Source organism: Elaeis guineensis, chromosome 3 (assembly GCF_000442705.2).
Source record: "Elaeis guineensis isolate ETL-2024a chromosome 3, EG11, whole genome shotgun sequence".
NCBI lineage: Eukaryota > Viridiplantae > Streptophyta > Magnoliopsida > Arecales > Arecaceae > Elaeis > Elaeis guineensis.
Genome location: NC_025995.2, coordinates 82251133 through 82323221, shown reverse-complemented (window position 1 = coordinate 82323221; position 72089 = coordinate 82251133).

The following is a 72089-nucleotide window of genomic DNA, read 5'->3' as shown; positions in this document are numbered from 1 at the left end:
TCATGCAAATCTAAAAGCAAAATAGATGTCAATTGCATCTCTTTCTAGGCGCACGCGTGTGAGAAGGAGTGATTCGACGTATCACACCCTGATGAGTCTTTCTACTTGAAGACTCTCAGATAAGTGATATGTGAATCAAATATACCTTTCCAGAGGGATGCGGCTTCTCTGTTGGCACCCTTTCTGTTGCTATAAATAGAGGTGGCAAATGAATTGATCATTCAATTCTTACATCCCTTATCCACTCCCTTTCTCCCTCTCTTAGAACTCTAAGGTTTAGAACAAAGGCTTGTTCTTTTAAGACAAGCCTATTCCTAATAGATCTAAAAATTTAAGAGGTCCAGAAGAAGGTAGTCAAGTCTAGTGGGTGATTCTTAGTAGTTCAGATTCAGATCTGGAGGAGGATCTGATCGACTGGTGGCTAGTCGAGTTCTAGGAGCTAGAACTCTTGAAGGTGAAGGAGGAGCATTATTCTTGGCTCAACTTTCATGTGGATCACCATTGGATGGTGAACACTTGGATGCTTGGTGGAAGCTCTATCGAAATTGGGATAAACATTACAAGTATTCTTCTTATCCAAGATTAATTATGCTTTGATTGCTATAATCAAGGGATTCTAGGTTCTAGGGTTTCAGTGCAGTAGGATATTTTGAATGAAAATTTTAAACATCCAACCCTTTCATTGTGCCACCGAAACTCAATAAAGACGTACAAGAGTAGGAGAAGGATGAGGAGGAGGATGGCAGGGGTTCGAAGCCGAGCCACCGCCAGACCGGCTCTGGCCCGACGGTGCCAGAATTAGATGTTCTGGGCCGTAGCATGCTATACTAATGTTCAGATGATGTGGGGTTACCAGTGACCCTACAGTCACACGAAGCAGTGCCTGACTCTCAGAGCAAGTAAGTCTATTAATAATTTTTTTACTTGTTTTAAATGTTTATATTTAGAAGCTTCATATGTTTAGGCTTGAGTCCAGGAAGGAGACCTAGGAGGTGAAAATTTAATTTAACAATCCAATCGATGGATCAGGAGTATCTATAACACCATATCATTGAATAAATGTATAGAAATAATCTATTCATGAATCGAAATAGTATATCAAAGTATATATCTCCATATTGATATATATGCTTTCGTATCGAAACTTATTAGTAATATTTTATTTTTCTTCAGTATAGGATGTTGGGACATCCGACTCTCATTCATCAGCTACTGGAGATGATGTACAGGAGTAGAAGGAGGATGAGGAGATGTAAGAAGAATCTTACATGATTTTTTTTTATATTTATGTAATTTTGATACTTGTAAAGTAGTATAAATTTATAAAATTATATAATTTATATTTTTAATAATATAATTAATTTTATATTTATGATTATATTAAATAATTATTATTTTATTTATAATAGATTTAAAAAAATATTATTACTTGTTAATGTGATTAAAATAAATTTTGAAATATTTAATTATAATTTAAAAAAAATAAAAATTATTAGCGATGGTATTTACCATCGTTAATAGTTTTTTAAATTTTTTATTAAAAAAATTAAAAAATTATTAATGATGGTAGTAATGACGATAATGGCTTCGCTAATAGTTTTTAATATTTTAATTAAGAAAAAAATTAAATTTATTAATGATGACTTTTTGTCATTAATTATCATTTTTAGCGATGGTGAGTTTGCCATCGCTAATAAGGATAATTAATGATGAAATTATTTTCATCAAATTTTTAGCGACGGTAAATCGATTATTATAGCGATGGTATTTAGCCATCTCTAATAGTCTATTTTTTGTAGTGTCTATATCAATAAAATTTATATAAAGATTTTATCTTTTTTCACTATATTTCTTCATTAACCTTCCTAGCATAAAATCAAATTGATTTTTTGATACTTTTTGTCACACCTCAATTTGCATTCAATCATGCTCTCCTAATGTTTCATAATGTAACTCGTAAGTTTAATAGTATGATAGTTACAATAATTTTAAATATTATATTTTTTCTTTAAAATTAGTAAAATAGTGTGCCCTTTATCGTGTATCTTCTTGGTTTTTAAAATCTTATCAAATAAATTAGTTGACCAAGTCACTCACATGCATATCGGCTAAGTACTTCCAAACCTCAATAGGGATTCCATCAAAAATCTAATCGCTTTTCATATTTTCATCTTTTCATAGTCCTTTTAATCTTAATACTCTAATTCTATGTATATAGTTAACATTTCTATTCCTATGTTCAATCACTTTTAGGGAATTTCCTAGTTAGTACTTGCCAATTTTTTACTATACCAATGGTCGATGCAGTGTGTCTCTAGTATAGCTATAGTTTTATGCTAGCTATCAATCAACTATAATTCTCCTCCTTTATTTGAGATTTAAACTAGCTATCTACAAAATATAAAAGAACAAGTTGTGGGAGGGAGGAAGAGAGGAGTGAGGGAGGGAGTTAACCATATTCTCCTTCCCAAAGCTCCATGTTTGGGAAAAAGCCCCCTAATATTTCTCTTTTTTTATATTAGACTTAAATATTTGCTCTTTCAACAAACTCCCATGGTGTCTAGACTCTTTAATGTGATTATTCTTTTTCTTTTATAAAAAGAGCATATTAAAGTCTCCTAAAAAGGAATGTAGAGTATGTAGAGTCCCCTTGTCTCTCCACATCTTTCTTCTTTTATTTTATTGGTTTACTAAATCTTAGCTCTTCTTTGTCAAAAAAATATTAGAGGTAAAAACGTATGATAAATTGTATGCTACTTCTTTACCCAATCAAAGGACAAAAAGTGCAATATATGGATGGCTGTGATTGGTGGACTGGCCCTCTCTAATCCAACCTTGCAGTGGAGAGGATTCGAACTTAGAAAGGAGAGAGCCAAACCTCAAATTGCCTTTTCCAAATTATATAGATAAAAATAATAATTATTTCTCCTTCCATGATATCATATCCTTTTGTACATCCAATCACATGTACAACATGTCCAAAACATTAATTATTTATAATGCAAAATGCATCCTTTGTGCCCCCTTAATGGCCTAAACCTAAACTTGAAACCAACCTTAATAAGACTGGCTTTAATATATCTTACTAATAAATGAACCTTGATCGATATGAAAGATAGGTGACTCGTTGTTCAAGTATGAAATCCTGTATTGGATAATTTTTTTTATTTGCATTGTATTGTATATGCCAAATACTAGTATTGAACTAAATAAATAACTTACCTTTTATAATCTATATTATGGGGTCATACTACCTTGGCCATTGTCCTCAGGACTCATCCTCGGATATCCTTTTCAGATCAGTTAAAATATCGAGATGAACTCCAACGACGAACATTATCTGGATATCCTGATAAGGAAGCGGATGACTTCACCAGACTTAGTACCTAGACATCATCCTTGGCCATGCATCAAGGACATCAATGTACCACCATTGACCCAGTTGCCGGACCAGCACGATGACTCTGGCCGATGACTCGTCAAGATCGCCATGGAGAGCCAAATCGAAATGACTTCATCACCCCCTATCCAACCCTTGGCTCAGATACTTGCCTTAGAATCTTGTCAATTACACAGGATGAGGTCCCATGGCCAGTACCAATAGATGAGGCCTTGGTTGCATGGCGACCTTAGGCCACCGACCTATTTAGCCATGTGGGCAATTAGAATCTTCCAACAAACTCTCAAAATATAGCACTACCCACCACTGACAACCTTGATTTGTAGTTTAGTAGACAAATTTTCTATCCTAATGACCTGACGGATCATAACCTAGACTAACAGCCTACTGGGCTCAGACATAATGACGTACGACTCCACCTCTATATAAAGAGGTAATAAGGAGACCCTCGAGGTAAGCTAAACTACAAAAAGAGAATGTCCTTGCACTCTTGCTCTTCTCCTGTTCACTCTCTCTCTTTTCTTCTATTCTCAATCTCCGACTGACTTGAGCATCGGAGAGTCACCCCCCCAAGAACCCTGACGAGAGTAGACTTTTCTTGCAGGTTTCTTTCGATGTCCTGATTTCTGAATTGGCATCTATCCTTGACCACATCAGTTTCAATTAGAGTATTGTGGTAATAGTTTGGTGTTAGAGGAAGGGCCCAGCAATCTGATAGGAGAGAGAGTATGGTGAGACACAACTACTCCTTCGCTTCCTGTCGACAGTCCACCCGATGAAGCCAAGATGGAGCCATCCAATTATCCACTCTAAATGGATCTGTGTAGCTGATGCAGTCGCCTATGATAGTAGATCCACAGTAATTCGACGACATGGTTCTGTTAGAATTGGATGGTTTCATGCATGTGATTTTAAATCTTTTGATTTACAGTAACAATAAAATATAGATTAAAATAATTTTAATCTAAGCCATGTATAAGATCAAATCTACTAAACCATCTATTAAGGATCTATCTGTTAGATGTATGCCCTAGAAGCTAATATGACAGACACATTATAATAATTTTGGGATATATTTTTGTACTTAAATTATTGATTTATCAATAAAGTGGATAATTTTATCTGTTCTTGTGTTATGTGTCCGAGAATCATCCAAAAAATTAATAATTTAAAGATATATATTCTAAAGAGTTTAAATTTGAGACATATATAATTAATTTTAAATTACTCTCGATCAATAGATCATAATGGGAACGATGATTGATTCAGATAGATCGAAGCATAGATCACTTTCTTAGGAATAAACAAGTCTCAAATCTATGGTATGGAGACACTGAGCGAGAGTGTAGATGGTTGTTAGAGAACATCGATATTGAGCGTGACCATACAAGAGATCATATGGATGTCTACTCACTCATCGATGATCTTTTTGATGCTATAGTAGTGTGAATGGTTTTTTGATTTACGGTGCCTCGACTACTCACAGTGAAGTTGCTATAGTTTGACTGTATATAAATATGGTCTTCTAGCCATTTGGATCCTTATCATATATGTTGGCTATAGTAGATTTATTCTAAAAGTAGGGTGCACACTTATAAGAGATCTATCAACTTTAGTAGATAAAAAGTAGCCTTATGAAATTTGAGAAGCTAAGTCCATAAGTCTATAGCCATAGCATGGTGATGGATAGAAAAGAGTTTCCATCAGTATCACATCTGGACTAAAGCTAATTGAATTTTTCATATGACAGATGAAGGGATTTGATAAATTTTTATAACCTCCATCTTATTGAGACTCACGATAGAAGAACTGAATTACAAGGTAACCACATCTAGAGGTTCTATTTTCTATTCTGCTGGATTGCTACTGTTAGATGTATACCCTAGAAGTTAGATTAACTGACATTTGTATCATACTTTTAGGGTATAATTCATAATTTGACTTTGATATTAATATAATTGGGTTATTTTCATTCACATTGTACTCAATAGTATTTATAAATCGTTCATTGGGTTAATAGGTAAGATAACATATATTTTAAGAGTTGAGAATTTGAGACATATGCTAATCTTAGTTAACTCATAAATTACTCTCGATCATGGGATCATCATGGAGATGGTGAATGATTCAAAAGATTAGTGTATGATCATTTTCTTCAGATAGATGAGTCTTAAATCCATGATATGGAGACACCAGAGTGAAAGTATAGGTACTTGTTAAGAATAAAGATACTGAGCGTAACCATTTACGAATAGTCATAAAGATATCTACTTTCTCATCAATAATATATTCATAGCTATAGTTATGTATTCAGTTCTCAGACCTTAAGTACATCAATAATTCATCTTGAGGATGCTGTAGTTTGACTACATCATAACTCAGTCTCCTAGCCATACGGAGTCTTGAGGTGTATGTTGGTTGTAGTATATTCATTGTAGGAATTAGATTGCATCAAAATAGAATCTATCGATCTTGATAGAGGATGAGCAGTCCTATGTAAATCATAAGATTGAGTCCAAAAGTCTATGGCCATGGTAGTGTGAAAGATAGAAAAGAGTTTCTATTGGATTTCACATCGGACTCGAATCAAATGATTCTATCATATGAAAGATATGAGGTTTGATAAGTTTACCTTGACTTTGATTCTATTGGAACTCACAATAGAAGAACTAAATCACATAATAACTATGTTAGATGTGTGTCCTAGATGTCAGATTGACTGACACATTCCTGTACAAATGTAAGGATAAATTTATAATTTTGACTATAAATAAATAAAAAGATTATTCTACTATCACATTGTGTATATTATGTCTGTGATACATCCTTTGAGTTAGTAGGAATGTTAATTCATATTTTCAAGAGTTAAAAAATTAAGGCATGAATTTACATAACTAACTCATAAACAGCTCCTGACCATAGGATCATCACGAGGATGGTGATCGATCTAGAAGATTGGTGTACGATCACTTTCTTAAGATAGATATGTCTTGATTCTACAGTGTAGAGACATCAGAGTGAGAGTATAGGTATTCATTGAGAATGAGAGTACTGAGCGTGACCACCTCGAGCAGTCATAAGAAAGTCTACCTTCTCGTCGATGACTAGCTCGATGCTGCAGCTGTGCATCTAGTTCTTGACCTGAGGTACATCGATAGTTCACCTTGAGTGTGTTATAGTTTTGACTATACCATAACTCAAGCTCCTAGCCATTCAAAACTCTGAGGTGTATGTTGGCTATAGCATATTCATTATAGGAACCAAATCGTACCAAGAAGGGATCTATCAACCTCGGTAGATGAGAGGAGTAGTCCTATGATGATCGAAAGATCGAATCCTTAAGCCCATGGCTATGGTAGAGTGAAATAATGGAAAAGAGTTTTTCATTGGGGTTTTTACATCGAACTAGGATCAATCGATTGATTCATATGACTGATGTTGGGTTTGACGAGTTCACCTTAACCCTAATTCTGTCGGGACTCATGATAGAAGAACTCAATCATAGGTAGCTGCATCGAGAGGTTCGTCTTCATTTCTGATGGGTTGCCACCATATACTGCTAGGTGTCACTGATGGATTTTGGGAGTAATTAGAATGATCTTGATGATCGATCATTCTAATTATCTAAATCAAAAGAGTTTTGGTCCATCGAAAGGAGTTTCGATGATGTCGATGATGAGATCACAACATGTCTCATTACATATGGAAATGAACCTAACTAGATCACACAAACATGAGTTAGGGTCTGGATGTCATCAATTGAGCTAGTCCAGTTTGATTGATTTGGATTAGATCCAAATTAGGTTCAAAGAAATCGTGCTAGCATACGATTAAGCTAACTTTCTCCTCGTGTAATCTTTTCTATCTCGACTGAGCCATATATGATTTGACTCACCCAGAGAACTTGAGAAGATTTCTCTCAGTCTGACTAGAGTCAGTCCAGCTCAGAAAAGATTTATCTTAATTCATGAGATGAATTTAAGACAACACCTGCTAATTTCTGTCACCTGTCATTTTTGTTTTAAGACATCGGTCAAACATTGACCCATGGATCTTGGACTGAAGGCCACTTGGCAAGAGATCATTGGAGAGTTTTTTGGAGTGTCTACCTACTAAATTAGCCTCAAAGTGGGTGCCATATTCAGATTGGGCGTGCACCCCAAGTGGATAAGGATAGAGTCCCATGAGATGAGGACTCTGATCCCTTGATCAACTTGGACTGTGGGGCACAAATCTTACTGTGCTTATCCAGTGTTGGTGCCAACAGTAGGAGGGATTGTGGAGATTCTTATCTGAAATGATCAGATGACATCACTCTACCAATAAAAATTTTTTAAAATTAATTAGAATTTTTTGATTGGTCGAATGATGTGGCACTACATGGCGCAGTAGGGTCTATTTAAACCCTGTCTGCGCCTAGGGTTAAGAGACTCTATGCAATAACCAGCAAAAGCCTAAATCTTCTCCACTTCTCCATGCCCCCTCTACTCCTCTCCCTCCCCTCTTCACATCCAAGAGGTTGGGCATCCATCTGGTGCTTGTCCAAGGCATGGTGGCTTCCTAATTAGAAGGCTGCAGAGATTTATCGAGAAGCTGCTGCTCTAGCTTCAGAAGATCTTTTGAAGATCTTCCAGATCAGATTCAGATCTGATTTTTGGAGCAAAGATTTATGAAAAGAATATGATCTAGATCCTAATCAAGTGGATATCGGTAGAGGCCAGGTGACTGTGTGGCTATTTTAGAACTTCGGACATTGCTGCGATCATCTACAAGGTAATTAGTTACTCTAGAGGTATTTCTCTATTCCTCATGTTTCTAGATTTAATTTTAGATTTAATATTAAATAATAAGAATTAGATCTAATAGATCTTAGATTAAAATATATAGGATAATTTTTTAAATATTTCACCCCAGATCTCATTAGATCTGGAAGATCCTACAAGAAAAAAGCTGATTTTTTCTTCAACTAGTATCAGAGCCAGGTTGATGGCTCTATTTCAGATCTAATTTAAATCTAATTTTTATTTTTATTTATTTGATATTAATGGATTTTAGATGTCATATCAGATGTGATAGGATCTAAAATTAAAAAAATTTAAAATTAAATCTAAGTAGATCTAACATGTATGAGATGCATGACTAGACTAGGAGTAGTTTGATCTATGAATAGTCTTATAGTTTTATATTTTAATATGATTAAAATATAAATTAGATCTAATTTATTCTCTATTTTTTAATATTATAAATTTATATTCAGATCAAAAAATAAAAAATAAAATTTTAATTAATACATAAGATTGATCTGTTGCATGCCTAGACTAGTTGTAGAATTATTCTAGTAACTATCTAGAATAGATTTTATATTGAATAGTTTAATTTAAATCTTATTTTTCAGATGTTATATGTGATGTTTCAGATCTGAAAGCATGCTAATTAGATCAGATTTTAATACATGAGATGTATGCAAAGCATGTATAAGTTAGATCTGAAATTATATATGTGATATGTAACTTAGATCTAACTAGTTTTGTAGTTAAATTAATATTTCTGATTAAGGTGCTCCTCATGGCCATCCGGTCATAAGAATAAAGTAGGGTTTAAGACTCTCTCCTCTCATTCAATGTGGTGTTCTTATGACGTGTAGGGGTGCTGCGCATTCATCCTTAATCAGAAATCAAAATTTACTTTTCTGCAAAATCCTAGATCCTAAACTCTAGGATTTATTTTACATATTTTGTTTATGAATCCAAGGCTTAATTAATGAATTAACTTATAAAATCAAATTAGGTCTAAAATTAAAAATTTCAGATCTAAGCCATTTTCATAAAATTGGGTTCAGACTTGGGTAGCTCAATTAGGTCTAGCGGTTGATCAAACCGAATCAAAAGTTGGTTAGGTGGGATCATGAAAGCTAATAATTGACCAGCCTAATAGGATTAAGTCTAGGTCAAGGTCGAATCACATTTAGATGTGACTCGATCAAGTTAAGACCTAATTTGGCTTAGTGGTTAGAGCTGGATTGTAGACTAATCCAATTGATTCTGGTTTGATAATTTGATGTCTAAGATAAGTTGGACAGATGCGACCGACTGATTTTTAATTGGAGCTACTCGACTCGAATGCGTTCTTGTCAAGTTAATGGCATATCCCTCCCATCGGTCTCACTTATCTGACCATATGTGTTGACCCAGTTCTGATTTGAGGTGGCTAACAATTCGAGCTAACCCATGTCATTAGGTTAGTCATAATTGTTATGACTATGTCAAGTCAAGTTTAATGAGACCTAAATCAAATCTTCCTAAGAAAATATTAAGTCTAAGGTCTTCCACCATTGTGGATGTGCGGGCCCTTCTCGGGGTTGATTGTTCTCAGCTGGTTACAGTGGCTCAGTTGTATCAGGAAGATGCAACCATGTCCATTAGGCATTGGATGCTACGGATTAGAGGATGGGTTGTGCTCAATATTTCGGATACGGTGAGGGACCCAATCAGGAATCTAATTCATGCAAATGGTGGGTCTGACTTAACTAAGGATTGGAGCAATATTCTGGACATGGTGAGCTTCATGAATTAGAGATCAAGTTTTGGGTGCACCATGATTAGAGAATCATTGGACAAGAGTTGTCCACTCATCGGTTAACCCATCACCAATAACTGTTAGGTGAGGTGATGAGCCAGTCGGTGAGACCGCACCACCCACTAGAAATTACTAATCATGGAGATTTTCACATTTCTACCTAGGGAGTGTAGGGATCTGAGAAAATAGTGGGAGCCCAAATTTGTTTAAAAATGAAACTCCTAAATAAATTGGTTAAGTCTGATTACAAAATCTAACTAGAAACTTTTGACTCTCTACAGAAAATATGTCTGCATCCAACCCCCTGACCAAAATACTAGACACCCACAGATTGACTGGACCTAATTTCAAGGAATGGTTGAGGAACTACAGAATTATTCTGAATTTTAGAAACTGACTCATGTCTTGGACAAGACCCACCTGCCATACTAGCACGTCCGACTACTGAACTGAGAGCGTCTCTAAAAAAGTGAACGGATGATGATAACAAAGCCAGGTACTATATGTTGGGTGCCATGTCTGATGACTTGCAGTACCAGAATGAGAACATTATGACTACCCGCCAAATGTTGGCTCACCTACAAGAGTTGTTTGGTGAACAAAGTCACGTAGCCAAGTATCAAGTCTGCCAAAGACTTTTTAAGACTAAAATGCATGATGGACAGTCAATCCAAAATCATTGTTTGTCAATGATCAAGGACCTTGAGGAGCTTGAGAAGCTCGGTGTCATCTTAGACAGAAATTTTTAGATTGATGTGATCCTTCAATCCTTGTCTGATGCATATGGTCAGTTCATCATGAACTTCCATATGTATAAGATGCAGTGTACCATGGCTGAGTTAATGAATATGTTAGTTACGGCTGAGCTTTCTTTGAAAGGTTCAAAAGGCTCAGTCCTTATTGTGGAGCGACTTCTTCCAAGAGAAAATCTTTTGGAAAGAAGAAGAAGTCTGCGAAGAAGCAGAAGGTGGATGGGAAGAAGAAGAAAATGGAATCGAAGAAGAAGGCTGCTAAAAGGAAAAATATTTTCACTGCAATTCAGACAGCCATTGGAAGCGAACTATCCTCAATATCTAGCCACCCTGAAGAACAAGAAGGATGGTCCTTCTGGAGGTATGCTCGTTATAAATCTAATCTTACGATTTCCTCTGCATCTAGTTGGGTACTTGACTCTGGTTCTAGTGCTCATTTGTGCACTTTTATGTAGGGTCTTGAGGAGAGCAGGAAGCTGAGGGATGGGAATATGATCCTACGCATCAAAAATGGAGCAAGAGTTATTGCTGTGGCCGTGAAAATCTACCCTCTGCGATTACCGTTAGGATTAGATTTAGTTCTTAGAGATTGTTATTATGTGTTTGCAGCAAGTAGGAATTTGATTTTTGTTTCATATTTAGCACAAGAAGGCTATGTGATTAGCTTTCATAAGAACTATTGTAACATATTTTATGAAAATAATAAAGTTGTAAATAGTTTTCTTATTAATGGTCTCTATCAGCTACATATTGATGTATCTGTATTTCATATCGAGCAAAATGTGAATGTCATGGAAATTAAAAGGCTTAGAGATAGTCTAAATGATAGGTATCTGTGGCACCTAAGGCTAGGTCATATAGCGGAAGATAGGGTTAACAAATTGGAGAAATCTGGACTATTGAGTCTGTTGAGTTTCGAGTCATATCCAGTTTGTGAATCATGCCTTCAAGGCAAAATGACCAAGCTCCCTTTTACAGGACATAGGAAAAGAGCTCCAGACCTACTTGCCCTAGTACATATAGATGTGTGCGGCCCATTTGATGTGCTGGCTAGAGGCAACTATGTCTACTTCATTACCTTCACCGATGATATGTCTAGGTAGGATATGTGTTTCTAATGAAACATAAGTCTTAAGCCTTTGAAAAGTTTAAAGAATTCAGACATGAAGTAGAAAAATAAACAAGAAAGCCCATTAAGGTTCTTCGATCAGATCGAGGAGGCGAATACCTTAGTCGGGAGTTCCTAGACTATCTTAAGAACAATGGCATAGTCTCTCAATGGACTCCACCTGAAACGCCACAACTCAATGAGGTTTCAGAATGGAGGAACCGGACCTTATTAGATATGGTCCGTTCCATGATGAGCTTCACGGACCTCCCTGAGTTTCTTTGGGATATTGTCTCATGACAGCAATATATGTATTGAATAGGGTTCCTCTAAAATTATTCCTATCACACCGTATGAGATATGACATGGTAAGAAGCCAAGTCTGAGTCATCTCAGAATTTGGGATTGTCCGGCTCATGTCAAGAGACAGCAGGCGGACAAGTTAGAGTTCAGGTCTTTTAGAGCTCGATTTATAGGATATCCTATAGAGTCATTAGGATACTATTTTTATATTTCGAAAGATCACAATGTGATTGTGAATCGACATGCTATTTTTCTTGAAAAATAGTTTATTCAAGATGGTGGCATCAGAAGAATAATTAAGCTCAAGGAGAATGTCTTCCAAGAGCAACGAGCTAAAGAACCTGAGGAACCCAATCAATTAGAACCAATCCTAACACAACCTCTTCCACCTCGTAGATCGACTAGGATTTTTTTCCTCCTGAAAGGTACTTAGGTACTATACAAGAGAAAGTAGAGAAAATATTCCTCTTGGGAAATAAGGCTCATGGTGATGACCCCAAGATCTATGATGAGGCGATATCAGATATCGACTCCGAAAAATGGTTAGAGGCAATGAGATCAGAAATTGACTCGATGCACCCAAACCAAGTCTGAACCTTGGTAGATCCACCTGAAGGTATTGTACCTATTAGGTGTAAATGGATCTTCAAGAGAAAGATAGGTGCAGATGAGAATGTGGAGACATTCAAGGCTAGGCTCGTAGCGAAAGATTATAGTCAACGCGAAAGCATTGACTATCAAGATACCTTTTCGTCCGTAGCCATGCTAAAATCCATCCGCACATTGCTTGCTGTTGCAGCCTATTTCGATTATGAAATATGGCAGATGGACGTGAAAACGGTATTCTTAAATGGATATCTTGAGGAAGATATCTATATGGAACAGCCCTTGGTTTCACACCCAGTGATGATGATCACAAGATCTGCAAGCTGTAAAGGTCCATTTATGGACTTAAGCAAGCATCTCGGAGCTGGAATACTCGTTTCAATGATGTGATCAAAATGTTTGATTTCATCAAGAACGAGGAGGAACCATGTGTGTTCAAGAAGGTTAGTGGGAGCGCAATTGTCTTCCTCGTACTGCACGTAGATGACATCCTCCTGATTGGGAATGATATTTTCATGTTGACCTCAGTCAAAATATGGTTGTCTAAGGAGTTCTCTATGAAAGATCTAGGAGAGGCATCCTTTATACTGGGTATTAAGATCTATAGAGATAGACCAAATAAGATGCTAGGACTCTCACAGAAGATGTACATAGAGGAGGTGCTAAAAAGGTTTAGCATGGAAAACTCCAAAAGAGGTTTAGTACCTTTTAGACATGGCATTCATCTCTTCAAGAAGATGTGCCCTAGCACACCTGAGGAGATTGAATGCATGAGCAAGATCCCTTATGCTTCGGCAATAGGAAGTCTCATGTATGTCATGCTATGTACACGATCTGATATAGCCCATGCTATGAGTGTCACAAGCAGATATCAGTCGAATCCAAGCGAAGAGCACTGGACTTCTGTGAAATGTATCCTTAAGTACTTGAGAAGGACTAAGGATATGTTTCTAGTCTTTGAGAATGGAGAACTCCATGTTCAGAGATTTACATACTAGACTTTATGTCTGATATAGATGATCGAAAGTCGACATCTGAAAGTCTGTTCATTTGTAATGGTGGTACAGTTAGCTGGAAGAGTTCCAAACAGACGGTGATTGTGATTCCACCATAGAGCCAGAATATATTGCTGCATCGGAAGCTGCGAAGGAGGTATTCTGGTATAAAAAGTTTGCCGCAGAGCTTGGAGTGATGTCATCGGATGCCATCCCTCTTTACTGCGATAATAATGGCACCATAGCCCTAGCTAAGGAGCCAAGGTCTACCAAAAGTCCAAGCATATCGAGCGGCGATTCCATCTGATCCGTGGTTACCTCGAAAAAATTTTGTCGAGGTTAAGAGAGTCGACTCCACAGACAATATGGCAGACCCATTGATAAAGCCATTAGACCAGCAGAAGATCAAAACCCACCTTGAGAAGATGGGACATAGATATGTAGCCAATTGGCATTAGGTCAAGTGAGAGTTTGTTAGATGTGTGCCCTAAATGCCAGATTGGCTGACACATTCCTGTACAAATGTAAGGGCAAATTTATAATTTTGACTATAAATGAATAAAAAGATTATTCTACTATCACATTGTATACATTATGTCTATGATACATCTTTTGAGTTAGTAGGAATGTTAATTCATATTTTCAAGAGTTGAAAATTTAAGGCATGAATTTACATAACTAACTCATAAACAGCTCCTGACCATAGGATCATCATGAGGATGGTGATCGATCTGGAAGGTTGGTGTACGATCGCTTTCTTAAGGTAGATGTGTCTTGAGTCTACGGTGTAGAGACACCAGAGCGAGAGTACAGGTATTCGTTGAGAACGAGAGTACTGAGCGTGACCACCTCGAGCGGTCATAAGGAAGTCTACCTTCTCGTAGATGACTAGCTCGATGCTGCAGCTGTGTGTCTAGTTCTTTGACTTGAGGTATATCGACAGTTCACCTTGAGTATGTTATAGTTTGACTACACCATAACTCGGTCTCCTAGCCATTTGGAATCCTGGGGTGTATGTTGGCTGTAGCATATTCATTATAGGAACCAAATCGCACCAAGAAGGGATCTATCAACCTCGGTAGATGAGAGGAGTAGTCCTATGATGATCGAAAGATCGAGTTCTTAAGCCCATGGCCATGGCAGAATGAAATAATAGAAAAAAATTTCCATTGGGGTTTTCACATCGGACTAGGATCAATCGATTGATTCATATGACTAATGTTGGGTTTGACGAGTTTACCTTAATCCTAATTCAGTCGGGACTCATGATAGAAGAACTCAATCACACAGGTAGCTACACTAAGAGGTTCGTCTTCATTTCTGATGGGTTACCACATATACTGCTAGGTGTCACTGATGGATTTTGAGAGCAATTAGAATGATCTTGATGATCGATCATTCTAATTGTCTGAATCAGAAGAGTTTTGGTCCATCGAAAGGAGTTTCGATGATGTCGATGATGAGATCATGACATGTCTTATTACCATACGAAAATAAACCTAACTGGATCACACAAATAAGAGTTAGGGTCTGGATGTCATCAATTGAGCTAGTCCAATTTGATTGATTTGGATTAGATCCAAATTAGGTTCAAGAAAATCGTGCTAGCACACGATTGAGCCTAACTTTCTCCTTGTGTAATCTTTTCTATCTCGACTGAGCCAAATTGATTTAACTCACCCAAGAACTTGAGAAGATTTCTCTCAGTCTGACTGAAGCCAGTCCATCTCAAAAAGGACTTGTCTTAATTTATGAAATGAATTTAAGACAACACTGCTAATTCCTGTCACCTGCCATTTTCGTTTTAGAACATTGGTCAAACATTGACCCATGGACCTTGGACTGAAGGCCACTTGACAAGAGGTCATTGGAGAATTTTTGTAGAGTGTCCACCTGCTAAATTAGTCCTCAAAGTGGGTACCATATTCAGATTGGGCGTGCACCCCAAGTGGATAAGGATAGAGTCCCATGAGATGAGGACTCTGATCCCTTGATCAACTTGGACTGTGGGGCACAAATCTCACTGTGCTTATCCAGTGTTGGCACCAACAGTAGGAGGATTATGAGGATTCTTATCTGATATGATCAGATGACATCACTCCACCAATCATAATTTTTTCAGAATTAATTGGGATTGGTCGAATGATGTGGCACTACATGGCACAGCAAGATCTATTTAAACCCTGTCTGCGCCTAGGGTTAAGAACTCTATGCAATAACCAACAAAAGTCTGAATCCTCTTCACTTCTCTATGCCCCCTCTGCTCCTCTCCCTCCCTCTTCACATCCAAGAGGTTGGGCATCCATCTGGTGCTTGTCCAAGGCGTGGTGGCTTCCTGATTAGAAGGCTGCAGAGATTTGTCGAGAAGCTGCTGCTCTAGTTTTAGAAGATCTTTTGAAGATCTTTCAGATCAGATCCAGATCTAATTTTTGGAGCAAAGATTTATGAGGAGAAGACAATCCAAATCCTACTCAGTGGATACCGATAGAGGCCAGATGACTATGTGGCTATTTTAGAACCTCAGACATTGCTGCGATCATCTACAGGGTAATCTGGTTACCCGAGAGATATTTCTCTATTCCTCATATTTTTAATTTAATTTTATATTTAATATCAGATAATAAGAATTAGATCTAATAGATCTTAGATCTGAAATATCGTAGGATATTTTTTTAAAATATTCCGTCCCAGATCTCATTAGATCTGGAAGATCCTATAAGAAAAAAGCTAGTTTTTTCTTCAAACTATACCTAGAGGTTCATCTTTCAGCTCTACTGAGTTACCACTACATACTGCTAGGTTCACTGGTGGATTGTGAGATCAGTTAGAATTATTTTGATGATCGATAATTCTAATTGGCTAAATTGAAAAGAGTTCTAATCCATCGAAAAGAGTTTTGATGATGTTATTGATACCAGACAGAATTGGACCTATGCGATTATACAAACAAGGGTTTTAATCTTGGATTGCACAATTGGGCTCAGTGTAGTCTAATAGGGTTAGGATCAATTGAGTCCTAGCTTTAGGTTTAAGGAAGCCATGCTAGCACATGGTTAAACCTATTTTCTCCTACTTAATTTGGATTTTCTATTAGATAAGATTTAACCTAATTAAAGCAAGCTCAAATTGGGTTCCAAATGTTGGTTCACCAAGGTTTGATTTTGAGCTAATTAGATTGGGTTTATGGGGCGTCAAATGTTGGCACCACCCAATGTTGTTCGGCCATGATGAGGGCTCACACCCATATGGATTTGATCCATGTGAGTCACCTAAATTTAGATAAGGTAGAGGAAGAGGCATAGCCTCATCTACTAGTGGATAAGGATAAGAGATTTGATCTCCTTTGAATTCAAATTCAGTTTTGAATGTAACATCAAATTTAAACCATTTGAATTCAAATCAGAGATGGATTGGAATCAGGTGACAACAATCTTATCCTATCTCCATGACAATTTAAATTTCTCATTAGTTTTGTGTGATAAAATAAGGAAGAAATCAAAGTGGGGCAGATTTAGAAGAGTCCTTCTGTTTTAAGACGTCTGATCTGATCAGATTCCTATAAAAAAGGGTTCTTTTTGATCGACCAAAGGGGTTACAGCTCATAGAACTTTTTTCATGCCTCCTCTCCTCATTTTCATGCCTCCACCCTCTTCTATCTCTAATATCTGAAGCACTTCCATGTCCAAGGATGTTGGACATGCCATTTGATGGGTTCAAAATATCGAAGGCCGTCAAATCTGTACAAGGAATGAAAAGGCTGTGATCTAGCTTTGATCGGAGCCCTGTTGGAGATCAGATTTGAATCTGATCGAAGATCTTGCTGATCTATCTAGAAGTAGATGGATTGAAGAAGGAGAGAGCATCTCAGACTAGATCCGAGTGGATATCTGTAGAGATCGGGTATGTGTGCGGCTCAACAGCAAATCTTGGATACTCTGATCATCAGATTGCGGTGTTCTTCTACCCACACAAGGTGATGTGATCATCCTATCATTTGCATATTGTTTTATATTATATACTGATATAAATAGTTCTTTGATCTGATTTAGATCTATGTTTGGCATGTCAGATTGGATCAAAAATTTTGAATTTCACTGCCTCTAATCCGAACCGATCCGGTGCGCCACACAATCTTTTAACTAATATTAGAGCCAAGTTATTCAGATCATAGATCTAAATCGGATCAAATTTGATTCAGATATAATCTGAAGTTGTGATCAGATCTGAAAATATTTAGATTAGATCTGGATATTGCATGTTTAGTTAGATCTAAAATTATTTTTGGCATTAGACTAGATCTTGTTGATATATGTGATATATGCATAGATCTAGTTTATTATCTGAGTAGTCAAGTACTCTGAATGGATTTATCATTAGGCCATCTGGTCATAAGAGAAAGCAAGGATTAATCCCTCTCTTGCCCAATCGATGAGTTCTCTTATGACGTGTAGCGGTGCCATGTAGTTACATCCCATAAAGAAGAATAGTGAAAAGAAATTTATATTTGATACATGTTCAGATTTTATTCCTAATTTGCATATATGATATATATTTTGATGTATTTTGGATTAATAATTATATATATGATATATATTTGGTTTGTAGAATTTAAATCTAAAATTTAATTTCTGCAAAATCTTAGATCCAAAATCCTAGGATCAAAATCTGAAATTTTATGAAATCCGAAAACCTGCTGTCGGCACGCCTGCTGAGTAGACTGAGTCCTTTTTGAGTCGACTCAATTCCTTGGTGGGTCGGCTCAGTTTGCAATTGAGCCGACTAACATGTCAGGCCATGGCTAGCAGGTTACTGTTTGTCACCAGTTAGTCGGCTCAGTCCTGTGACTGAGCCGACTCACTATACTGAGCCAACTCAATTCTAGGATGAGTTGACCTAGTTCTGTGAATAGTAATTTTTGTATGTGATAGTGGAATATGATCTAAATTGTTTAGACATAAGACCCATAGACTTAATTAGGAATTAAAGATGAAATTAAAAGATCTAATTGGAAATTCAGATCTAACACAATTTCATAAATCATGGGTTTAAGGGAGTGGGTAGCTCAATTAGGTCTAATGAGAGTGGTTGATTAAACTGACTTAAGAGTTGATTAGGTTTGGATCAAGGATCCTTCAGACCAATCTAATAGTTATGAGTTTGGTCAGATCGATGAACAACTATATGTTATCGATCAATCTAAGACCTAATTTGGCTCAGTGGTTCGAGCCCGGGTCAATAGGTTTATCTGATCGATTCTAATCAATCAATTTAGTGTCTAAGGTAAGCACATAGATATGGTTCTTTAATTAGTTCCATTGTTTTATCTGACCAACTACGTTGGTATCTAAGGAAAGCAATGGGGGAAACCCCTACACATCTTAACTTATCTGGCCATTTCGAGAGATTAGTTTATGTATTAGGTCAACCTGTTGAACTCGAGCTAGCCCATGCCACTAGGTTAGTCATAACCGTTATGACTAATTAAGGATGAGACTTGAACCAAATCTTCCTAATAAAATATTAAATCTTATGATCTTCTACCTTTGTAGTTGTGCGAGCTCTTTCTGGGGTTGATTGTTTTCAACTAGATATAATGGTTCAATTGTACCAGAAAGATGCAACCATAACTATTAGGCATAAGATGCTACGGATTGGAGATAGGGTCGGGCTCAATAATTTGGATATGGTGAGAGTTCCAATGACGGATCCATTTCACACAAATGATGGGACTGACTTAACTAAGGAGTGGGTCAATATTTCGGATATGGTGAAGCTCATGAATTAGAGACCGAAGGTGGCTGCAACATGTTTGAAGAAACACTAGATAAGAGTTGTCCATTTATCAATTGACCCGACACCAATAATGATTAGGTGAGGTGGTGAGTCAATTGATGAGACCGCAGTACCTACTTAAGACTCTTAATCATGGAGGTTTTCGCATCTGTACTCAGGGAGTGTGGGGATCCGAAAAAAATAGTGGGAGCCCTAACTTGTCATTTTATTTTGAGTCCCATCAGTCATTTTATTTTGAACCTTATTATTTTATTTCGAGTCTTGTAATGGGTATGCAATTAGGTCCTCAGATTGGGTTTTAATTGTAATTTAAATCTTACTCCAAGTTAGCCATTTGAGGCGTCTCATGATCAGCCATTTGAAGACACGCCAGACTTCTTCATGCACACACATTGGAAGCCGAACGCCCAAAGCCTAATGCCCTCTTCACGCCTGGCCTTCACGACAGCAAGGAATGATCGCACGCCTAGAATTTTCGCTCGTGAGTTAGTCTTCGCAGCATCCTTCAAAACCGCACGCCACCTCATCGCTATCCATCTCAATGCCCTCCTCCTCGCCACCATCCAGATTGATAAGACATCAACATGCCCACTGATTCACGCCCTCCTAACGAAGATCATCATGCAAAATCCTGGGATTCAAACCTCATTCTGTTCAAGTTGTTTGAATTTTTTTCTTTTTAAGGGGACAAAGGGTCTTGTGATCGACAGATGATTGAGAAATAAAAATTTCTCTTCTTCTTCCCTGTGGTTCTCTTCTTCCTCTACTCTTCGGCTACTCATCTTCTTCCTCCCTCCCTCTCTTCCCTCTCTTCCTTCTCTTCCTCCCTTCCCTCTTCCTCTCTCCCACATCTCTTCAAAAAAAAAATTTCTCATCACATCTGCACAAGATAGAACTCCTTGGCAACAGTGCATGGTTTGCTTTGAAGATCTGAAGTTGAAGAATGAAGGCTCAGCGAACTCCACCAATCTGCTGGGTGCCAAATGCATCAATCCCCTCCCCACACCTTCTTCGTACTGACGCCATCATCAACCATCCATCTGCAGGATCTAATTTCAGCGCCTCAATTTCTTAATCTTCCAAATCTCCATCTTTCTTTCATGATTGTTGATGTGTTATGTTGATGCAGGCAATCCCTCACATGCTTGGATCGGATCCTCATTCTCATGGACAACGAAAGGACCTGCAAACAATCTTGACCTATTCTGACATTCAATCCCTTCCTCATCCAGAAATCTTCATCGATGTGTTTGTGAGATCTCTTATTTCTGAAACACAATTTTGAGTAGATTGTTATTGTAGTAAGCTTAATACCCTACTTCTTTATTAATTAGATCTGAACCTTTTAATTGCAGTTTGATGCCCTAATCTTAGATAGTTTTTCAATCGTCTGTGGTCCGAATCTAGAACTAGGGGCTGTTCAACATGCATGCACACCAATAATCTTTTCCTGATTTAGCATAATCATCCTTAGTCTTTGGTTTGCTAGTTATCTATTAATTGTTAATAAATTTGAATGCTTGCATCCTTAAGATCTGAATCATCCCACATCAATCCTTCTCCATTTCTATTTCTCTTCTCAAGAGAACTTCTAGGATCTAGAGGAAGAGGAGGAGGAAGAGGAGGGAAGAGGCTAGGGTTTTTGTGTCCAATGTTTGGGTATGTTAGAGAATTTTATTCACCCTTTAGGGCATCCAACTCTTGGACTTAAAAAGGGAGAAGAGGTGGCACGAAGATGGGGTTAAGAGGGCATCCAAAATCATTGAGACTTATCCTCTTTTGCACCAAAATTAGGGGGGCATGAGAAAGAAATCAACGTTAATTTTTCTCATGCCAAATCCTTTCTCAATGCCAAACAATCCATATAAGTCGCCCCCTAATTTCTCTTTTATCCCTTGATTTCTTTCCTTCTTATCCTTTCTCAATTTGAATCAAATTCAAATTAGATTTAGGGATAAGATAAGGACTTATCTAAAGGTGCTGCCCATTCTCTTTGTGCTTAAAAATTTCTCACACCTATCTTCTTTTTCTTTCACACACGCACGCATGAAGAGGAGGGTGCTCTCTTGCACCCCTTTCTTCTCTTTTTAGCATGGATAAGGCAAGTGAGTCCCAGTCCAATGAGATTCTGAAATTCTAACCCAATTTAAATCCGATTAGAATCCAATTCGAATCAAATTCAATTAGAAATTAAGTCTAAATCCTATTTGGACTAAAAAATCCAATAAACCAAATCCAATCAAATTAAATTTGATTTAATTTGACTCCAATTTGATCAAATCAAATAATCATGGTAATAATTGCCATTAGGTCCTCCTTACTAACTTTTACTAAATCTTTTTTATTGTAATTTTTGCATTGGATTAATCATCAATCACATTGATAATTAGATCCTACTTTGATTCATAATCGCAATTCAACTATCTGATCAATCAAAGACCTCTATTGTGTGTGACTCCATTGGTTCTATTCTTCTGATAGTGAGATATACTATGATCCCTATCATAATATCATCGAAACTTTTTTTAATGGATTGGAATGATTCCAACTCTGCCCATCAAGGATCAACGATCATCAAGATAATGTTCGATGAGTCTCACAATCCACTAGTGATACCTAGCAATATGTTCTGACAATCTAGCAGAATAAAATTATTAAATCTCTAGGTGTAGTTATCGTATGATTCAGTCCTTCTATCATGAGTCTCGATAAGATAGAGGTTATGAAAAACTCATCAAATCCCAACGTCAATCATATGCAAGATTGGCTCGACTCGAGTTCATCTATAAATTTTCATGAAAATTTTTTTCTAGTATTCACACTTGCTTTGACCGAAAACTTCCTGAACTCAATCTTGCGAATCGCATAAAACTTTCCTTATAGTGAATTTAAATCGATAGATTTCTTCTAAGTGCATCCTACTCTTAATAGTGAATTTAAATCACGATAGCAAACATACAATGCAAAAATCTAAATGGCTAAGAGATCAAGTAGATATGTAGTCAAACTACAGTAACCTTATTGCGAAGAGTCGAGGCACCGTAGGTCAAAGGACCACTCAAACCACTACAGTATTGAGTAAATCACTGATGAGTCAGTAGACATCTAAGTGGCTTCTCATATTGATCACACTCACTGTCAATTATTTTCTAATAACTACCTACACTCTCACATCAGTATCTTCATACCACAGACTCAAGACTCATCTGTCCAAAAAAAAGCGATCCATGCGCCAATCTAATTAGATCAATTACCATCCTCCATGATGATCTCTAAATCGACAACTTTTAAGAATTCACCATCAATGACATATGTCCCAAATTTTTAATACTTTAAGAATATATATCATCATCTATTCATCCTTTTGATGAATCATAGACACATATAAAACATGATTGGAGTAAAAACTACCCATTTTATTTAGAATAAAATTTATAAGTATAACATTATATCCTGGAGTTACAATATGTATCGGCCAACAATTGACTTTTAGGACATACATCTAACAATCTTTCACTTGTACTAAAGCTAATTGACCATAAACTTAAGTCCCATCTTCTCAACATAAACTTCGATCTTCTACTGGCTAAGAGGCTTCATCAGCGGATCCTTATATTCTCTGTAGAGCCTACTCTCTACACCTCAATGAACTTCTTCTCAAGGTATTTGCATATGATGTAAAATTGTTGCTCTATGTGCTTAGACTTCTGATGAGACCTTAGCTTCTTAGTGAGGGCTATGGTGTCGTTGTTGTCGCAGTGTAGTGTAATGGTATCTGATGGCATGACACTCAACTCTATAACAAACTTTTTGAGCTAAAATACTTCTTTAGCAGCTCCAGAGGCGGTGATGTAATTAGCTTTCATGATCGAATCCATGATGATCGATTATTTGAAACTTTTCATCTAACTGAACCTCCATTATATAAGAATACACATCCCGATGTAGATCTTCTATCATCGACATCAGACATGAAGTCTAAATCAGTGTATCCTTCCATTTTTAGCTTAGATCCTCCTTCAAAAACTAAGAACAAATCTTTAGTCCTTTTTAAGTACTTAAGGATGTTCTTCATAGCTATCTAGTGCTCTTCATTAAAATTTGACTGATATTTGCTCGTGACATTTATAGTAAGCACTATATCAGGTCAAGTACATAGCATGACATATATGAGGCTCTCTATAGCTGAAGCATAAGGAATCTTGCTCATGCATTGGATCTCCTCAGGTATATCAGGGCACATTTTTTTGGAGAGATAAATCCCATGCCTATAGGATAAAAGTCCTCTCTTTCATGCTGAATCTTTTCAACACCTCCTCTATATACATTTTCTGTGAAAGGTCTAGCATCCTTTTAGATCTATCCCTATTGACCTTTATTTCTAGAATGTAGGATGCTTCTCCTAGGTCTTTCATGAAGAATTCTTTTGACAACCACACCTTGAGCAAGGTCAGCATGAGAATATCATTCCAATCAGGAGGATGTCATTCACATACAGTACGAGGAATGTGATAGTACTTTCATTGATCTTTTTATACACACAAGGCTCCTCTTCATTCTTGATCAAATCAAATGATTTGATCACATCATTAAAGTGAGTGTTCCAACTTCGAGATACTTGATCACATCATTAAAGTGAGTGTTCCAACTTTGAGATGCTTGCTTATGTCCATATATGAATCTTTGCAGCTCACAGACTTTGTGATCACTATCACTGGAGGTGAAATCCATAGGCTGTTTCACATAGATATCTTCTTCAAAATAGCAGTTTTTGCATCCACTTGCCAAATTTTATAATCACAATATACTGCAACAACGAGCAGTGTCTGGATGAATTTTAGCATGACTACTGATGAAAAGATTTTCTGATAGTCAATGCCTTTGCATTGACTATAACCTTTCACTACCAGCCTTATCTTATAGGTCTCTACCTCACCATCCTAATCTATTTTCTTTTTGTAGATTCATTTACAACCAATAGGTACTATATCTTTAGGTGGATCTACTAAAGTTCAGACTAGGTTGGAATGCATGGAGTCAATTTTGACTTTATAGCTTCCTTCCATTTCAAAGAGTCAATATCTAACATCGCCTCGTTATAGGTTTTAGGATCATTTCTATGGTCCCTATCTCCTATTAAGAATACTTCCTCTACATCCTCTGTAAGTATACCTAGATATCTTTCAAGAGGATGAGAGATCCTACAAGATCTACAAGATAGAAAAGGTACCATATCTACTGGCTCATTATAAACAAGTTCAGGTTCTAGGACCGTTGCTCTTCAGAGACTCTCTCTTCGAGCTCAATTTTTCTCCAACTGCATCTATCTTGGATAAACTATTTTTTTAAGAAGATAAAATGATGGCTCATAATTATATTGTGATCCTTAAGGAAGTAAAAGTAGTATCTCATGGATTTCTTAGGATACCCTATGAAACGAGCCCTAATGGACCTAACATCTAACTTATCTGTCTGTTGTCGTTTGACATGAGCCAGACATCCTTAAATCTTGAGGTAACCAAGACTCGATTTTTTACCATGCCATATTTTATATGGTATGGTAGGAACAGATTTAGAAAAAATCCTATTTAATAGATAGACAGCAAAAAGCAACGCATATCCCCAAAGAAATAACGGAAGATCAGTGAAGCTCATCATAGATCGAACCATATCTAATAGGATCTTATTCCTCTTTTTAGATATCTCATTGAGCTGAGACATTTCAAGAGGCGTCCATTATAAGACTACACCATTATACTTGAGATAGTTTCAAAATTATCCACTAAAGTATTCATCTCCTCGATATGATTGAAGAAAACTTATGGGTTTTCCTATTTGCTTTCTACTTTATATCTGAACTCTTTGAACCTTTCAAAGACCTCAAATTTGTATCGCATTAAGTACACATACTCATACCGTGAATTGTCATCGATAAAGGTTATGAAGTAGAGGTAACCATCTCTGACCTGTACATCAAATAGGCCACACATATTAGTATGTACCAGGGCTAATATCTCGGTGGTCCTTTCCCCATGTCCTATAAAACATAGCTTGGCCATCTTTTCTTAGAGATAGGACTCACAAACTAGATATGATTTGAAAATCAATGGCCCAAGAAGGCCATCTTTCTCCAATTTATTAATTCCTTCCTCTCCTATATGGCCTAGCTTAAGGTGCCACAGATATCTTTGTTTAGCGCATCTTTTGGTCTCTTAAATCCTATGGCATTCACTATTTGCTTATTAATGTTCATAGATGCAGCAACATGCAAATGGTAGAGATCGTCAATCAAAAAAGCACGTGCAATAATTTTATTTTCAAAATAAATTGAACATTGATTTTTATTGAAATTGAATATGTAATCATTTTGTGCTAGCATAGACATAAAAATCAAATTTCTACTAGCTACAGGTACATAAAAATAATCTCTTAAAACTAAACTAAATTCTAACAGTAATTGTAGAGGATAAGTGCCTATGGCTACAGCAGCAGTAATTGTAGAGGGCTGAGGGAAGATGAGCACTAGACATGTAGGGCACTAGACATGAGATCTAAAGAAAACTAAATTCATCTTCCCTCAGCCCTCTACTTTTCTTTAGACCTTGCATAGAAATGCATAAATGAGCACTAGAACTAGAATCTAAAATCCAACTAGAAAAAGAAGAAACCATCAGATTAGTTTCTATAATGAACAAGTCAAACATACCTTCAGAAAGTGTGTCCTTCTTCTTATTCTTCAGGCTTGTCAGGTACGTAGGATAGTTTCTTCTCCAGTGGCCTTCGATATTGTAATGGAAATACTTTATTTTGTCATCGACTTTCTTCAAAGATTTCTACTTTGGCCTACTCTCTGTCTTCTATTTCTTCACATGCTTCTTTTTCTTCTTCCAAATAAATTTTCTCTTGAAAGATGAAGCCTGCTCCATAGCAAGAACAGAGTCTCTTGAACTCTTCAAGATTCTTTCAACTGTCACCAACATGTTAAGTAATTCGGATAGGGTGCTATCAATCTTGTTCATATAGTAGATTATAATAAACTATCCATATGAATCAAGAAGGGATTGCAGGATCAGATCCACCTCCAACTCCTATGCATGGTCATTCCAAGCTTCTGAAGCTCCTCAACATTCTTGATCATTGTTAAACAATGTGTTAGAAAACTGCTATGGTTTCATACGTATAGTTCAAAAATTTTACTAGACATTAAGCAGTGGAAGTGAATAAATTAAAATATTTTTTTAATTTACACATATATCAGATCTGATCTAAAAATTATAGCTAGGATCTTGACATGAATATGCAACCATGATCTAAAATCTGAAAGAAAAAATAATGGTTAGCAAAATCAAATGGAGATCAGATCTCCATACCTTGGATCTGCAGATGTTCGGAATTCTGATCGTAGCTACGCACGCATCCGACCTCTACTGGTATCCACACAGAGATGTCTAATCAGAGCACCGAGATCGTTGATGTTCTAATAACTTACAGATCTTGCTCCTCAACCTTGGATCTAGATCTTGAAGAACAAGATCGCTGTGCGAACTCTTTCGCGCAGATCCAACGAGATCTGAACCAGATCACCATGAAGAGAAGAAAAACCTTCTTCTTCTTTTTTCTCTCTCTTTTTCTCTATTAAATCTGATCACCATCAGATCTGGGTGTTGGAGATGATGGGGAGAAAGAAAAGAGGCGTTGGATGATGGTTATGCGGTAAGAAAGAAGACCCTCTCCTTATCTCACGCACACCACCTCTCTCCTTTTATTTTTGTCACACCAACCCATAAATACCTCATGCCCAAACCCTTCTTAATGCCCAAGAGATCTAATCTCTTTTAATCAAAGGCATTCAAAATCAAATCAAAGGATAGATGGTCATTGAGATAAGGGAAGAAGGAATTGTCTCACGCACACAACTAGTGCACGCCAATTTCTTTCAAGAATTTTGTCACACAAAAAAATTTTCACACCCTAATCAGATAGATTTTTATTCTATTTTGAATTATATTCAAATAAAAAAAATCTAGAAGAAAGAGAATCCCAGACAAGGTGGGGTGCCAATAGCTTTCACGCATGTAAAAATAAAGGGGGCGCATATTCACGTGCTCCCTTCTCTTCTATATGTGAAAATTAGAGAGAAAGTCCTAAAAAACTTGAGCACTTTGAATCATGGTTTTTTTGATTCAAGTTGGATCTTAATCAAATTCAAATCGAATCTAAATCGAGTCGAATTCGAAAGGCTGTCAAATCTGATCCAATCAAGCTTGAAATCCAAATCTAATTTAGATAAGTGAACTTAATTAATATTAAATTAAATTAAATATAATTAAATTAAATATAATTTAAATTAATTAAGACTTAATCCATAATTTAATCAGCTCCAATAAAATTATAACATTTATAATTAAGTCCCTGTACTAATACTTAGTAGTTGCCAAAACTGTAATACTTACAAATTAGTAATTTCTAAAATTCAAACTATCAATCCGATTGATAATTTAAATATAATCCAAGCCATTGATCAGGTCATGCTTCTTTTTATGTGTGATCCTCAAATTTTATTCTGTCTGATAGTGAGACATACCGTGATCTCCCTCATAATATCATCAAAATTCTTTTCGATGGGCTGAAACAATTCTAACTCACCTCAACAAAGATCGTTGATCCAAAAATGATCTTAGTGAGTTCTCATGATCCACCAATGACACCTAGCAATATGTAATGACAATCTAGTAGAACAGCTAGTTAGGAGGTCATAGAGAACTCATCAAACCCCATCGTCAGTCATATACCAGATTGGCTCAAATCGAGTTCATTGGTGAATCTCATAAAATTTTTTTTCAGTATTCACACTTACTCTGGCCAGAGATTTTCTAAACTCAGTCTTACGAATCATATAGGACTTCTTCTTTTCTATCAAGATCGATAGATTCTATCTAGGTGCATCCTATTCCAAACAGCGAACCTGAATCTACAATAGCCAACATACATAGCAAAGACTCAAATGGCTAGGGATCAAGAAAATATGCAGTCAAACTAAGTAGCCTCACTGTGAATAGTCAATACACCACAGGTCAAAGGATCGGCCACACCACTGCAGCATCAAAAAAATTACTAACGAGTGAGTAGACATCCAAGTGGTTTCTCATGTTGGTCATGCTCAGTGCAAGTTATTCTCTAACAACCACCCACACTCTCACACCAATATCTCTACACCATATACTTGAGACTCATCTATCCTAAAGAGAGACGATCCATGCATCAATCTTGAATGGATTGATCACTGTCCTCCGTGATGATCCTTCAATCGAAAGTATTTAGAAATTAACCACTAATGATGTATGTCTCAAATTCTCAACACCTTGAGAATATACAAAATTATCTTTATTAATTTTTAGAATAAATCATGGACATAAATGACATGATTGGTTATAAAGACTACTCATCAAGTATAAAACAAGCTCTAGACAAAAGGTATGTGTCAGCCAAGATTGGCTTCTAGGGCACATATCTAACAAACCCCACTTGCACTAAAGCCAATCTGTCATATACCTGAGCCCCATCTTCTGAGGACAAGCTTCAGCATTTAGCTGGCTAAGTGACTCAGGCCTACCACATTTTATGTAGAGTCTACTCTCTGTATTTCCATGTATTTTTACTTAGAATAATCGCGTATATCTCTTCTCTATGTGCATGAACTTCTGGTGAGACCTTGGCTCCTTAGCGAGAGCTATGGATCATTATCTTTGCAACACAATGTCATAGCATCTAACAGTATGACATCTAGTTCTGCAATTATCATAAGAATCAAAATGCATTCTGTACATCTATAGCATATTCAGCTTCTATTAATTGATTGTCTGGAACCCTTCCAACATACCAAACCAACAAAACTCAAGAATACATGCTGATGTAGATATTCTACCATCAGCATCACTGTATCCTCCCACTCTTAGCTCTAACCCTTTTTCAACGATGAGGAATAATCTCTTAGTGCTTCTCAAGTACTTGAAGATATTTTCACAGCAATCTAACACTCTCAACCTGAATTCAACTAATATCTGCTCATGACTTTCACAGCAAGATATACCAAGTCGAGTACATAGCATGGCATACACCCATGCCTAAGAGGATAACAGATCCCTCTTGGAGGTTTCAATGCTGAATCCTTTCAGCACCTCTTCTATGTACTTATCTGTGAAAACCAAACATCCTTTTAAAATCTATCCTTATAGACTTTTTATTTTCAGAATATTTGACCTAGATCTTTGAAAAAAAAATCTATATAAAACCACATCATAATCGATGTCAGTATGGGACCCTCCCACTAACCTTTATGTAACTACATGATTCCTCGTATCAGGTCATTATAGATTTTGGGATCATCTCTATATTCTCAATCTCCTTCGAGAAATATATTTTCTGAATCTTTTGTAAGAATATCAAGTACCTTTCTAAAAGATGGAAGATCCTACTAGATCTACGAGGTGGAGAAAGTATTACATATACTGGCTCATCTTAAATAAATTGTATAGGTCTTGTGACTCGTTGTTCTTTAGAGATTTCTCTTTAAGTTTATACTCCCACTATTTCTAAAAAAATAGTATAATTGCTCACAATCATATTGTGAACCACTGGGAAGAGAAAATGACATCCCAAACCCTTTTGGAATACCCCCATAAATAAGCTTTCACAGATCTATCCTCTAACTTGTCCACCGTATCATGATATCTCATAGGTATCGTGAAAACAACTTTAGAGGAAACCTAATTTAAATTTTTTAAAAATTAAATCTTGTTCTTAAAGAAATAATAGTTGAACTAATGATATTCATGATGGATCAAACCATATCTCATATAGCACCATTGCTCCTCACGTATGCACCATTGGGCTGAAGGGTACAAGGAGAATTCTATCATGAAACTATACCATTTTCTTTAGATAATCGATAAATTTCTTATTTGGTATTGCATCCTCGATCTGATCAAAGTACCTTTAAAAATTTTTGATTTATCTTTTTTACTTCACATCTAAATTCTTTGAACCTTTCAAAGTCTTTCAGATTTGTATCTCACATACATATATCTATACCATGATTTTTCATTGGTAAAGGTGATGAAGTGGTAATAACCTCCTAGTTGGCTCATCAATGGGCCATGCACATCATATGTGTACTAGAGTAAGTATCTCAATGTCCTATCCCTTTGATCAATAAAGGATAGCTTGATCATTAATCCTCAAAGAGATAATTCACAGACTAGATATGACTTAACAGTAAATGAGCCCAAAGGTCCATTTTCTCCAATCGATAAATCATTTCTTCTCATACAAGACCTAGCCAAAGGAACCATCTATATACTTCAAGTTATTTGATTCTAGATCTCTTAGATCCAATAGTATTCACTATTTACTCAAATAAGTTCACAAATACATCACTATGCAAATGATAAAGAATTAAATCCAAACTGTAATCATCGAGATTAGGTGCCCACAGCCTCAGTGCAACTTTTGCACCATTGCTGACTCAAAAGAGTTACTTCACCTTCCCTCAGTCCTCTTTCTTCCTTAGACCTTATATTAAAGTGCGTAATATGCATTAGAGTCTAATGAAAAAGAAAAAATCGTAAGATCAATTTTGAGTAATTCGACATACCTTCCAAAGATGTGTCAATATTTCTTTAGATTCTCTAGGTATGTACTTCTGAACTTTTCAAAGTCCTTTAGTTATCAGCATATTGACCAATTCAATTAAGGTGCTCTAATATTTATTCATATAATAGTTTTATAAACTATTCGTATGAATCAGAGATTGCAGGATCAAATTCAATAGAAATTTCTTATGCATGGTCATGTCGAGCTTTTCAAGCTCTTCAATATCTTTGATCATCGAACATGGACAAACTGCCCATCACGCATCTCATGCACTGTGCGACTCTGATCAGCTCACAACTATTGCAAATGAATCAACATGTCATTAGCAGTTTATATATCCTTATGCATACATTGGATTTTATCAACTATGAAGTCCAATTTATAGCCCCTAACCTAATTGTCAATGTCCAACCATTTGTCAAGTATAGCTCGTTGACCATGGATTGGACAAGCTGATGACATTGGGTTAACCTGTCAAGAACATGGCTTAATTTTTAAAAGCTAAGAACTATTCTTAGATTTTGAGTCAGAATATGTAATTGATTTTGGTTAAGTGGTTGATATCTAGAATTCAAGCTAGAAGGTTGGAAGCTGAAGAATTGATCATAGAGAGTAAAGATTTAATTAGATGATTGTACTTATAATAGTTTATTCTAAAGATTTAAAAATAAATAAAAAAGGCTCTCACTAATTTTTCAAGTCTCTCACACTTCTCAGATGGAGAAACGAAAATCCTAATACGATAAGTGGTTCTAATAGGTGCTACGGTCCCATCGATGTATGGTACCTCATCTAACAGTTATTGATGACACATATACCAATGCATAGATAACTATTTATCCAGATGCTTCTCCAAGCATATTGCAGTGATTTGATCTCTAAGTCTGTGGCCTCACCTAACAGTTATTGGCACATTTCTTAGTTAAGTCTAACACATCGTTCACCAACGAATGCAAAGCCATCATTGGATCCCTCACCTAACAGTTATTGAGCCCAATCCTATCTTTATCCCAGACATCTATGTCAATAGAGTGGTTGTGCCTTTCTGATGCAATCGAACCACTGTAACTAGTCAAAAATGATCAACACCGAAAAAGGCACCCGTATCTCTACAACGATGGAAGACCAATAAACTTAATGCTTAATGAGAAGATTTGGGTTCTGATTTCTTCTAATTAGTCACATACATCTGATATAATGACTAATATGGTTTGGGTCAGCATATTTTATGTCTGACCAATCTAGTCGGTATGGGTGAATTCGGATCAACAAGTAACCTAATATAAAACATAATCTCTCAGGATGGCCAGATAAGTAAAGATGAGTGGGGATCCCCCATTGCTTTTCTTAGACACCAACGAATTGTCAGATCAACAATGGAATCAATTAAAGAACCACCATCTAAGACTTGTTTTAGATACCAAATTGGTTGATTAGAATCAATTAGGTTAACCTATAGACCCGAGCTCAAACCATTGAACCAAATTTGATCTTGACTTAATCAATTCACATCACATGTGAATCAATTTGATCAATAACAATTAAATTCAATTTTGAGCCTCTTTAACCTAATCTCAACCAACTCTTGATTAGGTTTAATCAACTGCTCAAAATCGAAAAAGGATTCTAACCTGATCTAATCAATGATCTTATTTGTAGTTTAGTCTCTAAACCTAATTTGTTTAACCCATACCCGAAATTCATATTTTATGTATTAAAATTTAGATATTAAATTCATAATTTTAGATCTTATAATTTTAAATCTTAATTCTCAATTAAGTATATTATGTACATGGATTTAAGTTTAGATCTCGAAATAATTTTTAATCTAAACAATTTATATTATATCTTATACAATTTTATTGTCTACAAAATCAAGTCGACTCATCCTGGTACATGAATCAACTTATCACAATGAGTCGATACAATACTGAACAAATAGAAATCTATAGATCTAGCCTGTACAATTGAGTCGGCTCATCAACAATTGAGCTGACCTACCAGAGTTTCAAGTTAACTCCAACAAAAATGAGTTAACTCATCAAGCACTTGAGTCGATCCAAATGAGAATCGAGTCGACTCTATAGGCATGCCAGTCATAATTTCATGATTTCATGCAAATAGAACCTAGGATTTTAAATCTAGGGTTTTGCAGAAAATAAATTTTAGATCGAATATCAAAATAATACATCACATATAATATTTAACGATCTAAAATACATAAAAATACATGCATAATCTGATTTAAATCTAAAATGTGTAACTCATACAATTTATCGTTCACTGTTTATCTTCATAGGAAACATCATAGTCGGCACCCCTACACGTTATAAGAGAGAATCCATCGAATGGGTAAGAGAGAAACATTAATCCCTTCATCATCTTGTGACCGGACGGCCATGGTGACTAGCCCAATTCAATTACTAAGCTACTAAGAGATTAATCTAATATATCATATATGTAATCAATTAAAAATTAAATTTAATTATCTTTCACATATCAAACATATAAACAATAACTTTAAATTTATGCATGTAAGAAAAATTTTAGCAATCATACTAGATCTAAATTAAATCTTAATTAATATATTCAGATTTAAAATTAATTTTAAATATAAATAATTATGATTTATTTTAGATCTAAAATAATTTTAGATTCAAAATAAATCTATAATCATATTGTAGAAAATTCAGATCTAACCTTAATCGATGTTCTACATCATTCTAGGATAACCGTTCAGTATAATAGGGTTATGCCAGGGCAATCATATTTCAGAATAAATAGATCATCAAACTAACCTTCAGATCTGATTTTTACAAATCAGATTTCATATTTGAAGGATTTTCATATTCGTATCAGAACCCTTGCTCTGATACCACTGTTAGAAAACTACTACGATTTCGTACGTGTAGTTTAAAAATTTTTCTAGACATCAAACAGTGAAAGTGAATAAATTAAAATATTTATTTAATTTACATATATACCAGATCTGATCTGAAAATCATAGCTAGGATCTTGACATGAATACACAACCATGATCTAAAATCTAACAAGAAAAAATAATGGTTAGCAAAATAAAATGGAGATCAGATCTCCATACCTTGGATCTATGGATGTCCGGGATTCTGATCGTAGCCACGCACATGCCCGACCTCTACTGGTATCCACACGGAGATGTTCGATCGGAGCACTGAGATCATCGATGTACTAGCACCTTGCAGATCTCTCTCCTCAACCTTAGATCAAAATCTTTTCTTCTAGATCTTGAAGAAGGAGATCGCTACGCGAACTCTTTCGCACAGATACGATGGGATCTGAACTAGATCACCATGAAGAGAAAAAAAATCTTTTTTTTCTTTTTTTCTCTCTTTTTTTCTCTATTAGATCTAATTACCATCAGATCTGGGTGTTGGGGATGATGGGGAGAAAGAAAGAAGGCATTGGATGATGGTTATGTGGTAAGAAAGAAGACCCTCTCTTTATCTCACACACGCCACCTCTCTCCTTTTATTTTTGTCACACCAACCCACAAATATCTCACACCCAAACCCTTCTTAACACCTAAGAGATCTGATCTCTTTTAATCAAAGGCATTCAAAATCAAATCAAAGGATAGATGGGTGTTGAGATAAGGGAAGAAGGAATTGTCTCACGCACACAACTAGCGCACGCCAATTACTTTAAAGAATTTTGTCACACAAAAAATTCTTTCACACCCCAATTAGATAGATTTTTATCCTATTTTGAATCATATTCAAATAGAAAAAAATTTGAAAGAAAGAGAATCCCAGATAAGGTGGGGTGCCAATATTTTGAATCATATTCAAATAGAAAAAAATTTGAAAGAAAGAGAATCCCAGATATGATAGTTGGCACCCCCTCCCCTTTCACATGCGCAAAAACAAAGGGGGCATGTTTTCACACGCTCCCTTCTCTTCTCTATATGAAAATTGGAGAGAGATCTCAAAAAATTTGGGCTCTCTGAATCATGGTTCTTCTAGTTCAAGTTGGGTCTTAATCAAGTTCAAATCGAGTCGAATTCGAAAGGCTGTCAAGTCTGACCCAATCAAGCTTAAAATCCAAATTTGATTTAGATAACTGAATCCAATTAAAATTAAATTAAATTAATTTTAATTAAATTAAATTTAAATTAAATTAATTAAAATTTAATCTATAATTTAATTAGTCCCAATAAAATTATAACATTTACAATTAAGTCTCTGCACTAACAATTAGCAGCTGCCAAAACTAACACTTACAAATTAGCAGTTTTAAAATTCAAACTATCAATCCGATTGATAATTCAAATATGATCCAAGCCATTGATCAGGTCATGCTTCTTTTTGTGTGCAGCCCCTCAGGTTCTATTCTGTCTGATAGAGAGACATACCATGATCTCCATCATAGTATCATCGAAACTCTTTTCGATAGGCTGAAACGATTCCAACTCACCTCAACAAGGATCGTTGTCCAAAAATGATCTTACTAAATTCTCACAATCCACCAGTGACGTCTAGCAGCATGTAGTGGCAATCTAGCAGAATAAAAAGATGAACCCCTAGGTGCAGTTATCGTGTGATACAATCCCTCTATCGTGAGTCCCGACTAGACGGAGGTCATGGAGAACTCATCAAATACCATCGTCAATCATATGCTAGATTGGCTCGACTCAAGTTTATTTGTGAATTCTATTGAAACTCTTTTCCAGTATTCACACTTACTCTAGTCAGAGATTTTCTTTAATCAGTCTTGCGAATCGCATAGGACTTCTCTTTTTTTATCAAAGTCGATAGATTCCATCTTGATGCATCCTATTCCAAACAGCGAATCTAAACCTACAATAGCCAACATACACAGTAAGGATCTGAATAGCTAGGGATCAAGAAAATGACAGTCCAACTAAATAGCCTCACTGTGAATAGCCAACACACAGCAGGTCAAAGGATCAGTCACACCATTACAGCATCGAGAAAACTACTGACGAGTTAGTAGATATCCAAATAGTTTCTCGTGTTGATCACACTCAGTGCAAGTTATTCTCTAACAACTACCCGCACTCTCACCCTAGTGTCTCTACACCACAAACTCGAGACTCATTTGCCCTAAAGAGAGGTGATCCGTGCATCAATTTTGAATAGATTGATCACTGTCCTCCGTGATGATCCTTCGATCGGGAGTATTTAAAAATTAACCACTAATGATGTGTCTCAAATTCTCAACACCTTGAGAATATATAAAATTATCTTTGTTAATTTTTAGGATAAATCATGGACACAAATGACATGATTGATTATAAAGACTGCTCATCAAATACAAAATATGCTCTAGAGAAAAAGTATATGTCAGTCAAGATTGACTTTTAGGGCTCACAGCTAACACAATGATCATAGACCGACTGCCCATCATGCATCTTCACGATCTAAAGAGCTTTCTGGAGACCTCAAAGCAAGCTATGCGACTCTACTCATTAGATAACTCTTGTAGGTTAGTCAACATGTCATTGACCATCTTTATGTCCTCATGCTAGTGCTACAGTTCATTGGACATAGACGTCAAGATGTAGCACCTTACTTGATGATCATCATCCATCCACTTCTCAAGTGCAGCTTGTTGATTAGTGGATGGATGAGCTGGCAACACAGAGATTTTTTGGTCAAGAACATAGGTCAATTTTTCAGAACTGAGAACTATTCTCAGATTTCTGAGCCAGTCCTTATAGTTTGTTTCGATCAATCTGTTGGTCTCTAGGATACGAGCTTGTCAATTAGAAGTCGACATGATTAACTACCAAGAGTAAAAAATTCTAATTAGATGTTTATATTTACTTTTAATTTATTTTAAAAACTTTAAAAATAAATATAATTTTTACTATTTCTACGAGTCTCTCACACTCCTCGGGTGGAGAAACGAAAATCCTTATGCGATAGAGGTTTCAAGTGAGTACTGCAGTTGCACTGATCTAGCACACCTCACCTAATAGTTATTGATGATGTACAAATCAATAAATGAACAACTCTTTATCCATTACTTCTCTAAGCAAGTTATAGTGACATTGGTCTTTAAGTCCTGTGGCCTTACCTAACAGTTATTATCCATATTTCTTAGTTAAGTCAGACCTATCATTCACCAACGGATGTAAAGCCATCATTGGGTTCCCAATCTGATAGTTATTAAATCCAACCACATCTCTACCCCCATGCATCTAATGCCAATAGAGTAATCGCACCTTCCTGATACAACTAAACCATTATGATCAACCGAGAACAATCAATGCCAGGAAGATGCTCGCATCTTTACAATGATGGAACACTGCTAGATTTAATATGTTTGAAGAAATTTGTTTAGGTCTTTTTTAACCATTTACATCTCATGCAAATCTTTCAATTGATTAGGGCATGGGCATAGCTCAAATCATCAAGCACCCAAATTCAAAATTGATCACAATTGGTCAAGTAAGTAAGAGATTGATGAGAGATTCTTCGCTGCTAGAGGCAACGATCCTAATTAAATAACCATCATTCAATTACTTACCTTAGACACCAATTAATCCTGACCAATTTCAAATTAGGTTAACTGAAACGATCGAGGCTTGAGCCACTGAGCCAAGATCAAATTATGGGTCAAAGATTTAAGACACATGCAACTTAATCGATTTAGTCCTACAACTATTGTTTTGATCTCAAGCAGACTCGATCTAATTGCAATCAACTCCTTGATTCGATTAGATCAACTACTTGTCTCGATTGAGCCCATCATGTGCAATCAAAAATTCTTAGGTTGCGTTTGGTGCATTGCCAGACAATCTTAGAAGGTAATCTGGATTATCCTCAAGATAGATTACTATCATTAAATTACCAATAATATTGCTTACTATATTTAGTACATGTACATAATGTTACAGTAAAAATACTGAAAATCTTGATAGACATGTTTAGTATAATAATCAGATTATTGATAATATAAAATTAAATTTCTAAAATATCTCCTTAACCTTATAATAATAATAATAACAATAATAATATATTATATTATATTATATTATATTATTATACATAAAATATTTATATAATTATTATAATATAATATATTATATTTTTATATAGTATATAATAATATTATATTATGATATTATAATAAACTATTATAATATAATATATTATGATATTTTAATAATATCATAATATAATATATTATATTAATTATTATATTTATATTAATAAAATATATTATTATAATATATTATAATATTAATATACTTACATATTATAATATATCATAGTAAATATTATAATAATATAATTAATATATTATTATGTAGAATAATATTTATATAATATATATTACAATATATTAATATAATATACAATATTATATGATCATATAATAATAAACTATTATGATATAATATATATACTATATTATTATATATAATAATATTATATTATATACTATATTTTATTAATATAAGATATTAATATAATATAATATATTATTATCATATATTATAATAATAATATAATAATATATAGTAATATAATATTAATGATATTTGTGTAATTAATATAATATATTTTAATATAGTATATTATATTATATTATACTATATTATTATATATACTAATATTATATTATATATTATGTTATATTAATAAAATATATTATTATAATATATTATAATGTTCATATTTCAATATATTATAATATATTTAAATATAATAATATAATAATATAATTAATATATTATTATATAGAATAATATTTATATAATATATATTATAATATATTAATATAATATATAATATTATATGATAATATAATAATAAGTTATGAAATATAATATAATATACTATATTATTATATATAATAATATTATATTATATACTATATTATATTAATATAATATTTTAATATAATATAATATATATTATTATAATATATTATAATATAATAATATAATATTATAATAATGTATTATTATAATATTATAATAATATAATGTAATATAATATAATATAATATAATATAATTTATTATTATATATAATAGGATTTATATATATTATAATATATTATCATATACTATATTATTATAATATAACATAGTTACTATAAAAATATAATAATAGTATATTATATTATAATATATTATATCATATTATTATATATAATAAGAGGAGGGTGAGAGCCATCGGGAGAGGAAGGTAGAGGGATGGGTTTTGCATGATTTTTTTTGGGGATAATTTTGTCTAAAATTTTTTTTTAATATTATCAAACAAGTGATAATATGATTAGCCACCTCTCCTTAAGACAATCTAAATTATCTCTTGATAGGTAATCTGGATTGCCAAGACAATTTGGATTGCCACCCAAAAAGCATACCAAATACAACAATCTAGTGGGCCCACTTTAAATTGCCAGCAAGCTGGATAGATTGCCAGCTACCAAATGCAATCTTAGATTATAATCAAATTAAAGATCTAAATTGATTTACCCATGAACCCATTGCACAAAAATTACAGATCTTGAAATATAATTTTAGATCTAAATTCAGATCCAAAATAAATTTCAGATCCAAATGAAAAAATACAAAACATCTTCAGATCTAAAATTAATTTTAGATCTGAAAGAAACAAAACTTATTTCAGATCTAAAACAAATTTCAAATCATTACAATATCATATATAATGCAGAAATTTCAAATCTTACAAATTTTAATGTTCAATATCATTCTAGGATAATCATGCAAAATAACTGAATTATGTCGGGGTAACCTTATCTCAAAATGATGCCTAATCAATTAATTAAGTTTAGATCTAATTTTACAAATTAGATTTCAGATCAAAATGAATTCATGTTCATATCAGAACCTAGCTCTGATACCACTATCAGAATTGGAAGGTTTCATGCATGTGATTTTAAATCTTTTGATTTGTAACAAAATAAAATATAGATTGAAACAATTTTAATCTATGTCATGCATGCTTTAAAACCATGGCACTATTCTGCACCATAAAAATCTCTGGATCTTTAGCATGGACCTAAGGAGACCTATGATGTGTTCTCTATGGACAACATCCATGGATCCAAAATCTGGATCAGTGATGGGGCGCCTCCCTCCTACCAGCCTTAAGGCATCTAGGGCTTGAGGGAGATGCCCCCCCTCTCTAGGGCTCCTTCTAGACCTAGGGCGCAGCACAAGAGAGAAAGAGAAAATAGAGATTAAGGAGAAAAGATCTGAATCCACTACTAGAAAACCCTAGTAGAATCTATGGATAAATACATAGCCAATATGGCCCTTGATCAAAAACTCTGACTAATCCATACATGAAAGTACTCTCTGAGCCCATGTCTTACATGCTCTCATCTCTTGGACTTGTTCTCCAGTCCAAACCCTTAGTTAGCCACCCTCAGAACTCATAAACCTGAGCTCCAAGTCCTTAAGATTAAATCCCAATCTTAGCTCAACTAGAAATCCCGCTGTGCTCTATTCATGTAGCTGAGTCAGCTCAGTACCAGACTGAGTCGACTAACCTGACACTTAGTTGACTCAGTCTGGTACTGAGCCGACTAACTTGTATATCATGCCAAATTTTTTTGAAAACCCTATTCTCAATTTTTCTACGACTTGATCGATCCAGTCTGGCACTGAGTCGACCCAGTTCTCTGAATCTGCAACTCCACCACAATCTTGGGCCCTCCCTTGGTATCTTTCTCCACCTTGTATCCCTAGGTATCCATAGCTCCAACCAAGCCATTCAAAGTCCTCGTCGCTTGAACTTTGATCCCATGAAGAGCTATGCATGCCCTCCACCCTAGGACTAATCCTATCCCAGCCTTAGGATCCAACCCGATCCTAGACTCCCAGAGCCAACACCTTGACTCCACCCGTGAGCTCCCAAGGCTTGGGAGCACCACAAATCTCTACAATCTCCATCTTAGTGCGCCCAAGCCTTGGCACACCTGGCAACATCCTCCTGCATGAATTCGCTGTCGATGTGCACCTTGACAGCCCCTTATGCAACCATTGCCTCCACCATCTCTCCTCAACTGCTGAGCTTCCTTAGAGGCCTTTGGGATGACTGTCTCCATAGGTAAAGATCCTAGCTTACTTTTTACCACCACCCTAGAGATTATAGACCCCTTTCTGCCTGGCAGCCACATCACTAATTCTAGACTTCCTTCCTGGAGAAACTACAGTGCTCTTAGACTGGCACTCACTGCAATCAATGCTCCACCTAACATGATCTCCTCAGAGTCACGCAGCTCCTCCTACACACTCCACTCCATCTGGCTCGATGCAGTCCTGGCACTGGTGTTGGGATGTCGATTCTCCTGCACCCCTCCGCTCTGAACATGTATCACATCAGCCTCCACTTGTGAAGCCACCTCTGCCCGATACTCCACCTGAAATGAAAGTCCACCTGATGCCATAGATGATCCTGACTCTATCCTTGAGTCACTTGAGGCCAACCTCTCAGCACAACCCTGCTGAGCCTGCCACTATGCCTCGAACACCATCACTGCCCCTTCAAACCCTCTACACTCCATGAATCCTTCCAAAGCCATTTCAAATACCTCCGCACCTTGCGGGCACCTCCAAAACTCAAAAGCTCACCCAACTATTCAAAAAGCCAGCGACTAAACTTAGGAGATTTCATTGTAGCACTTCTTCCTCTCCTACCCCTGCACCAACCATCGCTTCAACTTCACCTGAAGGAACTGCAGATTTTCCCGACAAGCATTGAACCCACCTATCATTACCTAGGCTAGTCATCACCCACACATAGGTATCCTGGGTCCTTTTCCACTGCCACCGCTACAACCAACACGGTCTCCCATAACCTCGATCCACGATACATGCAATCCTGCATAAATCCATACAATATGTCATCATTGCTGGTGCTGGAATCAAACACCTATCCCTGCATCTCTTGGCTCTGAACCTATATCAATCCTCCACTTGAATCATGACTCTCCTTGGTGCCCCTGCAGAAGAAATCGAGGTTAGCTACTCAACACAACCCTGTTGAGCATCCCACTAAACCTTCACTACAATTGCTATCATTTTGGATACATTCGAAACCCCCTAGAGGATATCCTCCTCCTCTGAACCAACTGCGATGATCCATAGAACAACCATCTCCTTCCCCCCAAGACCTTGTAGATCCTGCCCTGATCAAATAGCTAAATACATCCCGACTACTTTCCCTTCTTCCAACACCTGAAGGATGTATAGCAGCCTCTTCAGCATACCATCGAACATCTGATCTGCAAGAATCCTTCGAAAACCTCTTCTCAATACCAAACCACCCTACATCACTGTCCATCTCCCAGAGAATCCAATCATCCAAAACCCATCATACAATCCAACCTTAACACCAAGATCAACCAGCAAATCTGCCACCAAAACTTTCCACCCCCAAAAAACTCCCTTCCCATCCTTACCATGGAATAGATGTGCAGATTTCCCCCTATATAACTTCTCCTATGCTTCTAAGCTCCACCAGGCTCTAATACCAATGGTTGTGAAACCATGGCACCGTTCCGCACTATGAAAACCCCTAGATCTTTAGCATGGACCTGAGGAGACCTGTGATGTGATCTCTATAGATAGCATCCATGGATCCAAAACTTGGATCAATGATGGGGTGCCTCCCTCCTAGCAACCCTAAGGCATCTAGGGCTTGAGGGAGATGCTCCCCCACTCTAGGATTCCTTCTAGAGCTGGGGTGGCAGCACAAGAGAGAAAGAAGAGAGATTGAGAAGAAAAGATCTAAATCCGCTACTAGAAAACCCTAATACAATCTATGTATAAACACATAGATAATATGGCCCTTGATCAAAAACTCCCAGCTAACCCATACATGAAAGCACTCTTCGAGCCCATGTCTTACATGCTCTCATCCTTTGGACTTATTTTTCATCCTAATCCTTAGTTAGCCACCCTCAAAACTCATAAACCCAAGCCCAAGTCCCTAGGATTAAATTTCAATCCAAGCTCAACCAGAAATCCCACTGTGCTCTACCCGCGCAGCTGAATCGGCTCAGTCCAGATAGAGTCGACTAACCTAATACTTAGTTGACTCAGTTTTGCATTGAGCCGACTAACTTATGTACCGTACCAAATTTTTTTAAGAACCCTATTCTTGATTTTTCTGCAACTTGATCGATCCAATTTGGCACTGAGTCGATCCAATTCTCTGAATCTACAACTCACCATAGTCTTCAGCCCTCCCTTGATATCTCGCTCTATCTTGTATCTCCAGATATCCGAAGCTCCAACCAAGCCTCTCGAAGTCCTTACCATCTGAACTTCAAGCCCATGAAGAGCTATGTACACCTTCCACCCTAGGACTAATCTTGTCCTAGCCCTAGGATCCAATCGAATCCTAGACTCTCAGAGCCAATACCCTGACTCTACTCATGAGCTCCCAAGGCATGGGAGCACCACAAATCTCTACAATGCAGAAGATCAAATCTACTAAACCACCTATTAAGGATCTATCATATGAATATGGATCATATATCTAAAATTTGATTATGAAAATATAAGAAAAGTGGAGATCCAATCTCCATACCTTATCGCAGGTCGATCATCACTATAGCTGATGATCGTGGATGTCTAAATTTTTCAAACTGCACAAGCATCCGACCTCTACAGGTATCCACATAAGGCATTGATCTGATCAGAGGCTTCTTGATCTCACTGTGATGATAGCTCCATTACAGAAATCACTTTCTGATGGTTGAAGAAGATCCTTCTCCATTTCTATTTCTCTTCTTAACAGAACTTCAAGGATCTAGAGGAAGAGGAGGAGGAAGAAGAGGCTAGGGTTTTTGTGTCCAATGTTTGGATGTGTGAGAGAATTTTATTCACCCTTTAGGGCTTCCAACTCTTGGACTTAAATAGGGAGAAGAGGTGGCGTGAAGATGGGGTTAAGAGGGGTGTCCAAAACCATTGAGACTTATCCTCTTTTGCACCAAAATTAGGAGGGGCGTGAGGAAGAAATTAGCATTGATTTTTCCTCATGCCAACTCCTTTCTCAATGTCAAACAATCCATAGAAGTGCCCCCTAATTTCTCTCTTATCCCTTGATTTCTTTCCTTCTTATCCTTATCTCAATTTGAATCAAATTCAAATTAGATTTAGGGAGAAGATAAGAACTTATCTAAAGGTGCCCCCATCCTCTTTGCACCTAAAAATTTCTCACACCAATCTCCTTTCTCTTTCACACATGCACGAAGAGGAGGGGCTCTCTTGCGCCCCTTCCTTTTTTAGCAAGGATAAGGCAAGAGAGTCCCAATACAATGGGACTCTGGAATCTTAACCTAATTCGAATCTAATTCAAATCAAATTCAATTAGAAATTAAGTCTAAATCTTATTTAGACTAGGAAACCCAATAAACCAAATCTAATCAAATCAAATCTAATTTAATTCGACTATAATTTGATCAAATCAAATAATCATGGCACCAATTACCATCAAGTTCTCCTTACTAACCTTTAGTAAATCCTCTTTATTGTAACTTTTATATTAGATTAATTATCAATCACATTGATAATTAGATTCTGTTTTGAATCATAATCATAATTCAACCATCTGATCAGTCAAAGACTTCTATTATGCATGACCTCATAATTCTATTCTGTCTACTAGTGAGATACACTGTGATCCTTATTATAATATCATTAAAATTTCTTTCAATAGATTGAAACGATTCTAACTCTACCCATCAAGGATCATCAATCATCAAGATGACATTTGACAAATCTCATAATACATGAGCGACACTAGCAGTATATAGTGGCAACCCAGTAGAATAAAATTATTAAATCTCTAGGTGCAATTATTATATGATTCAGTTCTTCTATCGTAAGTTTCGACTAGATGAAGGTCATGAAAAGCTCATCAAATTCCAACGTTAGTTATATACAAGATTGACTCCCAAGTTAATTTATGAATTCTTATGAAAATTTTTTTTTAGTATTCACACTTGCTTCGACCAAAACTTTTTGAACTCAATCTTATGAATCATATAGAACTTCTTCTTTTCTACCAAGATCGATGATTCTTCTAGATGTATCCTACTCCTAATAATGTATTAGATGTATGTCCTAGAAGTCAATTATTGACTGACACATTGTTCATTCTATGATATAATTTTATACTTTAAACTATTGATTTAATCAATAAAGAGTGAGTTTTCTTTTTCATTCAAGTGTTATGTGCCCTTGAATCATCCTTGAAATTGATATTATGATACATATTCTCAAGTGTTGAGAATTAGAGCTATATATGATCGATTTCTAAATGACTCACAATATAAGATAGTCATAGGAACAGTGATCGATCCAGATAGACCGACGTACAGTTCACTTCTTTTGAATAAATGAGTCTCTAATCTATGGTGTAGAGACACTGAGCAGTAAGTATGAATAGTTGTTAGAGAATAACTAGTACAGAGCATGACCATATGAGAGATCACATGGATTTCTATTTAATCATCAGTGATCATCTCGATGTTGTAGTTGTGTGACTGATCCTTTGACCTACGGTGTCATAGTTATAGTATCACTATTGTAGTTTGACTACACATAAGTATTGATTTAATTATAAATTTTTATAATAGATGTTGGCTTTAATTGATTGAGTTGTGAGAGCAAAATGTACATCTAGATAGGTCTATTGATCTTAATAGAGGAGAATAGTCCTATAAGATTTGAGAAGCTGAGTCTACAAGTCTATGGCCATAGTAGTATGATTGATGAAAAAGAGTTTTTATTTGAAATTATTAATGAACTTGAGCTGATCGAATCTATCATATGACTGATGATGAGATCTGATGATTTATCTATGATCTGCCATCTAGTCGAGACTCACGATAGAAAGACTATATTATTTATTAACTATACCTAAAGGTTCTATTTTGGTTCTGTTAGGTTGCTACTGCATATTGCTAATTCACTGATAGATTATGAGAGCTCAATAGATTATTTGGGATCAATAATCCTTATCAAGTTAAAGTAAACTATTTCGATCCACTGAAAGGGGTTTCAGTGATACCTATGATAGAGATCATGGTATGTCTCATTATCAGATCAAATTGAACATATAGAATCACACATAAAAGGAGAAGATCTAGATTAATTATAATTGGGCTTATAAAGTATCAATTTATATAGATTTAGAGAAATTCTATTGGGTTCATGTTAATCTTGTTAGCACTTGGGTGAACTCAATTTCTCTTGTAGTTGGTTTGCTTATGTGATAAATTTTTAGCCAATTTTTATATTTGATTTGAACCTAATTGAATTTAATTCACTAGCCTTCGATGGTTGGATGCTTAATTTATAGTTTGGATTAAATCAAGAAAGAGTTTCTTAATTTTATTGATCTTGATTTGATCAAGAATCCTTGAAATGAATTGATGAAACCATATGAGCTGATTTGTGAGTATTTAATTAGATCCCGTATGATGGAATGCCTAGCACTAGGTATGGATGTGGGTCAATAATGGGTGGCACTCCATTTATTTGGTCCAAGTATATTATGTCTAGGACTTCTAATATGATTGGAGGAGGGATCCTAATTTGATTAAAATATCCATTAGATATCTATTTAAAGGACCCTAGCCTTACCTCTCTCATTATCTCATGATCTTCCATCCTTGTCGCCACTTATTACTGTGCCCACACCCCCTCTCTTCTCTCTCTAGCCCATACCCTCTCTCTCTAGGCATCCTCTTTTTGGATCTTAGAGAGAAGTGGGCAGCATCCTTTCTTTGGTGTCAAGAGTCTGCGTCAAGATTGATTGGTTCTTTTCCTTTCTCTCAAGTTGTTAAGAGTTAGTTACAACCATTTCTTGTTTGTTATTCTTCTTGATTAGTTGAGAGATCAAGAAAGATTCTTGACTTCTTCAAGAATCAAGAAAGAAAAATCAAAAGGATTCATGAATTGATCCCTATCCAAGCTTGGTTCAAGCCTATTCAGGCATTCGGTTCAAGCCTATTCAGGCTTTCGGTTCAAGCAAACAGGATCCAAAGTCGGCCCTATAGATATCCATAAAGGTAGAATGCTTGTGCTATTGATTTAGAGCCTAATCAACCCCAGATCCAAAGATTAAATTGGATTCAACCCCGGTTATAGATTTGAGACAAAGAAAAAGTGATTCAAGTATGTAAATTAATCACAGGTTTTTCTCATTCATCCTAAAATCAGTTTATGTTAATTTCGGTATATGAACTAGATCCATAGGTACTTTCATATGATGAATGCATGCTTAAATTAAAAATATTTTAATCTAATTTTTTCACTGCATATTAAATTTAAAAAAGTTTTAAAATTTACATACTTTAGCACCTATAGAAAATTCAATAGTGGTATCAGAGCCACATATTCATATATATGAAAGTAGCATAAAAATTTTGAAAATTATTTTTAAAATTTTGATTTTAGTTCATACATACGATGTATGTATTTATGTTCAGATCTGAAAAATATTTTAGTTTTATTTTTATTCATATATACGATATATGAAAGCATGCGTAGGTTAGAAATTAAATTTTTATAATCTAAATTTTTATGTATGCGATATATGATGGTGAGTTTAGATCTATAATTAATTTTTAAAAAATTTAAAATTTTTTATATGTATGATATGTGATTGCATGCATATTTTGAAAGTATTTTGAGAATAAAAATTTATTTATGTCATGAATTTAGATCTGAAAATTATTTTTATGATCTAAAATTAGTGTGTGCATGAATCATTGGGCATGAATAGTTTTGCATTAGGTCATGCAATTGGATTGCATCTTAGGTTATGATTAAATCATATTGAATCAAAATTGATATAGCTATTGATTAAACAAGTCAAGTGTTGATTTGGATTAGATTAATTAACTTATGATTCTACAAGTACTGTAGATTGAGTTGATGGAAATCTATATGTAGAATTGAGTCAATCTAAGGATCTATTTCGACTTCATGGTTCAAACCTGATTCACGTAAGTTGACTAATTGAAACCAATAAGCCATTTAGTGTCTAAGGCAAGTCTCGATCGATGGTTTTAATTGAGAGACTACTCACCTTAAAATTTTGTCTACAGTGAGTTAATAGCATACCCTCCCATCGATCTCACTTATCTGATCAATTGGATGATTGAATTCGTTAGTTGTTAAGGTGCTTTGGTTTAGCCCATGCCAGTTAAATCGATCATGTGATGACTGATTAGATGAGATCTGACCTAAATCTTTTTAATCAATATTAAGCCTCATGGTCTTCCACTATTGTAGAAGTGTGGGCATGATACTGACATTGACTGTTCTCAACTGTTACAGTAGTTCAGTTGCATCGAAATATGCAACCACTCTACTAGCAAATAGTTGCTCCAGGATGAAAATGGGTTAGACCCAATATGTGTTATCTGAAGGACTCAATGATACTTCACACCTGCTCGTGAACGGTGGGTCTAGCTTAACTAAAAAGTGGGGCAATATATATTATCTAAGCTCTCATGAATAGAGATCAAGTCACTGTAATATGCTAGAGAAGCATCTGAAAATGAGTTATCTACACATCGATATGCATGTCATCAATAACTATTAGGTGACGTGTACAGCATCGGTGGGACTGCAGCACCCACTAAAAATCTTGCATTAGTCGCATCGGATTTTCACTTTCTATCTGAGAAGTGTCGGAATCTAAAAAAAATAGTGGGAGTCTATTTGTATCTAAAAGTTTCTAAAGCAAATATAAATATAAGTATAAATATCTAACTAGAATCTCTACTCTCACAGATAAACAATATTGACCTCTAACCCATTAGCCGCATCCTTGAAACCAACAGTCTAACTGGCATAAATTTTAAGGACTGACTCAGAAACCTCAAGATAGTTCTGACATCCGAGAAGATTGGATATGTACTTGACCAGGATGCCCCATCTTTGCCAGCCCAACCTATGGTAGAGCAAAGAGCTGCCTTGGATAAGTGGATGGATAATAACCTTAAGATAGAGTGATATGTGCTGGCTTTCATGTCAAACGAGTTATAGAGCCAGCATGAGCACATGCCTATTGCCCATGCCATGATTACTCACCTGCAAGAATTGTACGGTGAGCAGAGCTGAATCACGTACTTCGAGTTATCCAAGCAGCTGTTCAATATGAAGATGCACAACGGGCAGTCAGTCCACGATCATTGTATGAGAATGATCAAGGATCTTAAGGAGCTTGAAAAGTTCGGGCTTACCATGCAGAAGGAGTTAAAGGTGGATTTGATCTTTCAATTTCTGACTAGTTCACTTGGACAGTTTATTATAAACTACCATATGAACAATTGGATTACAACTTATCCAAGTTGGTCAATATGCTGATCATTGCTGAGGGTATCTTGAAAAGTTCAAAAAGCTCTATTTTTGCTATTCAGCGGGCATCTTCCAAAAGAAAGTCTCCAGAGAAGAAAAAAATAAGTCTGTAAAGAAGCAGAAGAAGGAGAGCAAACCCAAGAACGACACTTCGAAGAAAGCTGTGGAGAAGGGAAAGTATTTCGCTGCAACTTCAACAGCCATTAGAGGAGAAACTGTCCGTCTTATCTAAAGAGCCTGAAAATGAAAAAGGATGAACAACCTTCTGAAGGTATGCTAATAATAAAATCTAACCTAATATTTCTTTTACTTCTAGTTGGGTATTGGACTCTAGTTCTAGTGCTCATATATGTAATTCAATGCAGGGTCTAATAGGAAGTAGGAGGTTGAGGCAAGGTGACATGATCCTTCGGATCAGCAATGGAGCAAAAGTTACTGTATAAGTCATTGAAATCTATCATCTTCGATTATCATCAGGTTTTAGGTTAGATTTAAAAGACTGTTATTTTGTTCTTATAGCTAGCCAAAATTTGATTTCAATTTTTGTACTAGCACAAGATGGATTTATTTTTCAATTAATTAAAACTATTATTTTATTTATTTATGAAATAAATTGATTGCATCTGGTCTTTTGATTGACAGTCTTTATCACTTGCATGTTGATGCTAATATGAGCCTAAATGAGCAAGTAGTGAGTACCGTAGGCCAAAAGAGATCCAGAGATGAGTTTAACTATAAGTACTTGTGGCACCATAGGCTTGGCGATATTGGAAAGGACAGGATAAATAGATTAGAAAGGGATGGGATCCTAGACTTAGTTAAATCTAATCATTTTCTACCTATGAATCATGCCTTCGAGAAAAAATGATTAGGTTATCTTTTATGGACAAGGAGAAAGGACCACTGAGTTACTAGCCCTAGTACACACCGACGTATGTGGCCCATTTGATGTACAGGTCAGAGGTGGTTATAACTACTTCATTATATTTACTGATGATCTATCATGGTACAGATATGTGTTTCTTATGAAACACAAGTCTGAAGCCTTAGAAAAGTTTAGAGAATTTAGACATGAGGTAGAGAAGCAAATAGGTAAACCCATCAAAGTCCTTCGTTCTGATCGAGGAGGAGAATACCTAAGTACTAAATTTTTGAAATATCTTAAGAAAAATAGTATAGTCTCTCAATGGACTCCTCCCAGTACACCTCAACTCAATGAGATATCCGAAAGGAGAAACAAGACCTATTAGATATGATCCAATCCATGATGAGCTTCACTGATTTATCCATATTTCTTTGGAGACACGCCTTACTTACCGTGATGAATATTTTAAATAGGGTTTTTTTTAAATCCATTCCTACCAAATTATATGAGATATAGTATGATAAGAAGTCGAGTCTAAGTTACCTTAAGATTTGGAGATGTCCAGCCTATGTCAAGAGACAGAAACCTGACAAATTGAATGATAGATCTGTTGTAGCTCGGTTGATAGAATATCCCAAAGAATCCATGAGGTATTATTTTTATTTTTCATATGATCACAATGTGATTGTGAGTCACAATGCTATATTAGAAAAATAGTTTATCCAGGACAGTGATAGTGGGAGGTTAGTTGAGCTCGACGAGAATATCTCTAAAGAATAACAAGCTATAGATCCTCAAAAATCTATCCATAATGTGCCACTAGTTAATGTTCCACCTTCATCTCGTAGATCAAGTAGAATCTCCCATCCTCCTATAAGATACATGGGTATGCCCAAAGAGAATGTAGAGGAAGCATTCCTCGTAGGAGATGGGGGTCATGGTGATGATTCTAGTACTTTTGATGAGATGATGTCTAACATCGATTTTAAAAAATAATTAAATATAATAAAATCATAAATTGACTCAATGCACTCGAACTATATATTGATCTTAGTGGATCCACCTGAGAAAATTATTCCATTGGATGTAAATGGATCTACAAAAAAAAAATAGATGCTGATGGTAAGGTAGAGACCTATAAGATAAGGCTGGTGGTGAAGGATTATAATCAGTGCGAAGGCATTGACTATCATGACACTTTTTATCGATAGTCATGCTGAAATCCATCCGTACATTACTTGTTGTTGCAGCTTACTATGATTATGAAATCTGACAGATGGATATGAAAATTATTTTTTTGAATGGATATCTTAAGGAAGATATTTATATGAAGCAGCCTCTGGATTTTACATCCAGTGATAGTGATCACCATGTCTACAAATTACAAAGGTCCATCTATGGACTAAAGCAGGCTCCTCGAAGTTGAAATCTTTATTTCGATGATGTGATCAAATCGTTTGATTTCATCAAAAATGAAGAGAAACCTTATCTTTATAAAAGGATCAGTGGGAGTGCACTTGTCTTCCTCGTACTGTATGCGGATGATATCCTCTTCATTAAGAATGATATTTCCATGTCAACCTCGATCAAAGCTTGGTTGTCTAAGAAATTATCCATGAAAGACTTACGAGAAGCATCCTATATCTTTGGGATAAAGATCTATAGAGATAGATCTAGAAGGATGCTTGGTCTGTCACAAAAGCTATACACAGAGAAAGTGCTGAAATAATTAGCATGAAAAACTCCAAAAGGAGTTTGCTATCCTTAGGTATGGTATTCGACTCTTCAAGATGATATGTCCAATCACTTCTGAAGAAATCGAGTGCACGAATAGGATCCTTTATGTTTTGATGATAGGGAGTCTCATGTATGCCATGTTATGCACTCGACCTAATATTATCCTTGCTGTGAGTGTCACAAGTAGGTAACAGTTGAATTCAGATGAGAAGTACTGATAGCTGTGAAGAACATTCTTAAGTACTTACGAATAACTAAAGATTTATTCTTGATCTTTAAAAGAGCATCTGAATTGTGGATTCAAGGTTATACAAATTAAATTTCATATCGAATCTCGATGATAGAAAGTCTATATCGGGATATATATTCGTTTGCAAGGATGGTGCAGTCAGCTGAAAGTATTTCAAGTAGAGCATCATCGCAGATTCGACCATAGAGGCTAAGTATGCCGTTGCTTCAGATGCTGTAAAAGAAGGCTTCTGGTTCAAAAAATTTATCATGAAACTTGATGAAATAACATCGGATGCCATAATACTGTACTGCAATAATAATAGAGCCATAGTACTTGCTAAGGAGCTCCAGTCTCATCAAAATCAAAACATATTGAACGGCGGTTTCATACCATATGTGACTACCTCGAGAAACAATATGTCAAGGTATGAAGAGTAGACTCCACGGATAATATAGCAGACCTACTAACAAAGCAGTTGAGCCAGTCCAAAATGGAAGCCCACCTTGAGAAGATGAGGTTTAGATTAATGGCAAATTGGCTTTAGTCCAAGTGGGAGATTATTAGATGTATGTCCTAAAAGTCAATTATTAGCCGACACATTGTTCATTCTATGACATAATTTTATTCTTTAAACTATTGATTTAATTAATAAAGGATAATTTTTTTTTTCATTCAAATATTATGTATCCTTGAATCATCTTTGGAATTGATATTATGATATATATTCTCAAGAATTGAGAATTAAAGCCATGTATGATCAATTTCTAAATTGCTCCCAATCATATGATAATCATGGGGATGGTGATCGATTCAAATAGATCGACAGATGGTTCACTTCTTTTGGGATAGATGAGTCACTAGTCTACAGTGTAAGACATTGAGCAGCAAGTGTAGATCGTTGTTAAAAAATAACTAGTACTGAGCGTAGCCATACGAGAGATCACATAGATTTCTATCTAATCGTCAGTGATCATCTCGATGCTGTAGTTTTGTAACTGATCCTTTGATCTACGTGTCACAATTGCTTATAGTAAGACTGCTGTAGTTTGACTATATATAAGTATTGACTTAATTATGACTTTTTCTAGTGGATGTTGGCTTCAGTTGATTGAGTTGTGGAGCAACATGTGCATCTAGATGAGATCTATTGATCTTGATAGAGGAGAATAATCTTATAAGATTTGAGAAGCTGAGTCTACAAGTCTATGGCCATAGCAGTGTGATTGATGGAAAAGAATTTTTATTTGGAATCACTAATGGATTTGAGCTGATCGGATCTATCATATGATTGATGATGAGGTCTGATAATTTATCCATGACCTGCCATTTAATCGAAACTCACGATAGAGGGACTATATCATACATTAACTACACATAAAAGTTCTATTTCGATTCTGCTAGATTGCCACTACATATTGCTAGATGCCACTAGTAGATTATGAGAGCTCAATAGGATCATTTTGGATCAATGATCCTTATCGAATTAGAGTGGAATGGTTCGACACACCGAAAAAATTTCAGTGATACCTATGATAGAAATCATAGTATGTCTTACTATCAGATAGAATTGAACCTATAGGGTCACACATAAAGGGAGAAGATTTGGATTAGTTATAATTAAGCTTATGAAGCATCAATTTATATGGATTTAGAGAAATCTTATTAGGTTCATGTTAATCTTGCTAGCATCTGGGTGAACTCATTTTTTCTTGTAGTTGGTTTGCTGATGTGATAAGTTTTTAGCTAATTCTTACACTTGAATTGAACCTAATTGAATTTGATTCAATGGCCTCCAATGGTTGGATGCCTAATTTATGGCTTGGATTAAATCAAGAAAGAGTTTCTTGATTTTATTCATCTTGATTTGATCAAGAACCCTTGAAATGAATTTATGAAATCATGTAGGCTGATTTGTGAGCATTTAATTGGATCCCATATGATGGGACGCCTAGCACTAGGTGTGGGTATGGGTCAATAATGGGTGGTGCCCTATTTATTTGGTCCAAGTATATTATGGCTAGGATTTTTAATATAATTAGGAGGGATCCTAATTTGATTAGAATACCCATTAAATGTCTATTTAAAGGACCCTAGCCTTACTCTTTCATTATCTCATGATCTCCCATCCTTGCCGCCACCTATGACTGTGTCCACACTCTCTCTCCTCTCTCTCTCTAGCCCACACCCTCTCTCTCTAGGTTTCTTCTTTTTGGATCTTAGAGAGAAGTGGGCGGCATCCTTTCTTTGGTGTCAAGGGTTGGCACCAAGATTGATTGGTTCCTTTTCCTTCCTCTCAAGTTGTTAAGAGTTAGTTACAACCATTTCTTGTTTATTGTTCCTCTTCATTAGTTAAGAGATCAAGAAAAGTTCTTGGCTTCTTTAAGAATCAAAAAAGAAAGATCAAAAGAGTTCACGAATTGATACCTATCCAGACTTGGTCAAGCCTATTCAGACTTTTGGTTCAAGCAAGCAGAATCAAAGATCGATCCTATGGATATCTGATAAGTCATATATTTTTATGTTTATTCTAGATATTTTTGATAATTAATGGTGCTAATATTTTTTAAAAAATTAATTCATAAATAAATTAGATTTTCTTACAAAAATAAATATTTTTAAAAAATATAAAATTAGAACATATTTATAAAAATAGATATCAAGCTAATTGAGTAATTTAAGCATCATGATAAATAAAAAATTTATAAATAATTTAATTCATATTTTTTTCTATTTTTCAAACACAAAATCCTAGGAAAATCAAGCCAAAATACCCAAAAAATTATTTTAAATAGCCTTCAATGCATGATGGATCAATCGCTCGATCTACAGAATTAGGGGCACAATCCATAGCACAGTTTCATGGTGCACAATGCAGCTCATGGCGGGTGAAAAAACTTTTGCACAATCGAACGGTTGAGATCATGCCAAACACACGATCGGACGGTCCAGAACGCACTTTCCCATAAGCTTCGGTGGTGGCCCACTTCTTTGCACGATCCAATGGCTGGAATGATTCCTAAGTGAGATCCAACGGCTGTGGTTGGTTTCCAGCTGAAAACTAAATCAGAAGAGATCCTGTGTGCCATCCGACGGCCCAAATTCAATCTGATGCATGATTCAACGGCTGATAGCGATCTCGAATGTGAATAGGAGATTCTGAGTGCTGATTAATGACTGAAATTCAATCTATCACATGATCCGATGGCCAGTATCGATCTCAACTATGAGAAGGAGATAAATTGTGATTTTTTGGGCTGATCTAGGTGGTGCAAATGCGATCCAACGGCCAGAATCAAGGGATGCAGATTTAACATGATTTTGAGGACTTTTGGGACTCTGTTTGCTACTAGAAAAAAGTGAAAAATTACCTATAAATAAGGAGGTCCAAGAATAAGAGAAAAAGGTAGAGAAAAATAATAAAAAAAATAAAATAAAAAATAAAAAGATTTAAAGATCCAAGAAAAAGAAGAAGAGAAGCCAGTTCACTCCATAGAGTACGAAGGAAGAAGAAGAGGTCATCAACCATCTTTTCGATGAGGCTACACCAATCAACTTCAAATCTTTATTATAATTTTATTTTAGTTTATTATTTTTTTAATTTTTTTATAATTAAATTTTAATTTTAATTAATGTAAAATTTATTTTATTACACTATTAAATTTTTATCTTTTATTTTTATTGTAAGTAGATGCTAAGATCTAGTTAGTAGATCTTCATATCAATTTATTTTATTATACTTTTAAATTTTTATCTTTTATTTTTATTGCAAGTAGAAGTTAGAATCTAAATAGTAAATCTTAGTATCTGATTTATTTTTTATAATTTTTATTTTTATTTTCTGACTTAAATTGCTTTCATCAAAATTTTATTTTTTTTATAAAATCAAAGATTTAAATTAAAGTACCATCTTCTTTGTAGATTCGACCTGACTCACTACTTTCTACATATTTTTAATTTTTAAATATTAAAATTAATTTGATAATTATGGTGTCCTAATGACAACATCATGATCCTATCAATTTTTGACGTCGTTGCTAGAGAAGGCATCAATTTTAACATTTGATTTCTTTAATTTTTTTGTAAATATAGCTTACTAACTTTTTTGATTTTTTTATCTTTTTGCAGAAAAAAAGGGAGAAGAAAAGAAGGATGAAATGCTTCAAGTTGGTGAAATCGATTCTAACCCTAAACTACTTTTTTTAGTATTAATTATTATTTTTTTAAAATTAACATAAAATTATCCACATAAACCTAATAAAAATCACATGACAAGAGTAAAAACTCAATTATTTAGAAGCATTTATCATCTTAGATTTACTTTTGGTGATCGCTGGAGACTAGTAAGCTTTCAAGTTTGATTAATTTCATGCATATAATTTAGTTGCATAAAATTCTATGTTTGAAATTGGTTGTGCATATTCATCTCAAATCAACTTAAGGGTAACACCCATTAAAAAGATAAGGTGGAGATTTTATCATCCTCTCTTAACCCAAAAATAATCAACCAGCATCCATCATTAACCCAAGCTCAATTAAAATTCAATAGATGTTGACCCCTAGGATCAATTGAGTTCAGTTTGAGTATTGTGATGAAGTCAAGTATAAAATAAGTTTGAACTCATCCCTGAAACTGGTGTCTAAGGCAAAAGGTTACAAAAGCTAAGCCTAAATGGATCGTGGTTACTTAATTGGTTTCGTTAGCTTACCTGACTAATTTAATTGGTGTCTAAGGCAAGCAACAGGAGGACCCCCATGACCCCATCTCTTACTTGGCTAGTTGAAAGAAGTGAGAACAAACCCAACTTGCATCTAGACTAAGCTACTCTACATCGAACTGTTAGGTCTAAGAAAATCATAGGTGTCTAGGTTTAATTGCTTGCTAACTTGATTGTAATTAACACTTAACCACAACTAATTTTTCTCATCCATCATTTTTAGGTCTAAGGCTTTCTTAACGTTCTCACCTTCAGAACTTCTCTCTTTCTTCCTCTTCTCTTTTCTTTCTCTCTCTTCTTAAAAAAAAAACTGAACCACACATATCAGGATTTGCACTGCTACATGCACGATAGGAGATTTCTTTACCCTGACCTAGTAGAACCTAATCCTGAAGTTGAATGGCTGATTCACATTAAATCTAAAATCAAATGGTTGAAAATCCTAGAGAACCACTTAGCAGATGAAAGAATATTTTATTCCTTCCACTTATAACCCATCGACTTGTATCCACTTACTTGATATCTCTGCAAGCCATTATGAGATCAAGTCGACCACAATCCAAATGCTCCCATTTTTCTATGGGAACACCGATGAAGATCCTTACAAGTATCTAGATGAGTTTTTAGAAATTTGTTCCACGGTGAAGATTCAAAATTTTACTGATGATGCACTTAGACAAACCCAATTCCTCTTCTCACTTAAGGACAAAGCCAAGTACTAGCTTGGCACAATAGAGAGACTAATCCGAACTTTGACTGAAATGCAGTACGAGTTTCTTAAAAAATTCTATCCATAGGTCGAACCAACACCATGAGGTGAGCCATCACTGGATTTGCTCAGCTTCTAAGGGAACAAATTCATGAGTCATGGGAGAGACTTAAGGAACTTCTTAGAAAATACCCACACCATGGTCTATCTAAATGGCAAATTGTTCAAGTTTTCTATGAGGATTTAGGTGACCAGTATAGACAGATGGTAGATACATCTTGTGAAGGTACACTCATGAGTAAGAATGAGGACGAAGCCTATACTTTGTTTGAAACCTTAATTGAAAACTCGATCAATCATGCTTCATTATCTTCCTATAAAAGATCGATCCATCACTAAAAATGGATAGAAATTTATGAGATCAAATAAACAGACTCTAGTTCTAAGACTGACTTAAACCTAATAGCTCAAAAATTAGATAAAATCAACCTTCTTGCCCAGAAGTTAGATCAGTTCCTAATCTTAGGTCAATAATCTCCTGCATAATACACACCACCTTCCAATTATTAGAAGATCTATTCTATCTATGCTAGCCCAGCCCATCATGTGAGTGAATATCCCACGACTGCATAGTTTTCATCTTTCATCCAAGAACAAGTTCAAGCTGTCCAAGGTTACTCCAAGCCTATCAATAACCCATTTTCAAACATATATAATCCAAGTTGGAGGAACCATCCTAATTTTTCTTGGAGATCCCAACAGACTCAAACTCAAATCCAAATTCTTTCTGTGCAAAACTTTCAAAATAAGCCCCAATACTAGAATTATGTCTATAATAGAGGTCAGCCTAGTCAACCTACCCAGCTACCATATCACAATCAGCCATCATACCACCTTCTCAATAGACTAATCTAGCCGATGATAGATTTAATCAACTCCAATAATTGATTATGACCCAATAGTAATCTATCGCTAGGTTAGAAACATAAATAGGATAGTTAGCTGAGTCTATCATAAGGAGAGAACCAGATCAATTGCCAAGCCAACTAATACCAAATCTCAGGAATAAGCCATCTACCTGCAACCACCTGGATCTAGTCATCAATTCAATGTCCCCCCTAAGAATTCTTAATTTGAGAATGCCAATGCAATTACTGAACTTAGAAGTGGTAGGATTCTTAAGGATCCATATCATGACCAGGTGAGAAAGGTTAGTACTGATACTACCCAAAATGAGAACTTGAAAGAAGAGATTAGTACTGAGACTAACTCAATAGAAGAATCTGAGCCTGAAACTGGTACTGATGCTAGTTTCAATTTGAGTGAGAAAGACAAAGAGAAGAAGAGCGTAGATAATTTACCTGAGACATATAAACCAAGAGTCCCATTTCATTCAGCCCTAGAAGCTGTTTCTTCTCACAAAAAGCAAAGAGCATGCAACAAGGAACTAATAGAATTGTTTAAGTAAGTTCATATTAATCTACCCCTCCTCAATGCGATTCAGTATGTCCCGACTTACGCTAAATTTCTTAAGAAACTTTACACCCAAAAGTATGAGCCGAGAATAATAGAGAGAATTATACTGTCTAAGGATGTCAGTGCAGTCCTGTTGAATTTATTATCTCAAAAAATGAAAGATCCTGATGCTCCTTTGATTTCATGTATTGTAGGAGGAATCACCTTTGATCGAGCATTATTAGACTTAGGAGCTAGCGTGAACCTACTTCCAACCTTGATCTATGAAAAATTTGAGATTGGAGAACTAAAATCCACATCAGTTATTCTGTAATTAGCTGATAAATCTGTAAAGATGCCACGTGGCCTGATTGAGGATGTCTTAGTTAGAGTGAATCAATATTATTTTTTAGTAGACTTCCTCGTACTTGATATAGAATCATCCCAAGAGCTGAATCAAAATCTCATAATTTTAGGATGTCCATTCCTGGTTACTGTCAATGCCAATATCAATTGTAAAACAGGAGCCATGAATATTTTTTTTTGAGATCGAAAGATGAAAATTAATATTTTTAATGCCTCAAAGTACACTCAAAAGGAGAAAAATTGCTAGGTAGTTGAATTAATAAATGAAATTATTGAATCTGATTCTTTCTTAAAATTAATAAAAGATGATTTTTTGGATGAGCCCATTGAAGAATCTCAAGTCCAAGAGGTGAATATCCTGCTTGATTCATCCCACCCACTTTATCCACTAGAATTTGTCAATCCAATATTCGACACGGGATAAATGAGGTAGAATCGATATTGTCTGACTGAAGACGGTAAACTTAGCACTTTCTGAGAGGCAATCTAGCTTCTACTTTTTAATATTTTTTATATTTTATTTAGATTAATTGAGTCTTGCTTAGTATCTTTTATAGAAATTTGAAGACAATATTAGCTAAGTTGAGAAGAGAATAATAAATTTTTTTAAAAATTTTTAAATCCTCGAGTAAGTTAGTATTTAATATTTAAGCACCTGATTATACTTAAGAATCAAGTTAAACCAAGTATCTTTTTTAAAAAAAAATTTGATACACAGACTAGAGAGTTTGTGAGATATCGAGAGATCAAGTATTAAGAAATCTCAATAAAGAGTTAAATTTAGAACTTAAATATTTTTTTTTGAGCATTTCTAAATTTTTCTACCAGTATCAAAGAAGAATTTACTTTCCATGAGCTTGTGTAAGGTAACTATACATTTCTTTATATATATATATATATAAAGAGATTTTAAGTACTTCATGCTGAGTAATCGAGCCTCTTTGCCTAAGCAAGTATTGAGTCTCGCATCAAAAGGTATGAAAGGTAAAGAAACTTTATTGTAAAGCTAGTTTTAACTCATAGCTTATTTGATTCGATCAAGTAAGTTCGAGGGATATTTTATACCTAGTGCCCTAAAGCTATTTGGATTGGGAGTCATTGGCTAAAAACTCACTACATGGGTCAAACAAAAAACTTAAGAGATTAAGACACTCAATAGCAGTACAACGTTAAAAAAAAAAATCAATCAATAAATGAAGAACAGAAGTAACAATATACTTGTCTATATAAAGGTTAATGATTTGGAGATAAAGGTAGGAGTAATTTAGAAAAAATTTAGAAAAGATTTAGTGTTGTAAGCTTAACACTTATATTGATTAGTATTAATATCTTAATGATATACCTCACTCATGTTCTACTAAACATCAGTGGCCCTTTTTAAAATTACTTAGTAAAATTTGAAACTCTAAGTTAAATGATACTTCACTCTAGATTCTTTCTTTACTTGAGGACAAGCAAAGTTCAAGTTGAAAAGTGTAATAAGTTATATATTTTTACCTTTATTTTAGATATTTTTGATAATTAATGGTGCTAACATCTTCTAAAAAATCTAATTCCATAAATAAATTAATTTTTTTATAAAAATAAATAATTTTAAAAAATATAAAATTAAAATATATTTATAAAAAATATATATCAAATAATTTAAGTATCAAAATAAATAAAAAATTAATAAATAATTTAATTCATATTTTTTTTATTTTTCAGGCATAAAATTCTAGCAAAATCAAGCCAAAATATCTTAAAAATTATTTTAAATAGCCTTCGATGCACGGTGGACCGACCGCTCAGTCTACAGAATTAGGGGCATGATCCATAGCATAATTTCATGGCGCACGATGTGGCTTATGGTGGGCAAAAAAATTTTTGCATGATCGAACGGCTGAGATCACGTCAAACATATGATCGGATGGTACAAAATGCACTTTCCCATATGCTTTGATGGTGGCCCACTTCTTTGCACAATCCAACTACTGGAAATGATTCCTGAGCAAGATCCAACAGTTGTGGTTGGTTGCCAGCTAAAAACTAAACCAGAAGAGATCCTGTGCACCATCCGACGATCCAAATTTGATGCAATGCACGATCCAACGGCTGATAGCGATCCCGACTGTGAATAGGAGATTCTAAGTGCTGATCAATGATCGAAATTCAATCTATCATACGATCTAATGGCCAGTATCGATTTTGACTGTGAGAAGGAGATAAACTATTATTTTTGGACTGATCTGGGCAGTTCAAATGCGATCCAACGGCCAGAATCAAGGGATATGGGTTTAACATGATTTTAAGGGTTTTTGGGACTCCATTTGCTATCAGAAAAAGGTAAAAAATTTATCTATAAATAAAGAGGTCTGAAAATAAGAAAAAAAGATAGAGAAAAATAGTAAAAAATTAAAAAAATTAAAAAAATTAGAGAGATTTAGAGATCCATGGGGAAGGAGAGGAGCCAGTTCACTCCATGGAGTACGAAAAAAGAAGAAGAGGTTGTCAACCATCTTCTTGATGAGGTTGCATCGATCAACTTTAAATCTTTATGATAATTTTATTTTAATTTATTATTTTTTTTAATTTTTTTGTAATTAAATTTTAATTCTAATTAATGTAAAATTTATTTTATTATACTTTTAAATTTTTATCTTTAATTTTTATTGTAAGTAGATGCTAAAATCTAGTTAGTAGATCTTAGTACCAATTTATTTTATTATACTTTTAATTTTTTATTTTTTATTTTTATTGCAAGTAGAAGTTAGGATCTAAATAGTAGATCTTAGTATCCGATTTATTTTTTATACTTTTAATTTTTATTTTTTGACTTAAATTATTTTTCTTAAAATTTTATTTTTTTTATAAAATCAATGATTTCAAATCAAAGTACTATCTTTTCTATGAATTCAATCTGACTCACTACTTTCTATGTATTTTTAATTTTTAAAAATTAAAATTAATTGAATAATCATGGTGTCCTAATGATAACATCGTGAGTTATCAATACCCATAGAAGTAGGATGCTTATGCTGTTGATTCAGAGCTTGATCAACCTCAGATCTTGGGATTGAATCTAATTCAATTTCTATTACAGGTTTGAGGCAAAAGGAAAAGCGATTCAGGTATATTAATTGATCACAAACTTTTTTTCATTCATCCTAAAATCAGTTTATATTAATTTCAATATATGAACTAGATCCATAGATGCTTTCATATGATGAATGCAGCTTAGATTAAAAATATTTTAATCTAATTTTTTTACTACATTTTAAATTTAAAAAAATTTTAAAATCTACATACACTAGTACCTATAGAAAATCCAACATAGTGAACCTAAACCTATTGTGGCCAACATACACCGTAAGGATTCAAATGGCTAGAAGATCAAGTAAACATGTAGTCAAACTACAGTAGCCTCACTGTGAATAGTCGAGGCACCAAAGGTTAAAAAAATCACTCACACTACTGTAATATCGAGTAAACCACTGACGAGTAAGTAGACATCCAAGTGGCTTCTCGTGTTGATCACGCTCAGTATAAATTATTCTCTAACAACCATCTGTACTTTCACTCCAGTGTCTCTATACTGCAGACTCAAGACTCATCTATCTGGAAGGAAAGTGATCTGTGCATCGATCTAATTAGATCAATCATCACTCTCCAAGATGATCCCTTGATCCGAAGCTTTTAAGAGTTCACCATCAATAACATATGTCCCAAATTTTTAATACTTTGAGAATATATATCATCATCTATTAATCTCTTAGATGAATCATGGACATGTATAAAATATGATTGGAGTAAAAACTATCCATTTTATTTATAATAAAATTTATAAATACAACAGTATGTCCTAAAATTATAAGATGAGTCAGCCAACAATTGACTTCTAGGACATATATCTAACAAGTTCGTCGGGTCTAAGCATTAACCAATGCCATCCAACATCTACAATAGACTATGAAGTAGTGGCAACTACCTCAGTCAGCTCCTCAGATGGTGCCATCTTGGCATAGATGTCGTAACCAATCCTCAATCCTAAAGGACCCCCCTTAGGGAGCCCATCAGTCTGCCTCGACTGATCGATGATCACCATCTCACCATGGGTTCGACCATGGTAAAAGATGTCAATATTCTCCTACCTCTTCTAGCAAAGACTCTACTCTGGATTACTCCCTGCGCTTTAGAAAATCTCATCGGGAGGACGATCTCGAGCTAAAAGTTTGGAAGATCGAGCGTCACTTGCGCAACATACAAGTGGGCAGCCAGAGGAATGATGACATCAGATTTACCACTTGGTCGCCCTTCTCCCACTACATTCTTCAGGAACCGATCCTGTGTCAGCTCAAGATGCTACCGGTAGAGCCATACGATAGCTCTACCGATCCACTGGATTACCTAGAGGGATACAAAGCCCTTATGATACTTGAGGATATCTCGAACATCCTCCTCTACCTCACCTTCCTAGCAATGTTGAAGAAGGCATGCAGATTTGGTGCTCCGAACTCCAATCAGAGTCCATCTTCTATTTTAAGCAACTTGGCTACTAATTTATTGCTCACTTTGGAAATAACTGGGTCTAACCAAGGACCTTGGATAGCCTCTTCTCCATCCATCAAGAAGAAGGTGAATCTTTATGGGACTATGTGATGCATTTTAATATGGCCACACTAGAAGCCCACAACCTGGATGAAGATGTCGCCATGTCGACCCTGAAGTGAGGCCTCCACAACAAGCACCTCATCTACTCCCTCGACAAGATGTTTTGGAGGGATTAAGCCAACCTTCTGGTATGAGCCTGAAAGTACATGCAGGTCGAGAAAGATCAGGCTACGTGGTGGCAGGAGGGAGGTCGAGCTCCCAACAAGAAGAAGCATGCTCGGGAGGACACACACCCTAACCGAGATGAAGAAGAATCTTTTCAACCTGCAAATGCCCCTTAGCTAAGGATTCCACCTTGGCATTATAATAATTATGCTCCACTGACTGCCCCTCGAAATCATATTCTGATAGAGATCGAGGGCTAAGGATACCTCCACCAACCTCCGTCGATGAGGTCTCCCTCAATCTGGCAGAACAAGCAAAAATACTACCACTTCTATTGTGACCACGATCATGACATTTGAAAGTGCCTCCAATTGAAGGATGAGATTAAGGCTCTCATCCGAATAGGCTACCTCAAAAAATATATTCGGAAGCAGCAGAACTAAGCATCTGAGGAGTCGTCTCGGTGCCAGACCAACGAGGAGAATAACAATAACCGACCTACAGTTGGTGTGATCAATATGATCTCGAACCTCGGTACTAGTAGAGGGGCAGAAGACCATGCTAAAAGTTTGAAGGGATAGAGGATTAAAGGTATTATTTTTTTTTCTGATGATGGTGTCTGAAGAATTCAAACCCCTTATGATAATACTGTCATCATTTCTATAATGATAGCTAATTATAATATAAAAAAAATTTCATTGATAATGAAAGCTCTGTGAATATTTTATTTTATGATGCTTTTCAACGAATAAAACTACCAACTAACCAATTAAAGCAAGTGAATACTCAGTCAGATTTTTGGAAGACTCTGTGGCACTAAAAAGAGAAATCACTCTTCAGTGACCATTGGGAAGGAACCTCCACAGTGAAGCATGCAGCTGACCTTCCTCATTGTCTAAGTACTTTTTGCTTATAATGCAATCCCTAAACGATTGGTACTTAACGTACTTCGAGAGATCATCTCCACATACTATTTACTAGGTCGATTTTTGACTAGAAATGAAGTAGGAGAAATTCGAGGAGATCATATACTTGCTCGATAATGCTTTCTCGCCACCATCAAAGGGAAGAAGCTGTTGGAGGCCTTGCCGATCAAAGATCACAAAGAGAAAATAGAAGTCTCGAGGAGAGCCAACTGAGAAGCTTGTCACTATCCCCTTCATAGATGATCCAACCCAAATAATCCGAACCAGCTCTCAACTGACAGCCAACTACAAGGATCGGCTGATGACATTCCAGTGAGCCAACAAGGATATCTTTGTCGGGTTAACATTAGATATGCTAGATATTCATTTTGATGTAATCATTCATAAATTGAATGTGAATCTAGATTGCCGACCAGCATGAGAAAAGAATAGGAGTTTTGCCCAAAAATGACAGCATACTATCAACAAAGAAGAGGACAAGCTGATGATAGTTGGATTCATTCGAGAAGCACATTACCCAAAGTAGATCTCCAATATCGTCATGGTTAAAAAAACAAATGGCAAGTGAAGAATCTACATCGACTACGCTAATCTTAATAAAGCTTACCCAAAAAATAGCTTTTCACTCTCGAGGATCGATAACTTGTCGACACCACCTTAGGACACCAACTATTGAGCTTCATGGATGCCTTCTCAAGATACAATTAGATTCAAATGAAATTCAAGAATGAAGAAAAAATCACATTCATAACTGATAAAAATTTGTATTATTATAAAATGATGCTTTTCGATTTAAAGAATGTAGGGGCAACATATCAGCACCTCGTCAATAAGATTTTCAAATATCAGAAGGGCTGGGTCCATGCTAGAAGTCCCGACGATCTGATGGGGGCAAGCAGAGCCAGAGCCGAGGAGATCATCAGCTTCATCTTCTTCTTCGAAGAGCCATCTTTCGAGGTGGAGCTCAATCTTTTTTTCTTAAAAGATAGCTTGATGGACTCCAATGTGGGCCTCATCACTATGAAGTCGAAGACCAAAAGTTAGTGCAAAAACTTTAGATAAAATCACAAAATCAACAACATAAAAGACTCAGACATACCTTGAGAAATGGTCAAATTAATGCCGATGTCATAAGGTTTTGCTCGATCACCAGCTCGTTCAGCTTCGATACTACGACATCAAGCAACTTGTGGTAGTCCTCCTCATCCCCGGAGAGGACCAACTTCTCTTCGTTTGGAGAGAGCCAATGATCACTCCAGATCCACATGAAACCCCAAGGAAGGTCTGAGGAAATGAAGAAGAACCAACTTTTCCAATCATGGATAGAGGAAGGAAGACCAAAAATTAACTTGCACCTATACCGAGGATTAAAATACCACCACCCTTTCTCATGGGGGTACCTTTTTAGAATGAATAATGCCTTAAAGAGAAAAATCCTTGATTGGGTGCTGAGCCAACTACACAGAATAATGAAGAGAACGATCATTCGAATAGAATTTAGAGTAACCTGGATTGGAAGAATTTTAAAGAAATCAAGGATATTAGAGGCAAAGAGGTAAAAAAGCAATTGAAGATCTGCTCAAAGAGTCTGCTCGTACAGAGCTACTCAACCCTCCCAAGCATTTGAAACACAATCTTTCCAACTTGAAACTTCGAGCTGAAAAATAGAAGGAATAGAGTATTGAGACCAAGGCCTTCGAAGGTTGGCCGCAGTAATGGATAACTCGTTACTCCTAGGACTAAGAAAGTCTTCAAATCCTGCATAGGACTCTCCGACCAGCATAGTTTGAGATCTCAACGCTCAGATGAGGAGGCGACCTCAAAAGTGGTCCGAGGACTCTCTTCGAACTCGGATCGAGGAGGAGACTATCGAGAACCCCAATCTCCTCAACAACTTTTGCCCCAATCCTCTCTACCGAAAGATATTTTGTATAAAAAAAGATCAAAAGGAATGAATGAACAAGGAAAGCAACTAAAATAGAGGAGGAGCTGAAAAGACCAATCAAAAAAGGGATTTGCATGGAGTAAGCTCTCTGGAGAACCAAAAAACTCCATCAGAGTCGGAGAATCAGATAGAGCACATGGCAATAAGAAAGCCTCTAACAAACTGGAGCACTGGGTGCGATTAGCGATGAAAAAAAATGAGAATAGTGGGAAAGTAGGCTTATATATACTATCCATCAATAGTCCAGATCAAACCCCGAGCCGTCGGATGTTGGCCATGTAGCACAGATCAGGGCCACTCGACCAAGTGACCCTTCAATGCACCACCTCTCTAATTCGGCCATGCAAATCGATCTGCATGAAATGACGTTCGGCCAATCGAGATTAGACATGTGGCTACCTCCGATTGGCTGGTCCGTAGTCATCGATTCTCGACCATCAAAGTCAAAATAATGATTTACCTCGAGCCGCCCATCTCTTATAAATATATTAGGATCCACGAAGCACCAAATCTTCTCAAATAATTAAAGCACGATTTGCGAAGCAGCTTGTTAAATTGACATCGATTTCACTAAATGACATGATAGTTTATCTGAAGACCAAACAACTCGGATTCACTGACTCAGATATGCATCCAGGATATATTCCAAAGACTACTATTTTTTCTTGCTTGAAGCAACCACTTCGAGCTAGGAAGTGTAGGGCAAGTGTTATAGGGTCATACTACCTTAGCCATTATCCTCAAGACTCATCCTTAGATATCCTTTTCGAATCGATTGAAATATTGAAATAAACTCCAATGATGAACATCATCTGATATCCTAATAAGGGAGCAGACGACTTCACCAAACTTAGTCCCTGGACATCATCCTCGGCCATATGCCGAGAACATCAACATACTGCCATTGATTTAGTTGTTAGACTAGCACCGATGACTCTAGCCAACAACTCGTCAAGACTACCATGCAGAGCTAGATCAAAATGACTTCATCAGCTCCCGTTCGACCTTTGGCTCAGTTGCTTGTCGACCCCATGGTCGGATCTTACCAACCACAAAGGATGATGTCCCACGGTCGGTGCCAATAGACGAGGCCTTGGCTATGTGCTGACCTCAGCCACTGACCTATTCAGCCATATGGATGAAGTATTCCAACAAATTCTTAGAACATGGACACTACCCATGACTAACAATTTTAATTTACAGGTTAGTGAGCAGATTTCTATCCTAATAGCTTGATAGATCGTAGCCTAGCCTAATAGCCTACTGGGCTCAGATATAATAACTTATGACTCCATCTCTATATAAAGGGGTAATAAGGAGACCCTCGAGATAAGCTGAACTCCAAAAAGAGAAGTCCTTATGCTCTTGCCCTTCTCTCTTTCACTCTCTCTCTCTTTTCTACTATTCTCAAGCTCTGACTGACTTGAGTACCGAAGGGTCCCTCACTAGAGAACCCTTGACGAGGGTGAACTTCTCTTATTGATTTCTTGCAACATCCTAGTTTCCAGATCAACATCCATCTTTAGCCACATCAGCTTCAATTGCAGTCTTGTGGCAATAGTCTAAAATATATTGGAGCTAAAATGCCATCCTTTCCTTCTCCTCACCTCTCAATACTGGAGTAGAGCTAGCACATTTAGTAAATTTAAATATTCTAATTGGTCAACTTTTGATAAAGGGATAAGTTTTGTAGAATTCACCGTGATAATGAGAATGTGGATAAAAAGAATCAAAATAAGAATTGGAAGAGATTTAAAAGAGGATAAAATAAGTTTTGTGAAATCCTCCATGGTAATCAATAATTCATCATAATCAAACATCAAAATCTATCTTGTAATTATTTGAAAGCCATATAATAGATCCCAATAATAATAACCCTAGACAACTTTTAATCTAGACCAAATTTCTAATTAAATACAATTAAAATTCTAAAATTTAGAATAAATTCATCACCTAAATTACGTTGACCACTTTTCAACCCAAAAATATTGGAATTTGGCCAAAGGCTGTAAAATACCAATTACAGATCCTGAAGAGACCTTTCTAACAAGTCCAAGAAAATTGGGATCTTATATCTATAAAAAAATAATGCCTTCAAGAAGTGAATTTAGATAGGTTTCAACCATCCGATCTAATCAATCTCTAGATCTGGCTTGTATCACATGCAATTTAAAAATTTTGAGTGTCAACAAAGGATAAATCAAAATGACTCATCAAAATGAATAAGTAGTCCTTGTTATTTAATTTTGAGTAGTCCTTTCATGTTGGTGTTGTCGGCACTATCCCTGTGGAGCCCTCACTCTTGCATATTTTAGAAAGTATTATCCAAAAAATTTACAAAAAAGTGATCATCAACAATTAGAAAATGAAAGATTAATTTTAGAACACGCGATACCAAATACCAAAGACAAGAAAACCAAGAGAACGAAAAAGTTAGCTATTATTAGTGAAATAATCCAATAAATTCATACTACTTTTAGAAGTAAAAATATTATTTAATCTCTCATCACATATTCTATGGTATACTATTTAAATAACAAATTAATTTAAATTATTAAATAAGTAAGTTTTAAGAAATATCATGATGAAAGCATTGTCAATCATTAGCCATTAGTTTAGCACTTTCCTTCCTTAATTTTTCTTGATATGTATTCGAGCAATTACTAAATACCCAATCTCTTCTATTTATTATTTCTACACCTACGAGATGGATAGGCAAGAGAAAACTTCTCACCCTCTAGAAATCTATAAAATTTGTAAAAAATTAGTACCATATCCAAATGATGACCACAGCCATCCAAACTTTTCCCAGCTATTTGGAGTTGGTATATTAAATTTGGATTTATTTTATAGTTGTTGATATTTTTTGATGGTTGATTGTCAATCTAACAACCTTTCATCTTTCTCATTTGAAATTGAACTAGCCATATTCATACTATAAATTTATAAAAATATAATTAGTATATAATAATTAAGCCATATTATCATTATTATTGTCTGGATTTTCTAATAATAAAAGATGATTCCAAAGAGAAAAGATGAAGAGCCCATCTATAAAGAGACTAACGTCTCCATCAGCTTAATTATATGAAGTTGACTCTATAATCACATTATCAGAATCTAGAAAGGCATGTGTTTAGCACCATATTGGATGTGTGGTGGAGAGGCCTTGGATATTTAAACTGTACCAAAGACCACAACAAATAACTTTTGGTTTAGCTTTTCTAGATTAGGATAGTTTATTATAAATAGTAGCAAAACCCACCCGGTGCACACCCCATGTGGCTACAGGATATAGTAGTACAAGCATCTTTTGAAGCCAAATACCAGTTTTTTTTTTTGATAAACCAGCCAAATATGAAGGAAGACCAAAAATTAACTTGCACCTATATCGAGGATTAAAATACCATCATTTTTTCTCATGGGGGTGCCTTTTTAGAATGAATAATGCCTTAAAGAGAGAAATCTTTGATTGGGTGCTGAGCCAACTACACAGAATAATGAAGAGAACGATCATTCGAATAGAATTTAGAGTAATCTGGATTGGAAGAATTTTAAAGAAATCAAGGATATTAGAGGCAAAGAGGTAAAAAAACAATTGAAGATCTGCTCATAGAGTCTGCTCGTACAGAGCTACTCAACCCTCCCAAGCATTTGAAACACAATCTTTCCAACTTGAAACTTCGAGCTGAAAAATAGAAGGAATAGAGTATTGAGACCAAAGCCTTCGAAGGTTGGCCGCAGTAATGGATAACTCGTGACTCCCAGGACTAAGAAAGTCTTCAAATCCCTACATAGGACTCTCCGACCAGCATAGTTTGAGATCTCAGTGCTCAGATGAGGAGGCAACCTCGAAAGTGGTTCGAGGACTCTCCTCGAACTCGGACCGAGGAGGAGACTATTGAGAACCCCAATCGCCTCAACAACTTTTGCCCCAATCTCTCTACCGAAAGATATTTTGTATAAAAAAAAGATCGAAAGGAATGAACGAACAAGGAAAGCAACTAAAATAGAGGAGGAGCTGAAAAGACTAATCAAAAAAGGGATTTGCATGGAGTAAGCTTCTGGAGAACCAAAAAACTCCATTGGAGTCAGAGAATCAGATAAAGCACAAGGCAACAAGAAAGCCTCTCACAAATGGAGCACTGGGTGCGATTAGCGATCGAAAAAAAATGAGAATAGTGGGAAAGTAGGCTTATATATACTATCCGTCAATAGTCCAGATCAAATCCCCGAGCCGTCGGATGTTGGCCATGTAGCACAGATCAGGGCCACTTGACCAAGTGACCCTTCAATGCACCACCTCTCTAATTTGGCCATGCAGACCGATCCGCATGAAACGATGTTCGGCCAATCGAGATTAGACATGTGGCTACCTCCGATTGGCTGGCCCATAGTCATTGATTCTCGATCATCAAAGTCAAAATAATGATTTACCTCAGCCGTCCATCTCTCATAAATATGTTAGGATCCACGAAGCACCAAATCTTCTTAAATAATTAAAGCACGATTTGCGAAGCAGCTTGTTAAATTGACATCCGATTTCATGAAATGACATGATAGTTTATCTGAAGACCAAACAACTCGGATTCACTGACTCAGACATGCATCCAAGATATATTCCAAAGACTACTATTTTTTCTTGCTTGAAGCAACCACTTCGAGCTAGGAAGTGGAGGGCAAGTGTTATAGGATCATACTATCTTGGCCATTATCTTCAAGACTCATCCTTAGATATCCTTTTCAAATCGATTAAAATATTGAGATAAACTCCAATGATGAACATCATCTGAATGTCCTAATAAGGGAGCAGACGACTTCACCAAACTTAGT